The sequence below is a fragment of the Leucopleurus acutus genome, assembly GCF_964270905.1.
Source record: "Leucopleurus acutus genome assembly, chromosome: 11".
NCBI classification, from domain to species: domain Eukaryota; kingdom Metazoa; phylum Chordata; class Mammalia; order Artiodactyla; family Delphinidae; genus Leucopleurus; species Leucopleurus acutus.
In genome coordinates, this window is record NC_139152.1 from 8950455 (window position 1) to 9022543 (window position 72089).

Below are 72089 nucleotides of genomic sequence, written 5' to 3' on the forward strand. Positions count from 1 at the left end.
ATTTTGTTTTTATAGTATGTAATATAGTTTAGTAGTCTGTTGTGTTACAGTAAATAACTATATAGTTTGGAAGACTTCAGTGGTCACCAGCTTGTAGGTAAAAAAGAAATTATCTTACTATAAATTTCCAAATATTTCTCTGTTGTTAGTTTTTACCTGATGACTGAGAACCTTACTACGGACACCACCTCCCTCAAGCCTCTCCCACTTACTTATGAGTCTAACGTTCATTTGCCTTCTTCTCATCGTTGCATATGTCCTCCCAGGTACCCTTCTTATTGACCAGTGATGATGAATCACATTCTTCTGATGCAGCAGTGTCCAAGTGCACCATCCTCTTACCTCCAGGCCACTCAATTGCTCTGCCTCACCATCTCCACGTGACTTCTCCACTCTGGCTCAGCCAACCCCTCCCATGGGAACACCTTGGTTCTTGTCGTACCTTTAAATGTTTCATCTCAAAAATGTCTTATTAAAACTTCCCACCCTCCACAAACACACTAACTTTTCTAGATTGCTCATTTATCTCTTTCCAACACGAAAATGCTTTGATCTCACTAGCATCTCTAGTCTTGTCTCCAGCTCAACTTTGTTCTAATCTATCAGTCTGCTTCTTACTTCACCTTCCTCCATGTCCACCTTGATTCCATAATATGTTTCTCTTCTGCCAATCACTAACTTCCTTGAACTTTTTTTGGTCCCACTTGTTCAATAAAATCATTATTTTATATGGTATAAATTATCTGTTTCTCTTTGTCAATGTCTGAGAAGCCAAGTGCTTTTAGAACAGATCAGATTTTCTGCAATATAAATTCATTGTCACCAACATGAAATTGCTTTAACACTGCTGGGAGTCCTGTTACTTTTTTCAGGTCACCATTCTTTCACATTCTCTGAAACCAATTTTATCACACTTTCTCCATTCTTCACAAATCTCTGTCTCTTCCACACCCACTCTTGTTCTCAGAAGATGACCTATATCACAGAAAAATAAAAGCCACCAGATTATCAGACTGAACATCTCTCAGGTTGCTCCCTATATATGCGTGCATCTTATCTTCTCTCCTGTTCAACAGAGCTGTTCTTCCTCTTCGGTAAAGCCAATTTCAACTGTATTTGAATCTATCCACTCCTATCACCGGAGAATCATACACTATTTATCACTCCTCTTTCCTTTTGAATATTCAATGTCTTCTTAATAGTTTCCTTCTCACCAGCTTAAAATTACATGCAATTTTTAACCTTATTAGACCTCAAATCCCAATATAACTACTATCTTCACTCTCTATCACTCTTAAAAGAGAAAAATTCTCAGAGTGCCATTGCATTTCATCTCTATTTCTTATCTTTTACTCTCACTACTCACGCCGTTGCATCCTGGCTCCTGCCCCAGTGATTCCTTGGCATCAGCACACCTTTAGATCATAAGTGATCTCTGCTTCACTAAACGGATCCTTTTATTTCGCTTTTAGATGATCTTTTAATAGCATTCAACACCATTCACCACTCCCTTCTTTTTAAACATTTCTTCTTAATTCTGTATTTTCTTGGTCTCTTTATCCACAATCATTGTTTCAATGATTTCTTATAACAAGTGTTTATACATGTGTATGTGCTGAAAAGATTTTTCCTTTAGGTTTCAGCTCACTTATCTCCTTGTCAATTAACATCTCCTCTTAGTGCCCCAAATATTAACAACTAAAACTCAACACCTCAAAAATGAAAACAAAGTAAACAAGATCATCATCACAAATGCATTCCTATATTAGTAAAGGTCACCATTTTTTAACTTGTTGAAGGAGTAAGAAATCTGGAGTTCTACTTATTATCTCATTCTCTGTAGATCTATGTCAATTACAAGACTTGGCCTATTTTAAATAATACATTATTCTCAGACTGTCTGCCTCTGCTCTGCCTCACCTTTGCAGCTCCATGTGATACTACACTTCTTTCTATCTTTATGCTCCTGCCACATCATTCTTCTTTAACTGAATGGGCCATTCTTCCTAACATCACCAGGTCTTTACACATCCTGATGTCCTTGCCTGAAACACTCTCTCCCTCGTTTCTTTACCTAAGTAACTGTAGGAATTCAATTTGTAAAATACCTATTCCAATCTGCACTCCCTTAGAGATCTTCAGGGAACTCCTACACTAGCTCAGTTACCTATATAATATTTCTCATAGCACCATGTGGATAATTTACCTTTTCTAGGCAATAATCAACACTGTAATTTAAAAAAATTTCTGTAGTTATTTGACTGATATATGTTTTCTCCAACAATTCTAATTTCCACAAGGATATGTCTATTATTGTTTATCATTTTAGGACTTGACATATAGTAGGCACCCAAACATGTTACTTAAATGGGTGAATCAGACAATAAATTATAGAACACTCAATAAATTGTGTTTAAACAACTGGATATACTTTTGGGAAAATTAACCTTAACTCCCTATGTCAGGCAAATGAAATACTAAACGTAAGTAATACGTATAAGGGAATGAAACACAGAAATTGTATTTTTAATCTTTGAGTAAGGCCAAGAAACATAGAAAATAAAGACAAATTTTTAAAAATAATATATTTGGTCAGAAAAAAGAAAAAACAGAATATTTTAATTTATATAACACCCTTTATTTATTAAAATATGAAAACTACATAACCTATGTATATTGTATAACACATATATATAACGTGATGAAGTCTGATGAAAATATAATCAGTTTCGTCTTAGAATGGTTAATTAGGAGTTTCTCCCACTATAGACAACACCAGTTCAGTTTTTAAACAATGAGCTTGCTATTTATTATATCCAGTTTTCTCAGTAACAGAGCCAAAAAGACATGAAATAGTAATCTAAAATAATGAGAACTAGCCATGCGGAAGGGAAGCAAGAGCTGGGACTGGGGCTAGGGTGGGGAAGGGAAGAGGTGGGTAAGGGGGCGAGGGTGTGGTTGCAGACGAAGGAGGGGCCATAAGAGCCGGAGCCTAGGATTAGGAGATTGGGAGCAGTGATGCCACCCAGCCACGTTTTCTCCTGTGGCAGAATCTACCCTTCCCTCTTCTACCCCTCTTCCTCGGCTGGTCAGTGGGGGCTGAGGCGGGTAGAATCCAGCCGTCAGAGATCTTAAGAGAAAAACCCAAGATAGAAAAGCATCGGTAATATTTAAATAAGAAGGGGAGTTAGTCAAGGCAAATGTTCTAAGAGGATAAACCAGTATTGAAATTTAATTTGGGTTCCCAGAGTAGAAGAATGTTGGTGACCTATTAAGAGCAAGTTTATTTGAATGCCAGAAAAGAAAGTTTGAGCAGAGCACTGAACTGGAGAAGAGAAGGCACAGACAGGTGCCGATTCAGAGTCGGTACAATCAGGTGCTACGTTTTTAGGAGATTTCACCTCTAAAACATTTTTTCAATGTTTTACCTCTTCTCCATCTATGTTATTTTTCTTATCTGAGATATTATTTACAGGGTCTTCCCATCTCTTTTATTTCAGTTGTTGGCTTAAAACGCCATAAGTACAAGTTCAATCATGCCGCTTTCCAAATTATTCAGTTGGTGATTCCCTGCTTCAACGCCTTTTTGAAGCACTTGTATAAAGTTGGATGGGTAATAAATCCTTGATCCTAAATCAGGGCTTGAAAGTTTGAGAGGCAGCCTTTGTGATGTATGCTTTGGACACATATCAGAAGCCACCATTATTTAAATTTCCATCCTATCCTAATATGTGTGAGGTTCGATAGCAACGCTGGTCTCTCCTTTTACCTAAGTTCTGACAGTGAGTTCCTGAATCTTTAAGATGCTGCCCATGGCTTGTGATTTATACATTGTACATTTTACATTATGTGTTTTATATATTAGTGTACATATTATAATTTATACCAAATTTTTCTTCCCGACCTACAGAAAATCCATCATGACATTTTCAGGCTATTTGGTACAAGAAGTAAAAATACTCAAACTTAATTGAATGTATATTGTTTGCTACTCATTAATTTCATTCCTTAAACTAATAATTATTAAGAGTGTATAATATAGCTGTGTCTCTGCTACACACTGAAGAGAGACGGTCACTGGAGTCCAGTTTTTTAGTCTATTTGAGAAAAATAGAGCAATGGTTATAAGTAATTGTGTAAGGGACAGTGAAATGGGTGTGCAGCTTGAAAGAGAACCACAAAATCAAATCCTGACGTGGGTTGAAGTAGGGTGGAGGTTTAAAAATTTTTATTTTAAGAAATAGTAACTGATTTGAGTCCTAAAGAGTTACTAAGAGTTAATGATGTAAGTTAGGGGGAAAGCAGACAAAACAAAGAAAGCAACATAAAATCATGAACAGAGCAAACAGTCCTTGTGGCAACACAAAGCATTAAGAGGGTGGAGAAAGGAAATAAAACTGAAAAGACGGCAGGAGTGAGGAACAATTTTGCATCTCTTTCAGCAGCCTTATTGTTATTTCATAGACAGTGGAAGTTTATCATGTTATGTAAGTAATATGACATTGACCGATTTGAGTTTTAAATATATAACTGGCTGCTGTGCAGAAATGGAATTGGCTTTTAAGAACAAAGACAGTCCTAAGGAGACAGTTATAAGGCAGCAGCCCAGTTCAGGAGAAAAATGATAAAGGTTTTAATGAGAGATGTCATGATCGGATGACATGTAGGATGTCGTAAATAATAATGATAATAATTAATAATAAAAATAATAATAGGTTTAGGAGCGATGCTATCAGGGCTTGATGAATGAGTGAAATTCAGGAGACTAAAAAGGAAAGAGGAGAGGGAAATTTAAGGATGATACTGGCATTTTCTTGGGAACTGAGTTGGCACTAGAGGTAGAGATGACATAACCTTTGGACATCTTTAGCATGAGGTGTCCATCCTCAGAGTCTGGGAATTCATTCCACCCAAACCTGGAATTTAAAATACAAAGGAAAAGGCTTCAAATGACTAAAGTGGGCCTTCTCTGCCATATATCAAACAAATAAGTGGTGGAGTCTCTATATAAACTTTGATTTAGTTCTTTAAGTCTCTAGATAAAGATGTGAAAACGTTTTGAGTCCCTCCAGCCTTCTTTTCTGTTCAGAAGATCTGCTTTTAAATATAGAAGACAAATCTGTCTTGCTTCTTGTTTCCTGTCTGTCTCAAAACAGAAGTAAAAGTTCTAAGTTAGAACCATCAGTATAAATTAAATTAATTAAATATATCAAAGTTCACATTATTTTCATATACAATTGACCCTCCACATCTGCAGGCTCCACATCCCTATATCACACCAACCACTGATAGAAAATATTTGAAAAAAAAATTCCAGAAAGTTTCAAAGAAGCAAAACTTGAATGCACTGCACACTGGCAACTATTTACATAGTGGAGTTTGTTTTTCCTGAATTAAAAAATAATTTTTCTTTTTGATTTTTCTTGGGGTATAGTTGATTTACAATGTTGTGTTAGTTTCTGCTGTACAGCAAAGTGAATCAGTTATACCTATATCCACTCTTTTTTAGATTCTTTTCCCATACAGGCCATTATAGAGTATTGAGTAGAGTTCCCTGTGCTACACAGTAGGTCCTTATTAGTTATCTGTTTTATATATAGTAGTGTGTATGTGTCAATCCCAATCTCCCAATTTATCGTCCCCACCCCCAGGTAACCATAAGTTTATTTTCTACATCTGTAGCTCTATTTTTGTTTTGTAGATAAGTTCATTTGTAGCCTTTTTTTTAGATTCCACATATAGCGTTTACATTGAATTTAAACTATTTTCATAGCATTTCCATTGTATAAGGTATTATAAGTAGTCTAGAGATGACTTAAAGTATACAGGAGGATGAGCAAAGGTTATATACAAGTCCCTTTTCTACAAGGGACTTGTGCATCTGCAGATTTTGTTATACAACAGTGGGGGGGTCCTAGAACTAATCCCCCATGGATACTGAGGGGCAACTGTATACCCAGTTTAAACCTTGTTAAAATCCCTGAAATATTTCCTGAGAAAAAATAGCAAAGAGAAAAATCCAACAAAAACTACTTGAAATCTGAGCATTTAGATTCATATAATATGTATTTTTAGGTCTATAAATTCTTCATCCTGTAACAAAATGTATTTCAAGAATTAATGTTTTCTTTTTCAAATGAGCATCAAGTAAATTAATTTCCCAGTAGGAAGACTATATCCAATTGAAATATCAGTACAACTCAAATTGAACATATTTCATGAATTAAATCGCCCACTTTACTAGGTTCTAACAATAATTCAAAGGTATGCAAAAATTTACTCTTCATTTATGAGAAAATAGGACAGTTTGCAATTTTATTCTGAACTTAAAATGGTATATACCATCCTTTTATATTTTTGTACTTTTTATTGTTAGTCTTTTAAAATTCTAGAGTTTTCCCACACTTCCCAAGTATACACACAACTAATAATTGAAATGCCAATCTCTACAATCTTGGGTAAGACTTCTTGTAGAATTTAGCTAGATTTTAAACTACATACTTTTAAAAAACTTTGCCAGCCAAAACTTTCAGGAATTTAGTCTTGTATTTCCTCTTTCATTCTCAGTGAATCTGTAGTTGATTTTGTACATCAGTCAAGACAGTATGGTACTGTCACAAAAATAGAAATATAGATCAATGGAATAAGACAGAAAGCCCAGAGATAAAGCTGAGCACCTACGGTCATCTAATCTATGACAAAGGAGGTCAGAATATACAACGGAGAGAAAAGACCCTCTCTTCAATAAGTGGTGCTGGGAAAACTGGACAGCTACATGTAAAGGAATGAAATTAGAATACTCCCTAACCCCATACAAAAAAACAAACTCAAAATGGATTAAAGACCTAAATATAAGGCCAGACACTATGAAACTCTTAGACAAAACATATGCACAATACTGTTTGAGAAATCGCAGCAAGATCTTTTTTGATCCCGCTCCTAGAGTAATGAAAATAAAAACAAAAGTAAATAAATGGGACCTAATTAAACTTCCAAGCTTTTGCACAGCAAAGGAAACCATCAACAAAAAGAAAAGAAAACCCACAGAATGGGAGAAAATATTTGCAAACGAAGTGACTGGCAAGGGATTAATCTCCAAAATATGCAAACAGCTCAGCAACTCAATGTAAAAAGAAACAACCCGATCAAAAAATGGGCAGAACACCTAAATAGACATTTCTCCAAAGAAGACATACAGATGGCCAAGAGGCACATGAAAATATGCTCAACATCACTAATTACTAGAGAAATGCAAATCAAAACTACAATGACCTATCACCTCACACCAGTCAGAATGGCCATCATCAAAAAACCTACAAACAATAAATGCTGGAGAGGGTGTGGAGAAAAAGGAACCCTCCTACACTGTTGGTGGGAATGTACAGCCACTACAACGTACAAATTGATACAGCAAGTATGGCGAACATTATGGAGGTTCCTTAAAAATACTAAAAATAGGGCTACCATATGACCCAGCAATCCCACTCCTGGGCATATACCTGGAGAAAACCATAATTCAAAAAGATATATGCACCCCAGTGTTCATTTTAGCACTATTTACAATAGTCAGGACACGGAAGCAACCTAAATGTCCATCAACAGATGAATGGATAAAGAAGATGTGGTACATATGTATATATGTCGTACATATATACAATGGAATATTACTCAGCCATAAAAAAGAACAAAATACTGCCATTTGCAGCAACATGGATGGACCTAGCAATTGTCATACTGAGTGAAGAAAAACAGTATCATATGATATCACTTATATGCGGAATCTAAAAAAGAAAGGGTACAAATGAACTTATTTACAAAACAGAAGTAGAGTCATGGATGTAGAAAACAAACTTATGGTTACCAGGGGACAAGGTGGGGGTTGGAGGAGGAATAAATTGGGAGATTGGGATTGACATATACACACTACTACTATATATAAAATAGATAACTAATAAGAACCTGCTGTATAGCAAAGTGAAAACTACTCAGTACTCTGTAATGGGTAAAGAATCAAAAAAAAAAAAAATAAGAGTGGATATATGTATATGTATAACTGATTCACTTTACTGTACACCTGAAACTAACACAACATTGTAAATCAACTATATGCTAATAAAAATTTTTTTAAATGACCCTCACTTACTTTAGGTTAAAGGAATTTTGACAAATCTATTTTCTAAAAATAGAAAGCAAAACAAAGAGCTAAATATTAAACAATTATTAAATATAAAAGAATTAAACATTAAAGATTTTAAAAAATATTAAATTTTTTTTAAAAATTAAATATTTAAATATTAATTTAAATATTAAAGAATTAAATACAAATATTCAGTAGAATAAGTAGCTTTTTAAATATATTAATCTCTGATAAATGTTATTCCTATATACAGAAATTTCAAGTTTGTAAAGTATAATTCTTTGGTTCTATAATGGAACGTTAATTAAGACAAATTACTTTTAAAACACATCACTTTCAACCAGAAAGAAAAGGGAGAAAAGAAATTAAAGATGTGAGTGAAACTGATATATTGAAAATCTGCTAGGAAGACTTCTGCAAGCAACTTGAGAAATAGATGACTACGTCAATTTGTTTTAATTAATTTTTTTAAATTTCTGCTTTTTGTTATTATTGATATTTCTTTGCATTTTTTACATTCTTTGTATATTATGTGGTAAACCATTTATCATTTATATTTCCCACTGTATTTGTTCTAAACGCTTATTTCCACAGGTCACAATTGTAAATGAGTAAGTAGCTTTTGAAATATAAAAAAAAGACTCCCAAAGACTAAGTATTTATGACAAATGATATGTTTTTTAATTCATTTATATAACTCTCAGAAAATCAAACAGGTTCTGAGTTTCTAAGTTTTCTGTGCTTCTCTGTTTTTTCTCCTTTAACTCTAGACTCTGGCTTCTTCTATCATGAAGTCATTTATCAGTTTCTGTCACAAAAAAAAAGTTATGAATAACATGAAGTGCCAATAGAAGAAAGGCAGGCAGGTCTTGAATATGGAATGTTATTGAGATGTGCAGACCTCATCAGTTTTTTTTTTAACTTTCTTCTGAGTGTTTAGCACAGACAGGCTTCTCACACACACATGAAGAGGACATAGTGCAGGTATCCATGCCAACAGTGTTCACATTTGCATACACACAATTCCCCTGGAAATCCGTACTTGGCTTTGGTAGACTCCTGAGAAATTTAGAAAACACAAGTCACTGGCCACTCACTGTGTTCAAATTAAGTAGCATTACTTAAGAACATGTTATGTGAAACCGATTATACCTGGCGCTGTAGGGAACTCAAGGGAGTAAAGGCACTCTCCCTCTTTGCAAAGAACTCATACATGTATATATACAAAAAGAGATAGACATTAAGTCATAAATAAGCTTCACAAAATGTGATAGTTATTTATGAGTATTTATAAGTGGGAAAAGGTACACCTGTATAGAGAAGAAGAGAATGGTCCAGCTGGAAAATTATGGCAATAGCAGGAAAGACAGGACATATGATCTGGGGTACATAATTAAGTTTAAGTACAGATTAGCATGATAGAAACCACATGCATGTACAGCTACCATTGGAGGAGGGATATTTACTTATAAATACATTAGATATAAAAGCTAGCCAAAATTAGTAATGAAATTTAGAATATATATGTATATGTATATATGTGTGTGTGAGTGAGTGTGTGTGTGTGTTTATCCTTAAATAACCTGGATTTGGACTACGCAGTTCTACCTATATGCGGATTTTTTCAATGGTAAATACTACAGTACTACAGGTTGGTTTAACTGTGGTTGGTTTAACATGTAGTTTTGGAACTGCCTATAGAAGTGTAGACTATAAGTTCTAAGCAGATTTTCCACTACATGGAGGGGTTAGTGCCCCTAACACCCTTGCATTATTCATGGGTTAACTGTATATGTAATATTTCAGGACACTTGCCTCTGCTCTGATAATGTTCATTTTACTTTAATTCACATTTTACTTTAATTTACCACTGATATAAATGCCAGAGGGTAGATGTTATCAAATATGCTGATTGAATTTAGTCCTTTACTAAAGGTCTAGATTATAAAGAGCATTTTAGATCTATGTTAACAAGACTATTTTTCATCAACTCTAGAGCAAAGCTGGTTGTTCAGTACTATCTAAAAAAAAAAAAAAAGGCAAAGCTTATTTCGTGATTTATTAAATGCATAGTACATTTCTTTTAAAAATGCCAAAGGAACTAGAAAAAAAATTCTGAATTGTGTTGGGCATATTAAATCGCCAAAATATTTCATATGTTATTTCATTCATTAATTCAACATACCTATTGAATGTTCTATGTTCCAAACATTGTACAAGGTTTGAAGCAGAGGAAAACTTTCAATTCACAAAATTCCAGTAATTAAAACGATCAACAATAAAGTTAGAATAGACTAACAATTTGATGCAATAGTGCAGGCAAGGCTGGGAAAATATTCAAGAAATATTTTTAAAATATTTACACAAACTATGAAATACTTAAGGGACATGTAAAAAGGCTAAAATTATTTAAATATTAAATTTTAGCATATGATAAATGATACTAAAATCAGTGATGAAAGTAAAATGAATCATTTAAACAATACTGACAATTGATTACTTAATTGAAATACACATAGAGAGACATATAATTATATCAACATTTGAACATACATGTACATGTTTCAGCTTTCTACCTTATGTCTTAAAATAAATTTCAAATGAACAAAGACAATCTCATTATACTTCAGTGTTAACCATTTGTTCATATAATAAAAGCAAATAAACTTAAAAGGACACATTATTAAAGGAAAACACTGGTAAGATATGTGTGCAAGAGAAGTCACAAACTTAATATATAAGGAATCATACCAAGAAATAAAAGGTAAATATTATAAAATGGTCAAAAGTATTATTATAAGTTATAAGAAAAACAGCCTCACTAAACATAAGAATAATATAACCTAAAGGAACAAAATAAAAATAATCAGCTATCAAAATTATCAAACTTTGAAATATTATCTAAGATTGGCACACAGTGATGAAACAGCTTGAAAATATTTTTTCTGCCATAGCTGTCTAATGCAGTGTTTCTGAATAGCAATAGAAAAATATGTACTTAAAACCAAAACAAATCCCAAATTATTTGGCTGAGGAAAGACAATTTTATCTATACCTCTTCCCAATAAAAATACCAGAGAGGTCCCCATATTCATACTAATGATATTCTTCCCCACATTATATTTCTTATCTGAAATTGTAATCATTCAGCTCATCTAATAATAAGGGTATATTTACACTAATTATGAAATATCTAAGTGACTTTATGATTTACAAAATTGCTGACAGTATAGTATGAAATAAAAACAAGAAATAAAGAGGTCTAAATTCAATCCCTCTTTGAGAAGAGAAATGATCTTCTCTATTTCCTCAAGATCTTTAGGCCAAAGGATCTTCTCTATTTCCTCAAGCTCTTTAGGCCAAAGACATTGAAAAAGGAGTAAGGAACTGGATTTTATACCAGAAACTTACAGGCCAGGAGAAGGAAGGGAGCCATCCACCCACTTCCATTGATTGTCCTCTTCATTATAAGACAGGCCAAGCCAAGTGTGATTTGCTGCAAGTAACTTCATGATGTACTACATGGAACCAAAATACACAAAGGTTTTAATACTAAGAATGCGTTAGAGATAAAAATATAGAACTTGTGTCTAAAGAATCATAAAAATAATGCAGTCTATATATGCCCACTGATAAATAAAACATTAAAAAATATTTCAGTTCTTCAGTGTCTGTGCATTTCTTAAACCAGGAATTAAACACCAAGAAGAAAAAAAAAAAAAAGACAGAGCTAATAGAAAATTTTATTTTATTTTTTTTAGCTTAGTTCCAGTAATGATAAAGGTTTTTATTTCCCCAGTGTATTTTAGAAATATTTAAGTTGTAAAAAGAAAGGGCACAGCATTAACTGTATTGTAATTTCATCCGATTTTTTACACTTACATATATTTTTTAAGTCTATCACACAAATGCATGCACTTGGTTTTAGAAGTCAAGTGATGCTAAATATTGATATATACAAAATAGTAGTCATTTCCTCCCTCAATGAATGCCATTCTCCAGAGGCAATTAACTGTTCCTAACTCTTTATTAGTTCCATGACTTCCTATTTTATGAAGGCAGAATTTTTAGTCTCATGCCCTATCTTCTCACCTCCTGTATCCTTTTGATATAGTTATTTCACAGTTTTTACTAGGTAAAATTTACCATACTTTTACTAGGTAAATATTATTTTTTTCTGAACCGAATAGTAAGCGATGATTATAATAGAAAATTTTATATTTAAGAAGACACCACACCAAGATATGAATTACTTTCTTATTTTATCATTTATTTAATGTTGTGCCTATTCTTAGAGCTTGAGATATATCATTGAACAAAAATGAGAAAGATCCCTGCTTCTGGGGGATGTGGGCCAGATAGAAGTAAAAAACATAGGTGTAAATGATATGATACATAAGAAGGTGACAAGTGCTATAAAAAGTTAAAGCAGGGTAAGGATGCCTAAAAGCACAGAGGGTCTGGCGGTGGGGTGGGCACTGGTACACAGGTTGCAATTTTTTTTTTTTTTTTTAGTACATGGGCCTCTCACTGTTGTGGCCTCTCCCGTTGCGGAGCACAGGCTCCAGACGCGCAGGCTCAGGGGCCATGGCTCACGGGTCTAGCCGCTCCGCGGCATGTGGGATCTTCCCGGACCGTGGCACGAACCCGTGTCCCCTGCATCGGCAGGTGGACTCTCAACCACTGCGCCACCAGGGAAGCCCGACACAGGTTGCAATTTTAAGTAAGGTTGCCAGGGCAGGTCTCATTAAGAAGGTGACAACTGAATAAATAGTTGAAGGACATGAAGTAGTTCGCCGTGGTTGCATCTGAGAGAAGAATTCTGCATGCAAACACAGTGTTTCTGCAGTGAATGCATGCATGGTGTGTTAGGAAAGAAAGGTGTGTTGATGTGGAGCACGCCAGGGAAAGATGAGTGGAAAACGAAGCAGGAGAGTGCCCCTTACCCTGGTTTCAGAGCTGCAGGTGAGCCCTTCCTTCTCCTGGTGGCTACTATACATTTATCCCAGAAGTAAAGAATGAACTACAATCTCACCATCAATCTACTCCTTTCTGTCTTTAAAAATGTAGCATTCAAAGAGATGCAAAGATCCGGACACTCTAACCAAGAAACAATTTGCACAGTTTGGTGGTAGCAGTGGTCTCTGTATTGTACCCAGTGACTCAGAGAAGGTCCACACCTGTCTCCTAGGAAAGAAAATATTTACAACTCAGAGCCCACAGAACCTCACAAACAAGGCCTCATGTCTTCACACATTCTCCCACTTCAAAGAATGAGGCTGTTATTAAAAATTACTATGTACTCGGAATTTTCTCACTTCCAAATTACCTTGTTCCACATTTAGTTCTTGTAGAGCCTCAGTGATATACTCATTCTGTTTTTGGAGCTGCTGTAAGATTTCTATATAAGACAACAAGACTTAACATTAGATAGGAATACACATGTCATCTGATTTTTTACTGTGCAAGAGTCATAATAATAATAATGATCAAGTGGCAAAACGTACAAATAATTTTAGTCCAATTCCCTTCCCTACTTAATTAGCTTCATCTCTGGCTGAAGTAATCAGCTGCTTAGAAACCATCCTTTTAAAATGCACAACTTAGTTATTATAGTCAGCAATACTGTATTATAAGCACAAAGTTGCTAAGAGATTAAAACTTAATTGTCAACACAAAAAGGAAATGATAGTTATGTAACATGATAAAGGTGTTAGCTAACACTATTGTAGTAATCATACTGCAATATATAAATGTATCAAACACACATGTTGTACCTCTCCATATCTCAGTAAAAAAAAAAAGAAACCAGTTTTTTAACATGACGAATCACTAATGGACTTTCAGATGGTTCATTTACTTTTTCACTATAGGTTCAATACCTCAAGGGGAAAAAAAACCCTACCATTTTAATGCAAGACCTTTGTAAAATATTTATTTATCACAACATAGACTATTTTTTTTTATTATTTTTTTTTTATTTTTTAACATCTTTATTGGGGTATAATTGCTTTACAATGGTGTTAGTTTCTGCTTTATAACAAAGTGAATCAGTCATACATAAACATATGTTCCCATATGAACATAGACTATTTTTATATTATAATTTAATTAGCATAAAAGCAGCTTCATGATTGCTCTATTATTGTAAGTGCCTCTCCTTAGGAGGCACTCAGAAACTATGAAAACACCACTGCTTTTCAGATATTTGAGTTCTTCCATTTTCATGCTCCCTGAACATCTTGCACATCTACTGCACACCTTGAAACTTTGGTTTATTTTTGGTCTATATATTTTCTCTAAGCCTCCCAAGGGCAGGGTTCATATTGTATTTATCCTTGATCACCAGCCAAGTGGCTGGCATCTGGTGTGCACTGAATAAATGTGAATGATTAACTGAATGAACGAATTAATTAATTAATACAAGAGGCTATATTTGGTAAATGTGAGACACTCAGTTTCAGAATATCCATGAAGAACTAAGAGGCAAGAAGCCATCAAAACCACCATGCTGCTCTCTTAGCTCCCATTGCATTATGCAACCAACCATTTTATGGCTGCAACAAGAAAAACAATCTAGCATTCTAAACTATCTAAAGATAGTTTGTTCTAGCTCTAACATTACCTGTATTTTGCTCAAGAGCTTTTAGGACCTGAAGAAAGTTTTCCTCTTTGTTTTGCAAAGACTCAGTCTGTTGGATAAGGCTCTTCATCTTGCTCTCTGATTCCTGAACACTTTGAAAGTCTGGAACAAGAATTCCAGATGAGTATAAAACACATGCTCAGTTATGAAACAGTAGGGTATTAGATTGTGAAGCTTAATTTCTATAGTAGATCTTTAATAAAGTTCCCCATAAATGTTTTCAAAAACTGCAAAAAGATATTTGGCTAAGTATGTTTTCATTTATCCACTATTATTTCTAAAGTCTATGCCTAAATCTAAAATATCATCCTAATTCCTTATAAGATTAAGTGTGTGTTTATATGAACAGGACAGTGGTTCAAATGAATTAAAATAGATGACAACAGCAAAAACCAAGTCTCAAATGAATCTTTTGGCATCATGCCTTGATGTAATATGTAGAATTTCACTTCCTAATCAAATTTTAGAATTCTGAATTTCAAGCTAACTTTATCAATGAGAAACTACTATTTTTTTTCCATATTCGTAAGTCTTTATTATCTTTAAATAACCTTGGCTGCAAACATTTACAGACCAGAAATATTTACTGAAAATATCTGTAACTTCTTTCTAGCTTTTTTTTTTTACATCTTTATTGGAGTATAATTGCTTTACAATGGAGAAACTATTTTAAAATAACCAGTTGTGAACAATTTTAATAATAATCCAAACATTCTGTTGATCTAATTTAGGATGCTGCAGGAATGGGCAGTTTGAACAAACTGAAAAATTCCTTTTTATTTTCAACATAAAGACAGTTACAAATTCATCGAGCTTAATATATAGTAACTTCTAACTTTCAAAATACTGATAATAATCATTACACTCAGTAAATTCTGCAGTAATTTCAACAATATAGCTTCCCTGGAAAAAAAAACGTGGTTACTGAGAACTCACAAGGTTAAATTCATTCATATAGTAAAAAGTTGTGATACTTTCATGTCATTTTTTCCTGTTCTCCATTCAGTATGGCAATAAAACATTTACCAAAAACTATTCTCTGAGAATGGTTTAATGAAATATGATCATCTGACAAATAGTCTATTATTTCTTTTCTCCCAATAGGTCAGACTTACAGTGATAACCAAAGAATCCACACAACATCAAAAGCAGCAGGCTGAACACTCCCAGGATCACAGGGGTTATTCCACATAGAGAGAAGGAAAAACGAGAGGCTAAGAAACAGAGTGAGGGAAATCAGAGGTAATGTAAACTCCTGCTATTTGAAAGACTAATATCATTATTTTCCTTTTATTATTGTTAAAATGCCCATATTTTCTGAAAAATAATGCCCAATGTGTGAATTACTATGAACTATTAGGCTGAATGACAGGGGGGAAAAACTATTTTGGAGGATGTGCAGAAAAGAATTAAAGTAGCAGACCTGACTTGTTATCCTGAAAGGCCCGCTTACAAGGCTGGCCTTGGCTGGCATCTGGAAAGCTACATTTCAGTAGGGTTTCCACAACCATTAATTGATAGGCACGGCTTACCATGTCTCCACTGTTTGTGCAAACAATATAGCTTGTGCTGAACCATTGCTTTCCTTCAGGAAGTCTGTAATTTTGTTACATGCCAGCTGGAAGCTGCCTGTGTGATTAACCCCCAGTAAATACCCTGAACATTGATTCTCTAATGAGTTTCCCTGGTTGGCAACATGTGACACATAGTCCCAACTTGTTGCTGGGGAATTCGTGGGACCTGTGTGACTCTACTGGGAGAGCACCCTTGCAAGCCTGAGCTTGGTCTCCCCAACACTTCACTCCATGTGCCTTTTCCATTTGCTGATGATGCTTGTTAGCCATTCATTGTCGTAAATCTCAGCTAGGAGTACAACTGTATAGAGTCCTGCAAGTTCTCCTAGTGAAACATTAAACCTGAGTGTGTCTTTGGGGACTTCCAGCACAGGTGAAAATTTTACATACAGGCATTATTAAATATCCTTAAACCAGACACAAAATTTCAGTTCAGATTACATTATCCTCATTAATATGATCAGATGGAGAAATGCTGAACAATTTTAAATCTGTGTTATTATTAAGATAGAACTCTTTATTTGAACTTGATGTAGTAATATGTTCCCTTCATAAAGAATTACAGTAAATCTTAGTGAATGTTTTAAAGGGATGATATTTGGTTTTAGGTCAAACAACATCTATAATGTATTCAATTTCACAAAAATAATATGCTACCTCCCCACATTCTAGAAACTAAACTTTCAGAGATCATTGTTAATAGTCTTTTATTGGTAAGTTTATTTCCCTCCAAAATAAATGTATAAACTCCAGTGTAAAAAAGATATTTCTTTATATTTTGGAAGAATTGTATTTCTGAAACAAGGTTAAAAAATTGCTGTCAAGAGAATGGTTATATTCATGACTAATACCCAAATCATTTCTTTAACTTTCTGAATCATATAACTTGGTGGTTATCAACCAGAGGAAAGTTTGTTCCCCAGGGGACATTAATAAATATCTGGAGAAATTCTTGGCATCATAACTGACGGGCGGGTGGTACTGACATCTAGTGCATGGATGCCAAGAATGGTGCTAAACATCCTACAATCACTAAACAGTGTCCCACAGCAAAGAGTTACCTAGCCCAAAATGTCATTAGTGCCGAGCTTGGAAAACCCTGTTCTATTAAAACATGTTAAGTTTAATTATGATCAAAAGGAGGCATCATGTAATAGGGTTCTACCTTTCTTTGTCTTTTTTACAAATTTTCTGAGTTTTAAACCTTGAACAAGCTTAAGTCCCTCAGTTTCATGTGAGAAAACAAATCTAAATTTGGACCAATGGCTTCTTTCATCTTTAACTATGCTCTTTAATATATGAAAATTTCAAACCTGTCAGAAAATACACTTTCGTTTTACTTCTATATATGTTTTTTTGTTGTTGTTGTTGTTTGCGGTACACGGGCCTCTCACTGTTGCGGTCTCTCTTGCTGCGGAGCACAGGCTCCAGACGCGCAGGCTCAGCTGCCATGGCTCACGGGCCCAGCCGCTCCGCGGCACGTGGGATCTTCCCGGACCGGGGCATGAACCCGCGTCCCCTGAATCGGCAGGCGGACTCTCAACCACTGCGCCACCAGGGAAGCCCTCTATGTATGTTTTGAAAATGTTTTAATCTTTGTATTTTCTCTAAATTTTAAAATTTCCGAATAGTAACAAGTAGAGAAACATAAAATGGAAGATGTATCTAAAGATAACAAAAAGAGACCGTAAATGAATAAAATCTGGTATATCTACTTTACCATCCACATTGGTGTGCTCAGGAATCCGGCGCCATTCATCCTCAGGTGGAGGAGGAGGAAGGGCAAGAGGCTCTTCCACATCCACAATAGGGATTGTCTCTGTCTGCTCTGTGTTTTCTTTTAGCATAGAAAATATATAATTACTTTATAACCTTGTAAAGCAAGTGAGATTAGAACTTAAGAGATTCATTACCATTTTCAAAGATCACTGGAAATACAAACATAGTAGTAGTAAAATCAAAGATACTCAAAACACATTTCCACTGGACAGCCCATCCAGCTTTCCTAAAAGTATTTAAACTGGTTGATTACACTTTGGATCAAGTCAGGAAATAGATAATTATTTCTTTTAAATATATTTAAAGGCACTCTTTCAGGTATATGTGGGAAATATTAAAAATACAATGCCCCTAGTATAATCATAACCAGCACTTATGACAAACAAAAACAACAAAACTTTTATTTCCATTGAAATGGCACAGGACATTTAGATTTTAAAAAAATACCTGGAGGTTGATCACAGTCTGAAGCAGTTGACATTGTGGAGACTTTTGGATGATTTCTTTATCCCAAAGGTGAAGGAGAGCTTACAAAGTTGTTGGCGGATGAATGAAGAGATATTTCTTCCACTATCCTCCTACAGTTGATGACAAGTCCAGACCTCTCAGGTGGTACAGCTACTTACAGTTGTATGAAACTAACTCAATTTGGTAAAAACCACAGAGGAAATATGAATCTCTAACTGGATATTTTCTAATAGGTATACAAAAATAAAATCACGTCTACTTAACTAAACTATGTACAACAAGCCTTTAAATACCATCTGGTTTGTACAGGTAATAGTCCATCACTCCAGAAATAAATTAGGAAAAGCCACTGTCATAAATAATATAATTGAGTAGTCTAGAGTGAAAATTTTTATGAGAACTGAGTATGTAGTAAAGGAGACACAGGTATATGGAAACTAAGGTTCTAGACAACCAGAGGAATTTTTAAAAGGAATAATGCTGTAAATAACATATCTGTTCATCAAAGGTGGAGTTAAATGACTGCTTATATAAAAAGGCATTTGAAGAGAGAAATCACATCATAAAACCTGTATGTCCAGATAGTGACAGTTTGGCTTAAGGTTTTTTGGTACTACCTCCACCCTGACTTTGTTTCAGAGGAAAAACAAATTCTATTCATATAAACATGGTTGGGTAGCCACCGACAATCTACCTTTTGCTCTTTACTGCTCAAGTGAAAAAAGTTCAATATTTGTAGTGGGAATAAATAGATATTGTACACAAACAAAAATAGACCTAAGACTCTTATCGGGGCTATAACCTCATAGAAACTAATGTATGTGTGAGTCAGGCGAAACCACACAAGATGCCTCAGATACAGGCAGTGGTCATAAGTTTCCCACGGTCCTATGTCCAGTTCAGATCAAAAGGTCTTACAGATAATCCTAAAAATATATCACATTTTATCTTTTAATGTATGAAATACAAGGTTGGTTGACCAAGAAGAATATTATAACATTCCTGTTCATTCAAAGATCTCAGTAGGGGCTTCCCTGGTCGCGCAGTGGTTGAGAGTCCGCCTGCCGATGCAGGGGACACGGTTTCGTGCCCCAGTCCAGGAAGATCCCACATGCTGCAGAGTGGCTGGGCCCGTGAGCCATGGCCGCTGAGCCTGTGTGTCCGGATCCTGTGCTCCGCAACGGGAGAGGCCACAACAGTGAGAGGCCCGCATACCACAAAAAAAAAAAAAAGATCTCAGTAAACTAAGGGTAGAGATAGAAGAGATTTTATAAAAAATATTCTACACCGATTGTCCGCCTATATTGTAATTCATTTTTATTTTGTTTACTTTCTGACTCTAAATTGAAAAATCTGGTGTCACCTTCAAGATGGCGGAGGATTAAGAGGTGGAGATCAACTTCCTCCCCACAAATACATCAGAAATACATCTACATGTGGAACAACTCCTACAGAACACCTACTGAATGCTGGCAGAAAACCTCAGACTTCCCAAAAGCCGTGTGGCTGACAGGGTCTTGGTGCTCTGGCCGGGTGTCAGGCCTGAGGTGGGAGAAGCGAGTTCAGGACATTGGTCCACCAGAGACCTCCCAGCTCCACATAGTATCAATCAGCAAGAGCTCTTCCAGAGATCTCCATCTCAACACTAACACCCAACTCCACTCAACAACCAGCAAGCTACAGTGCTGGGCACCCTGTGCCAAACAACTAACAAGACAGGAACACAACGCCACCCATTAGCAGAGAGGAGGCCTAAAATCATAATAAGGTCACAGACACCCCAAAACACACCACCGGACGCAGTCCTGCCCACCAGAAAGACAAGATCCAGCCTCATCCACCAGACCACAGGCACTAGTCCCCTCCACCAGGAAGCCTGCACAACCCACTGAACCAACCTTAGCCACTGGGGGCAGACACCAAAAGCAACGGGAACTACTAACCTGCAGCCTGCAAAAAGGAGACTCCAAACTCAGTAACTTAAGCAAAATGAGAAGACAGAGAAACACACAGCAGATGAAGGAGCAAGGTAAAAGCCCACCAGACTAAACAAATGAAGAGGAAATAGGCAGTCTACCTGAAAAAGAATTCAGAGTAATGCTAGCAAAGATGATCCAAAATCTTGGAAATAGAATGGAGAAAATACAAGAAACGTTTAACAAGAACCTAGAAGAAATAAAGAGCAAACAAACAATGATGAAAGACACAATAAATGAAATTAAAAATTCTCTAGAAGGAATCAATAGCAGAATAACTGAGGCAGAAGAATGGATAAGTGATCTGGAAGATAAAATAGTGGAAATAACTACTAAAGAGCAGAATACACAAAAAAGAATGAAAAGAATTGAGGACAGTCTCAGAGACCTCTGAGACAACATTAAATGCACCAACATTTGAATTATAGGGGTCCCAGAAGAAGAAGAGAAAAAGAAAGGGACTTAGAAAATATTTGAAAAGATTATATTTGAAAACTTCCCTAATATGGGAAAGGAAATAGTCAATCAAGTCCAGGAAGAGCAGAGAGTCCCGTACAGGATAAATCCAAGGAAAAACACTCAAGACACATATTAATCAAACTATCAAAAATTAAATACCAAGAAAAAAATATTAAAAGTAGCAAGGGAAAAACAACAAACAACATACAAGGGAATACCCATAAGGTTAACAGCTGATCTTTTGGCAGAAACTCTGCAAGCCAGAAGGGAGTGGCAAGACATATTTAAAGTGATGAAAGGGAAACACCTACAAGCAAGAAGGTAATTTGTAAGGTGAAGCATAATCGTACTAAAGACTAAAAGAGCTATTTTGAATATGAAAGATTCAAGAATTAGTGAACTATTTAGAAATAATGGGGCATATATGTTTCATGATGAAAATAATTATTACATTATATCATTGGTTCAAAAAGAAAAATTGCTGTAAAGAGGTATAATATTGTAAAGAAAAATGATAAAGAAGTAGATCAGAGAACTGACTTTTTGTTTAAGTGCAGAAAGTTAGTGATTAGGAGGAGATGGAAATGTTTGATGGACTTCCAAATGTGAGAAGTTAAGGCCTAAGCAAATGTTTTCACGTTCTAATATTCCAGTTACAGTGGTGTTGGGTGTTCAGCTTACCAGATGGTTGTTTCAGATGAAGTCTCTAGCAGTTCGAGAGAGCAAGACAAGAATAAGAAGGGACTATAACAAAGCCAGAAAGAACATATAGCCAGAACATAAATAATATTCCTCTTTCTCAGGCTACATAGGGTTATTTTTTATTACACTCATTCTGTTTGAAAATTTCCGTAACAACTTGTTTTTACATCAAAATAGGTTTTTCTTTTGTCATCATTTCTCCATACTAGAACTCAATGTAAAACTCTTGCAAATGTACCAGTCTAAAATGGGTTTTTTTGAAGGAATGAAATCCACAATTGAAATACATTTCTTTATTGTGTTTTTTACCATTATTGAATGGTGAAAACAGATAGAGCTATCAATCCTTTTCCACTGAGTTGAAACATATATATTCCAACTGCACTGTCACCGTTTATCCATTACACCATTGGAAATGCCACTTTAGACCACTAAGGGGGAAGCCAATATATTTCTACTCTTTATAATTAGAGTACAGACTGAAGGAGAAGGGAACCAAAAACCTCAAAACCTGAAGTTTATATATAGAGAGAATATTTAGAGAATATAGAGTATACTTGTATTGGAATGAACTGAAAAAACAGACTGTAAAAAGTATATGTTCTGAAAAAAATGTTTCAAAGAATAAAGCAATTGAATTTAGATATATTTTAAAGGAACCAGGGATTGACTAGCTCTTCATCTAATAAAACTTAACATCTTAAAACTTTATTTTTCAAAATCTCCTTCAGATAACTGGGGAGAATAATGAACTATTAGTATTCATGTATTAATATTTCCACTTAGCTAACACTAGCATAGTTTAGAAGATGGATTTAAATATCCCATTACATACAGTTTCTGTTTAGAGCCCAAACTAGTGTCTAATCTATATAGGGATTATATTTAGAATCATAGTATTTGGTGGTGGTCATAGTGGTGATGGTGGCCTTTTTGGTGCTTTTTTCTTTTTTAAGTTCAGTGTTGAATTCTGTGCAAAATGGGCATGGCCCTTTAAATTATATTGCCCATTCATCTCCCTTGCTTAAAAACTGCCTTTCTCCGTAGACGATGCAAATTGTGAAGCCTGAAGTACAAATATGAACTGCTTTCTCACATGTTCATGAAGAGCTGGCAAATACTGAAGCTTCTTTGATAACAAGAGCCAATAACATATAGAGCCCAGAAGAGTCGTCTTGAGCTACAGCTCACACAACTGTGCCATTCGCCCACTGGGGTTCACCTCTTCCATTGGGACCAGATTCCAGCAGAAACTACCACACTGACACAGGTATCACCAACTATATCTATAGCTGTCGCTCTCAGCTTATCTCATCGTTACTAGTGCGTATACGGAGCACAAAGAATAGAGATTTTAAAAAGTAATCCAGTAAATTTAATCTTGTAGAAAAAGAACTAACCCATTCAGGTTTAAAACTCACTTTACAAGGTAAATTACCTCAGATTTTTTCATGGTTTACCATTGAATATAACTGATAGCACTGTTAGAAAATATTTCAGGATATCTCTCAGATTAACTGAGTTAATAAAGCAAATGGTCACATCGATGAAGCCAGGATATGAATAATAAAATAATTATTTAATCAGTAATTAATTGTTCTTGTCTGTATAATAGTGTGTTTCTCTATTTCACATCCAAATCTAGAATTTTCTTATTTATGTGATATAGCTTCCATATTCATGAGATATTACAAACTTGGTAAAGACTTTTTAAAGGCATTATAAACCTATTTCTGCACAATCATGTTTTCTTATGAGAAGTTATCTTGTGGGAAACTATTAAATGTTATAAGTGAATATTATGAACACACGAAGGCCTATATATTTTCATCAGTATAAAAGACAACAACAGGGCATAATTCTCTGAGGAAATAAAATATATAAAAAGTGTTTTATTTGATGATACGCTGGCAAACTAGTGAACATAAGAATTTTAAAACTTTTTGTGTTATCAGAATTCTATTCTATATAAATTGCTTTGATTATAAAAATGATATTTGAAATACTTGAAATAAATTAACTTTTCAAAAAATTTGCAAGTAAAGTTAATATTTCAAGGAGAATTGGTTGCTTTTAGCCTATGCCTTCAAATATTATGGGCACAATGCTACACACCCCACAAGAGTACAACTAAACTAATTTGCATCCCAATTGTAGGTCTTTCATTTTTAACAACTTGTTGGAAGAGATTCTTCAGGAGATCACGGAAAGTAAACTATCTTTAATCATAAAAAAAGAGTGAAGATAAATAGAAAAAAAATCAGGAGAACTCCTGAAAGAGAAATTTTAGAATAACCTACTATGTAACACTAGTTATCTTTACAATACAAAATGACTCATAAAAATTATCTTTTTATTTTTCTGGATAGGGACAGTTTTTTTTTTTTTTTTTTTGGGACAGTTTTTAAGTGTAGTATAAACATTTCATAGATCATAGCACTGTTACCCTTTTAAAGTTAAATACCACATTTGGAGAACTCCAGGTAACAGGTGAAATGACATCTAAAGAGATGCTGGTAACTGATAATTTTAGGAATGGGAAAGAAAATAATCTGAGGCAAAAATCTTTCTTGGAAGAAAATTGCAGAAGTAAAACCATGCATCAGTATTTAAATGGTATGAAATAGTGATTTCAATAATACACAGAGAACTCAGAAAGACAGAACCTGAAAACTTAGTTTCAAAAAAACCTGTTGATGTCTGCATCTTAGAATTGTATCTCAAAAATGTTTAGAGATGAATGAAAAACACCCAGGATATGCAGAGTTGAAACACATCCCTTCCAAGAAGCAGATGCAGAAAGTGAGTATTTTTTTCTCCCAGTCCCTACTGAACTCTGATATTATTTTCTTTTCCTTGTTAAATAATTTTTCTAAAGAATGTCATTATAATTTAGCATATGGCACATTATGTCTAACTCTTTTTCAAGATTTTGTTACTTAAAAGATTTACCTGATGGACTTCACATGGTAAGAAGAAAACAAGTATATAGATCTCCTCGATTTGGAAAAAATCCCATTCTGTCAACTCCCTTCACACATACTGATAACTTACATGCTTTCCAAGAAACAGTGTGACTATGGTGTGGTAACCACGTCTCTCTTTTAATCTCCAGAGACAAAAGAGCAGCTAATTTACGCAGAAGCAAAAATATGCGCTACAAAGTCCAATCGGACAAAGATAACAAGAACTGAATCACCTGAAGAAAAAGGTAAAGTTTATGTAGAGGACCTAGCTTACCTGTCCTCCAATTGCTCAGCTTACCACGGCCTCAAATAACTAAGTTAGCCTGCCCAGTTTCATGAGGTTGCTTAAACTATATCTTATAATCTAAACCAAAAAAATGGTATTGAAAGTGAAATGTCCATATTTAGTATATTCCAGATAATTAATGTAGTTTGGGTGCTATACACATAAATTCATAACTGAGCAAATCAAGCAGGAAAATTACTACTTTTCAATTTGGAAACAATTGTGAATCTCCTGATGTCTATATCCACTCATTTTATGAAGTTTCAAGAAACAATATTTGATTAACATTATTTGATACATGTTTGGAATTATAATTTCTTCTACTGTTGAAGAACTGTAGTGAGGCTCCAATGAGAAAATGATGGATATATATGCAAGCATATGATATTTACAGGATAATAAATATCTTCTGATTATGGGTCAATAAAATTGACTATACAGATATGTTTTACTTATTTATTTATTTATTTATGGCTGTGTTGGGTCTTCGTTTCTGTGTGAGAGCTTTCTCTAGTTGTGGTAAGTGGGGGCCACTCTTCATCGCGGTGCGCGGGCCTCTCACTATCGCGGCCTCTCTTGTTGCGCAGCACAGGCTCCAGACGCGCAGGCTCAGTAGTTGTGGCTCACGGGCCCAGTTGCTCCGCGGCATGTGGGATCTTTCCAGACCAGGGCTCGAACCCATGTCCGCTGCATCGGCAGGCAGATTCTCAACCACTGCGCCACCAGGGAAGCCCCAGATATGTTTTATTTAGAAGTATGTTTGCATCTCAAAAACCAAGTCCTCATATCTAGTATTCACTTTGTATTCATAAATCATGGAGATGAATCAGAGGATTATTTTGGTAAAGATAGAATAAGTGACTTCCCTCAGAGGTATATAGTAGCAGAATAGGGAGTAGAACCCTGGCATCTAACTCTCAGTCCGTTGGTGTTTCAAATTGTCCAGTATCCCTTTCAATTTATGATTTCAAGTTTGAAGACATTCAAGAGTTAGGGTCTTGAATTTACGGAACGTCCCCCTCTAAGCCCTGTAACTCAGTCGTTCCCCTGCTGGTCTCCTCAGCCTCTTTGTTTTCTGTCCGGGCAGGGTCTTCAGTTCCATTTGCCTGCTTTCCCACTCTAGTGATTCTTGGAATCTTCTGTTTCTTTCTCCTTTTAACAACAGGAGTCTTGCAATTCACAGGTAAGTGGAAAAAGATCTGTGACCTGAACCAAATGTCTCCTCCCTTAAGAATTAACATTGCGCGGGCTCTCTCCAGTTGCAGCAAGCAGGAACCATTCCTCCTTGCGGTGCGCGGGCTTCTCACTGCGGTGGCCTCTCTCTTTGCAGAGCACGGGCTCCAGGCGACCAGGCTTCAGGAGTCGTGGCTCACAGGCTCCAGAGCATAGGCCCAGCAGCTGTGGCGCATACGCCCAGTTGCTCTGCGGAATGTGGGATCCTCCTGGACCAGGGCTCGAACCTGTGTCCCCTGCATTGGCAGGCAGATTCTCAACCACTGCGCCACCCGGGAAGCCCCTGCAATGTTTTCTTGAGATTCTAGTCTGTCCTTTACTTTTAAAATCCTCATGAGGGAATTCCCTGGCGGTCCAGTGGTTAGGACTCCACGTTTCCACTGCTGGGGGCCCAGGTTCCATCCCTGGTCGGGGAACTAAGATCCAGCAAGCCTTTCGGTCTGGCCAAAAAAAAAAAAAAGTCCTCATGAATTTCTCTTGACCAAATTTGAATGAAAACATTCTATTGGGACTTCCCTGGTGGCGCAGTGGTTGAGAGTCCACCTGCCGATGCAGGGGACACGGGTTCATGCCCCGGTCCGGGAAGATTCCACATGCCGCGGAGCGGCTGGGCCCGTGAGCCATGGCCGCTGAGCCTGCGCGTCCAGAGCCTGTGCTCCACAACGGGAGAGGCCACAACAGTGAGAGGCTCACGTACCGCAAAAAAAAAAAAAAAAAAAAAAAAAGAATCCGCCTGCCAATGCAGGGAACACGGGTTCGAGCCCTGGTCTGGGAAGATCCCACATGCTGTGGAGCAACTAAGCCCGTGTGCCACAACTACTGAGCCTGCACTCTAGAGCCCACGAGCCACAACTACTGAAGCCCACATGCCTAGAGCCCGTGCTCTGCAACAAGAGAAGCCACCACAATGAGAAGCCCTCGCACTGCAACGAAGAGTAGCCCCCGCTCACTGCAACTAGAGAAAGCCTGCGCACAGCAACGAAGACCCAACATAGCCAAAAATAAATAAATTTATTTAAAAAAAAATTCTATTACCTTCTCAAATTTAAAAGAATTAATTTCTCCATTCTCACAAAATTAAAAACAAAAGATATGAAAGACCATTATGGTTTCATATTACTGAGAACCTAGAATATAGATAGGAACTTTTTATTTCTAATGTCAGAAGTTTGACAATTCATAAGAGATGGGTGAATCTAGTTGCTTCAAACATCTACCTTTTCCGTCAGTCTTGCCAGGCTTTGGGTACTACCAGGCCTTGATCTATTTTGTGACTCCGAAGGTGACCGAAGAAATCTCAGGATGGAATAAGTCCCTTCTTGATCACTCATCTCTAAAGTAAAAAGAGGTGAGGTATGTGTTTTGCATTAAAACTTTGTAACAGAAAGATTTTTATCCAAAGAAAAATTAAAAGGTTAGTCTATAGCAACACACCAGGATTAAGATGTATGTGTGTGTCTGTGGACGTGTGTTTATTAACTCCTTCAAGTGCCTAAAGCATGTAGACTGAGACTGATTTATATAAGAAATGAAAACCTTTCAGTATTTTTGCTAAAGTCATTTGTACTCCTAGTAACTACAGCCATGATTATTAGAAAATAAGGAATTTTTTTAAATTTACCAATAGATTAGATAGGCTGGGTCCTATTCAGTTCAGCTCAAAATGTTCAACGTATATATATATACACATGTTAGACAAAGTGATACCATCCCAAATTACTGAGACACTTTTAAAACTATTAATTCAAAAAACAAAAATTCTACTTTTGGGGATTCTGAAAAAATATAAATATCTTGGCTTAAAACATATATACATATATATGTGTATTCAGGACTACATATCAGTAGTAAAAAGTTCTTACAAGGGGGCCTCCCTGGTGGCGAGGTGGTTGAGAGTCCGCCTGCCGATGCAGGGGACGCAGGTTCATGCCCCGGTCCGGGAAGATCCCACATGCCACGGAGCGGCTGGGCCCGTGAGCCATGGCCATTGAGCCTGCGTGTCCGGAGCCTGTGCTCCGCAACGGGAGAGGCCACAACAGTGAGAGGCCCGCGTATCACAAAAAATAAGAAATAAAAACAATGTATAGTTTTTATCCATATAGATTATACCATAATGTATTTAGGCAATCCCATACTGCTGGACATTTAGGTTGTTTCCATTTTTTTGTGAATATTAAAAAAAATTTGTCCTGTACTTTCAAATATTTCCTTAGGAAAAAAATTTTAAACAAGAAATTATGGGGCCAAGGGATATATACATTAAAGAACTTTGATACATATTACCAAATGCCCTCCAGAAAAGTTGTTTCCATTTATACAACACTAGTGTGAAAGTGTTCACATTTGATATTTTTAAGAAATACTGGTGAATTATTCTTCTACTTGAGTTTCATCCACGAATCTTACCTCACGTGAAGACCTATAATCTTCCAGTGAAAAGAAATTCATTTCTATAAGTCTGTTTCTATGAGCCAGACCCTGTGGGGGAAGAGGAGTGAGGTAGGAAACATAAGGTGAAATTGATTATGCAGAGACAAACCCAGCCCTATTTCACCAGGTTCTAACCACATTCCTTGCTTATTCTTTTCTTCCCTTACCAACCTCCAGCCACAACTAACCATCACCCTTTAGAAGGCATTCCCATTCTTCACCTACCACATCTCTTCCAACTACTTTGCAAACACAGTCTACGGAATGTTCTGACCACTAGGACCCCCCCCACCACTAGGTTATGCTGCCTGTTGTCTGGCTGTCAGCTGACCCACTCCTATCCTCCGATGCAATTCTTAATCTCAGAATCACCATTGAGTCTGCCACTTGTCATCATGGGCAGGCAGTCAGCTGAATTACCTCCCAGAGACTAATTTAATTCAATCACACAAAGTTTCATGAGTGGAGTCTGGACACTTCAGGAACACTGACTGCTGTGCATTTTCTTCTCTCTTTACCCTCATCCTTGATTGACTTTGTCAATCTCAAAACAGAAAGATCCCGAGCCCTCAATCCCAATGCCAGAAAGGAACGAACAAAGTCTGCTGAGAGAACGTAGGGAGTAGGGGTGGGAGAAATAGTAATGGTTGTCAAAAGGTGGCAGAGAGAGATGCCATCATTTGCTGGAGGACTGCCGTGTGTATAACCATATTGAAACCTCCCAGCGCTGACAGCTACTTACTATCATCCCCCTCTTACAAATGAAGAAACTAATGTTAAGAAGGTAATTGACTTACCAAAGAACACATTATTGCTAATTCTTGACCCATGTTTAAAATCAGGCCCGATTGAATACATAGAGCACAGATGGGCGTTGGATTCAGAAGAGCCTGGATTTTCAACTAATCTCTTGCCACCAAGCATGAATTCTGGAAACGGGCAGATCTGGCTTGAAATACCAGCCCTCACTTCTATGTGTGACTTGAGGCAAGTCACTTCACTTTTTTAAACCTCAGATTCGACGAAAGTAAAATAGTGCTTTTGCTTCCCAAGATTGTAGGGTATATAAAGCACTAACCAGACCTAATGCTAACGTTCATTAAACGTTAAATACTATTATTTGAAGTCCAAGATTCAAATCCTTTCTAGCTGTAAAAATTTGAACTCATCACTCCAAATCTTCAAGCCTGTTTCTTCACACGTTCAATAAGAATGTCACTCACTTTACGTATCTGGAAGAATTCAATTAGATTAGCACTACAGCTAGGATTTCTTAGACTTCAAAAATAAGTAAATATTCATTTTTTTCTCTTTCTTCGAGGGGTCTATAAATAGTGAAAGAGCCAGGACTGCAATACAGAAATGCTGACACACTGAGCCAGGAGTGCAGATGCTTAGAAGGAAGCGGGGCTGGGCGGGGGGACCGGGGGGTGAAGGCGGTGCATATTAACACAATGTAGGAGCTGGGAGACATGGCAGCATCCCACTGCCTCTATAGAAAAAGGCATTCCACGACCTCAGATCTGGTTATTTTATGTCTTACCGCCCCATGGAGGTATTGGTCATGTTGAGCTTTTTTTCTCTTTTGTTTTGCATGCTCATAGCTGGTAAGAGGGTGGATAGCTCTCATGATGGAGGCTGAGACGGGGGCAGAACATATTTTCACACTTACATAGTCGTCTGTTTCCTCTGTATAAACTCCATACCATGAGAACATCGGTCCCATTCGTTATTCTAACTGTAGCACATAGAAGAGATATGAGGCCTACATGTGCCCTTGATGAACAAGGTGGTTAAAGGTAAGAACTGACTACAAAATCTAGATTTTTCATAGTTTCGTAGAGACATCATGAGATTTATAATGGGAAAGCCAAACTGTGTAGCTGCTCCCTCTAAGCTCCAGTTTCTTTTTATTACGAAGCTCTGATTTCTGGGAAAGGCAAATCCCTTCTTAAATAAGAACTCAAACCAGCATCAGAAGATAACAGCAGTAACTTGAGACAGGACTAACTGAAACTCCTATAGCATTGCCATTTGGTCAAAGAAGCACAAAATGGAAGCACTAAACTTCATCTATCACACCCACTCCTTAAGAAAACAGAAAGATGAATAGTCTGAAGAATGTTTTCAATGTTCCTGTACATTGTCTTCCGAATTCACTTTTGTGCAAAACACAGATAACACATACACAACATGAATACATAAAGCATTCACTTACTTCCTAGCTGCTTAAAGGCGTTCTTCATTTAGGAAACCACACCTTTTACCCGTCCCTTCCTGCTGATATTAACTTTGTCAGCTAGAGGCTTAGCACACAGCTCCTAGTCACACCTTCAAACCTCAATGGTTTATCATTTCACAGCAGCAGGCTGTTCTTCCTGTCCCAGCCTGAAGTGAAGGCTTCAAGAACTACCACCAGATCCCAGGGGAAGATGGTCTTTATCTCTCTTATCGGGAGGAGTAACCTCACCTGTCCAGGTTCCCCCCTCCATGGCTATTTGTCCTAATGCCTAACCTTTATGCCACTGAGCCATATGAAATTTCCTGGCTCTTACAGTAAAAACTCAAAAGAACACGTTGTTTGAGGTTTCCTGTTTCCCTAATTAGCTACTTTGTCCTTCTTCTTTTTTTTTTTAAAGAAGATTTTGGGGGTAGGAGTTTATTAATTAATTTATCTTTTTGCTATGTTGGGTCTTCGTTTCTGAGAGAGGGGTTTCTCTAGTTGTGGCAAGCGGGGGCCACTCTTCATCGCAGTGCGCGGGCCTCTCACTATCGTGGCCTCTCTTGTTGCAGAGCACAGGCTCCAGACGCGCAAGCTCAGTAGTTGTGGTTCACGGGCCTAGTTGCTCCGCGGCATGTGGGGTCCTCCCAGACCAGGGCTCGAACCCGTGTCCCCTGCATTAGCAGGCAGATTCTCAACCACTGCGCCACCAGGGAAGCCCTGTCCTCCTTCTCTTGACGATAAAATCTATTCTAATGGTCTAGAGAATTTCTCTATTGTCCCAGCTGGTCTCCAGCAGCCAATCAAACAGGAAGCATCCTTCCTCCAACTTCTAACTAAATGAGAACACCTGAGGAAATAAGAAAACATGAAAAAATAATGGCAAAAAAAACAAATAAAAGGATTTTGGATAACTATTCAGACTCTGTGCCACTAAGGGATAAAGCCTATTCACAGGTTGAAAGGGAAAATAGTTCTGTGAAGTAGTGCCATAATGAAGAATTTCAGTTCTTCAGTGTTCTTGCCACTGTATCACACGGTTTGGACTCTAAGCTCATCCTCAAATCATTCATTTACCTTTGTTATTTTTATTAATTTTTTTGGATTTTCAATCTAGCTCATTGCCATATAATGCTAGGAAACCAATTATTAAAATAATCAAAAAACTTAAGGTCCACACAAAAACCTGAACACACATGTTTATAGCAGCTTTATTTAGGATGGCCAAAACTTGGAAGCAACTAAGATGTCCTTCAGTAGGTGAATGGATAAACAAACTGTGGTACATCTAGACAATGGAATATTATTCAGCCTTAAAAAGAAATGAGCTATCAAGGCATGAAAAGACATGGAGGAACCTTAAATGTGTATTACTGAGTGAAAGAAGGCAGTCTGAAAAGGCTACAGACTGTATGATTCCAACTATATGACTTTATGGAAAAGGCAAAACTATGGAGCCAGTAAATAGATTAGAAGTTGCCAGCTGTTGAGGATAGAGAGAAACGAATAGACAGAGGATTTTAAGGGTAGTGAAAATACACTCTATGACACCATAATAATGGATACATCATTATACATTTTTTCCAAACCTATAGAATGTACACGGCCAAGAGTGAAACCTAATAATGTAGGTTCATCAGTTGTAACGAATGTACCACTCTGGTGGGAGATGTTGATAATGGGGGAAGCTATGCATGTGGGGGGGGGGCAGGGAATATACAGGAAATCTCTGTACTTCCCTCTCAATTTTGCTGTGAACCTAAAACTGCTCTAAAAAAAGTTTTTTTAAAAAAAATCATATGGATCAGTCGTTGAACTTGCAGCACAACCCATGTTCACAGGTCTCACACATTTCAAATGAAAACAAAGTAGTCTAACAATAGGATATATAAAATAATCTCATGTATATTCATTATTATTATTATTTTTTTTTTTTTTTTGCGGTATGCTGGCCTCTCACTGTTGTGGCCTCTCCCGTTGTGGAGCACAGGCTCCGGACGCACAGGCTCAGCGGCCATGGCTCACGGGCCCAGCCACTCCGCGGCATGTGGGATCCTCCCGGACCGGGGCACGAACCCGTGTCCCCTGCATCGGCAGGCGGACTCTCAACCACTGCGCCACCAGAGAAGCCCCTATATTCATATTTTAAATGCCCACATGAATAGATTCAGCCTGATTATCAATGAAATATCTACTTGTACTTTTAACAGTAAGAAGAGGCACAAAACCTGGTTTTTTCTTTCATATAAGGCACTTTTTTTTTTTTAAATCTCTGCCTCATATGTTACTACGGCTAAGAGGAAACATTAAAGATTATTTAGCACAACCCTTTACTTCAAAGACCAGAGGTTTAAACATTTGACATTAAGCAACTCTTTCCACCATGCCCCGCTACCCTTGACCCTTAGAAAAAGTTCCAGATTTAGCGTTGGTTTCATGGCAGAGATACCACCATTTACCCACCTGGTAGTCCTCCCCAGAAGGTCAAATTCCACCAGAGGCTGGTCAGCTTTCAGCTTTCCATGGGTTATGTCCCTCAAAGGCTTTCTTGACCTCAAGCGAAGTTAAGACGGTGTTACTAGGGCAATACTACAGATTTCCACTCCCCAATTTATAATCTTAAATATCTATTTCTCTATCTACAATGATTATTGGGGCACAGTAGGAATAGGCACATGTAGGCACAATAAGAAAAGAGAAACATAATAATGCATAGTTTGTATTACATTCATGTAAAAGAGGGGCATGGGGGAAACTGGGTGGGGGGCGTATGGGAATTCTTTGTGCTACCTTTTCAATTTTTTGTAAATCTATAATTTAAAAAATAAAGTATATTTTGTAAACAAATATATATAAATAAAATAGAACGGTACAGCCTGGCAGATCACCCCGATTCTCACCCATCCTCTTTGCTGTGCTGTATTGGTTGCTTTGATTGAGGAACTCAGACTATACACAGAACTTAGGATCACAGTTGGGCCACATCCAAAAGACACATCCTTATCCAATGTGTTTGAATATACAACTCTGTGGTATGAGTATGTGCATTTGAAAAATTCATGGTAATGAAAGGTATCCATAGTGACAGAAATGAATCTCCTACACCTCAGACTAAGTTACAAAGACAAATAATCTGAAGGCAGTAAATATAAAAGACAATAAAATGCTGAAAAAATGTTTACAAAGCACCTACTACATAGAAAAGACTGTCTTAGATGCTGGGTAGTGACACTCCATCCCATGAAGGGGCAAATAAAGGGATGAGGCACAAAGTCAACACTTGAAAAGTAAATTTAGGGCTTCCCTGGTGATGCAGTGGTTAAGAATCCACCTGCCAATGAAGGGGACATGGGTTTGAGCCCTGGTCTGGGAAGATCCCACATGCCGCGGAGCAACTAAGCCCGTGCGCCACAACTACTGAGCCTGCGCTCTAGAGCCCATGAGCCACAACTACTGAGCCTGCGTGCCGCAACTACTGAAGCCCAAAAGCCACAACTACTGAAGCCCACGTGCCTAGAGCCCGTGCTCCACAAGAAAAGCCACCGCAATGAGAAGCCCTCACACCGCAACGAAGAGTAGCCCCCGCTCACAGCAACTAGAGAAAGCCCGTGCACAGCAACAAAGACCCAACTCAGCCAAAAATAAATAAATTTATTAAAAAAGAAAAAGAAATGTATTTAAAGAGGTCTCTTTATTATGGGGGGAGTGAGAGGTGGAGACATGTATCTGCTGACCTGAGTGCTATAAAAATCCTGTTTCACATAAAACTAGTGCTGTACAAAATTTAATTTTTAATGCTCGTTTTCCACCAGCCACTTACAATCAAGCAAGAGCCAGTTCAAAAATGACAAGAATATCAGAGAAAATATAAAATATTTATCCTAATGACCTATTCTCCAATCTTGGTTTGAATATGAGAACCTTAGTAGATAGTGAAGATAGACCATAAGTAAATCAGCACTAGGGGGAAGTTAAGAATGAGGACGGAGTTAACATATCAAAAACTTTCTAACCCAAGGACTATTTCTCCCCAGTCTTGCTCAGTCTTGAGTGGATTGCCTTATTCAACAGGAGCCACAGAATGATTATTTTGAGGAGCAACCAAAATCGTGGGCCCACAGTTTTCTCCTTGACATCTAGCTTAAGAGAATTATAACATAGTTTTATAGTACACATCCATCAAGGTCTACAGCTTGAACAGAAATGCTTATTTTCATATAAGAGACCTCAAGGGGGTGACAGCAGTCTTGCACAGTGGCAATCTGGAGATCAGGTGACTTTCCATGGCAAACCCGAAGAGGATGGCCACGCATTTTAATGCAATGCAAAGGACCAGAAGCACTCCAAGGTAAACAAGCTTCCAAGCCATGCTCTAGAGCTACACTGTCCAAAGGGTAGCCACAAACCTCATCTGGCTATCTAAATTTAATAAAAATTAAATAGCACTTTTAAAAAGTCTATTGGGGACTTCCCTGGTGGCACGGTGGTTAAGAATCCACCTGCCAGTGCAGGGGACACGGGTTCGAGCCCTGGTCCAGGAAGATCTCACATGCCATGGAGCAACTAAGCCCGTGCGCCACAACTCCTGAGTCTGCACTCCAGAGCCCGCGAGCCACAACAAAGAGTAGCCCCCACTCACCGCAACTAGAGAAAACTCGCATGCAGCAAAGACCCAAGGCAGCCAAAAATAATAAATAAATAAATTTATAAAAAAATAAAAATAAGTTTATTGACACCAATTGTACTAGTTATTCCACCCATAAGTGAGAAATCAACGATATGACTTATAATAGACTTATTACAGTAAATGAAAAATGTTAATTATAGAATCTAGATTGGCATATGGGTGTTCATTTTACAATTCTTTCAAGTTTTCTACGTTTGAAATTTTTCATAATAAAATGGTGGAAAATATTTTTAAACAGGACTATAAATTCAGTTATATTAGCCACATCTCAAGTACTCAGTAGCCACATGTAGTATCCAGTGGCTACCCTATTGGACTGCTCAGATACAGAACATCTCTATTATCGCACAGTTTACTGGCCATAGCTGCTCAGGAGCCCCGGTGAGCCTTCAGACACCAATTCTTCCACCCTAAGGTCCCTGGGCAAAGCGGATGATGACTAACAGGTCTGCATACTTTTAGAGTGAAGGTTCAGATGGAAAAGTAACAGAATATCAGGGCATTAGCTACTAACAGAGAAGTAATCAGGTCTATCAGAAAGAGGTTGAAGGGAACTGAGAAATATGACTGGGATGTGTTCATTAGGAGTTAGGATATAAATACACACACACACACATATACACATAAGTCTAAATTTTAAATAATTTTTAGAGCTGAGAACTCATTTACTTCCCACAGATATATAAAATATATACATTGTGAAATAATGGAAACAGGGGCATAATAAAAGATGTGCCTAATTTGGGGTACTGACTTTACCTTCGTAACCTTGAGGAAATCACAGCTTATACAAAAACATTTAAATGTGAATGACCCCTGAGGGGTTTGTGACAAATGTAAAAAATCCAAAACCTTCTACAAACAACTTCTATAAGCACCAAAAAATTAAATCCCATCAGGTATGGTAGAAACAAGGGAAGATCTACAATTGCCTTTAAATGGATGGGAATCTGGCTACATGTTTCTACGTGAAAGACCCTCTGCCATAGAATGCACCTACTAGAACAATTTTTATCTTTAAAATGAATCAGAGATACAGCCTCCTGAAGGAAAAAATGCACTCTCCATCCAGGCTTTGATATGTTTTATTGGAGCAAAATTTCAATAAAGGTGGCTTTTATTTACAGAATTTAATGTGTGTGGGGACTGTCCAATCCACGTGGACCCAGGTGAAGATAATCATTAAGCCTGTTTATGTATTCTCTTATTTTCAATTTGCATACAAAAAAAGCTTGCTTCACATTCAAAAAAACCCCAATATCATAAATGGCAAACCCTCCCTCACCCATCCCTTAATTAAATATAAACACAGTTTCAAAAAACAATTTAGATTGGTTTAATCTTGAAATGTAATCCAATAAGACTAAAAACTAAACATTTCAGGTCCTGTACCAAATAGTAAAATACTCGAAGGCCTTCAGGATCCCTAAAATTTAAAAAGATAAAAGTTACTTTTTTCTTCCTAAAATGAAACAACATAATAGTACAAATTAATTCCTAAAACAAAACAAAGACCAAAAACCTAAAACAATTACATTAAAGGAATTTTGAGGAGAAAGAAAGCATTTTCTGATAACTAAAATGGATAACCTGAACAATTCCCATCTCTAACTTTTCTGTAATAAAAAAATACATAAATTTCTTCATCAGTATTCATTTCATATTTAAAGTGTTTACTTCCTTAAAAAAAATAACATTTATGCATCACAAAAATGTTTAAGGCAAATAAAATTATAAAGATAGAAAAAAGAAACTCAATACTATATAATGTCATTCCTCATGGAATAATTATAAATATTTTGGTATTTCTCTAATATTTTCCATAATTAAAATCATTTACTGTGGCCTTTTAAACATTACTTTTTCCATTACATTAAAAAAGTCACAAATAATTTTTAATTAATTTAGCAAATCTCCCCTTGTTAGCATTTGGATTTTTTCCCCAATTATCACTAAGGTTTTAATGAACATCTTTATGAATAATAAAGTTTTTTTCATTATTTCAGAGTATTTCCCAGGATAGATGGATGCTCAGAAATGAAATCAGTTGGACAAAGATAAATGAAAAATATTAACAGCTTTTGATGCATATTATCAAATTGCTTTCCAAAAAACACTGTTAACAATTTACAATCCCAGTAGGATACAAATGCCACATCCTCACCAACTATGGGAAAATAGATGTGATAGTTTAAAAGTATCTCGCCAGTCTTCATATATGAACATAGCCTTTTGTATCCAGTAGTTATGCATTAATTCCTTTCTCCTTTCCTCTATTGATTATAAAGCACCTATTGTGTGCCAGGCATTGCACTAACTTTGAGATACGGCAAGGTTCTCAGGGAGCTTACACTGAAACCAGTTAAGCAAACAAATAAATTATTACAATTTAGGGGGACAGGAAAAAGACACTATAAGAACATTTTGAGGGGAAAGAGTGGAAAGAAATAATTGGAGGCAGAGAGATTTTTCAGACAATGGTTATGTGGTACCGCACTTACAGAGCTTGGGAAGACACAGGTAGCTAAAGCCATACTTAAGCTATACTGGGGCTTTTTCCATTTCTTTCAAGTATTAAATCCAAGGAGGAGAATGATGTTATATGGGACTAATAAGGCTGATAAATCCAATAAGGATTTCTTTTAAATTTTGTGATGCTGTGTCCAGATTAAGATTATTTTTGGCAATCAGTAAAATATACCGCTAACTTCTTTGATAACAAGTCTTCACTACTATAAAAATGAGGATTACATATACATAATGAACTGATACAAGTTGCAATTAAAATAATCTTACCAAACTGGCTATGGTTCTAAAATGAGCCCCTCTGATAAATTATGTCAATTTAGTCAAAATGCTTTAACATACTCACTTTGACTGATTGACATCAATAAGAGAACCTATTTTTGATGTGGTAAAAGAAATGTGTTCATCTCCAATTACAATTTCAAGCTCCTGAAAAAAATAAAACAGAGAAATGTAGTTAATATAAAAATCCATCTCACAAGATATATGTATTCTTGCTACCAAGAAGTCCCAATTTTAGCTGCAAGTTTTCTAGCCATCATAGAGGAGGAAAAAAAAAACCAAAAACGAAACGACATGGTAGCTATAAACTATGTAAAATAAAAAAAAAATCTCATCAGCTCCTTAGGTGTCCCCAATATTAGGATGAATCAAGAATTGCTTTCCAGGGACTTCTCTGGTGGCACAGTGGTTAAGAATCCGCCTGCCAATGCAGCAGACACAGGTTCGAGCCCTGGTCCGGGAAGATCCCACATGCCGTGGAGCAACTAAGCCCACGCACCACAACTACTGGAGCCCGCGCACCCAGAGCCCGTGCTCCGCAAAAAGAGAAGCCACAGCAATGTGAAGCCCGTGAACCACAATGAAAAGTAGCCCCTGCTCGCCGCAACTAGAGAAAGCCCATACGCAGCAACGAAGACCCAGCGCAGCCATAAATAAATAAATAGAAATAAATGCAGATGTTGAAAAAAAAGAGAAATAACGAAAAAAAAGAGAAAAAAAAAAGAATTGCTTTCCAGAGATCTCAAAAAGATGATGCTATCAAATGAATGATATACTTACGAGTGACAGAGAAATGTTTCTTATGTGAGTAAAACTAGTAATATGGGTATAAGCCTATTTTTAATATAATAAATACAAACACATTTACCCTTTCTACCAGGCTCTACAAATAAACTGCATATTAATAACAGTACTACTCAGCACCCACTATGTGTCAGGCCTGGTGCTAGGGACTTTACAAACATTCTCTGTAATCCCTAAAATTGGACTAGTAAAGCCTACCCTTCTCAGGTCAGCTTTATTTGCCTAATTTTACAAATGTGAAATCCAAGACTCATAAAACAGAGGGAAAAAACTGTTGATGTAGAACCACGAGTAAGTGATGGTACTAATATTTGATTCATACTCTTTTGACTTCACAAAACAATTAAAATTAAGAACTAGTAAAACAAATATAACATAATATAGATATTTCTAGTGTGCCAAAATTAAGTATAAATTTTTCTCCATATTTTATCTGCAAATCTAAAATGAAAAAGTAAGAGGCTATGTCTGTAGTGATTTTTCAGTTTAAATTAACAGATGACCTTAAAGACACTCCTAGCTATGTATTTGAGCAGAAACTCTTATTATGTACAGTTTATGGCACACACAAAATGGAGAATTAAATAAGACTCTCAAACAATCGTAAAATCTTTGACTTAAAGAGCCAGCAGACAATTTCTGGAGCATGAGTAATCCTCCCCACTAACCAAAACACATGAACACATCATCAAGTGGGTAGATGAAAACACTGTTCTCTCCCTGAGTCTAAAGAGATAATAAAAGGTTTGTTGCTATTTTTAATGCAAACGTATATATGTATAAAACAAACAGATCTAAATTTACTTCTTAAAAGTGTCTGCAGTGCATAAAATAAATACTGTTAACTATTACCTTTGCTTTCCTAAATAATATTTCTTTAAAGAGAAGTGTTAAGTTACTGCTACAGAGAGTCACCATCTATTAGATTTCGCCACATTTTCTTCTAGTCAAAGAAGTTGTTATACAGTATAATCCTCGGGAATATACAAAAGCGAAATTAAATGTTTCTTCCTCCTGGGGTCATATCTCATTTCTCCAACAGGTGAAAAGACCCAATTCAGAAATCAAACTGGCTTTCTACAGAGTGAAATTAGGCCTTCAGAGCTCTTCAGCAGCCCATCGATTTTTCTGAAGGGAATATGAGAGGCAAAGGCAACGGTCAGTTGGAACAAAGAAACCAATCAAATCACTCTCTGGGGCATAAAGATGCAAGTAAGAACTTTCAAAGTTATAAATCTGGCGAAAGTGAATTTTACGTAGTCAATGAGAATTCTAATTCTCAAATTTAACAAACACTTGTGTTTTTTCCTACCTATTTTTATTTCCTAATAAAAGTAATTAACCAATAATAGCAATCATTCATAACACTGTGAAACATCTTAACTTTAGCTGGGGTGGCTGCAGAGAAGACTGTTCAGAAAGATGTCTAAAGTGACTCCTTTACTACTAGGCGGTAGCGCAGAAAATGACGCAAAGTGAAATAAAATAATAAAGTATTTACCAGGTGCCTACTAAATGGAAAACCCAAGACTCAATGAGGAGCTATTCTAAATAAACAAGGAGAAACATAACAATTATATTAACAATTTTTAGTATTTATGCATTTAAAGAATTATTAAATACAAACCTGCCGGCCAACCCTGTCAGGGGGAGGCCACAAAGCATCATCTTCTTTTGTAATTTCACTGTCATCAATAATTCTCTTCAGTTCTTCCATTACACTCTTGTGTACATAAGCCTGAAAACAAGTTATAAAAATTTCAGTGTCTCTCTATTTCTCAACACAACTCAGAAGGCAATAATAAAACAGAGTTACAAACCCTGAGTATTCAAATAGAATATTAAAGAAAAATTTAATTCTGATTCTAAAAGTACAACATGGGAAAGAATCATTCTTATGATTTTTCTTCACTCTCTTGCCCTTTCCTTTAAAACATATTTTTCCCTCTTCTCAACACCAGCCTCATCTTAAAACCTTGTACTCTGCCTTTGTAACACAGGACTCAAGTACCTCTGAGTGGTCAACACAAAATCTATGAGGTGAACAGTGACAAATACAAATACACAGCACAGTTAGTGCTTTGAACTTTTTCTTATACCTAACTTTTGAGACTTTCATTTAAAATTCATACCGTGTTTAAAACATAATTATTAATTAGTTTTAAATAATGAATAGAGTAAAAAGACAAAATTAATTATAAAATGAATTAAATGATACACTTGAATGTGGGACTACAACTTAATATATTCAGATTGCTTCTTTTGTTGTTATCGATGCTACAATTAGAAGCCTTTTTCAATCTATACATCGGCTTCTTCTTTACAGCCTTAGATGTACTTTAAATATGTAAATAAAAACATAGACATGAGGGAAACAGGTTTAATATAAAAAATTACACATCTGTAAAAAACTTACCTCCTTTCTGATCATGACATCATTTTTGTAATTGCTGTTGTTAGCATATCTAAGTTTTCCTGTGGGAAGTGGAAAAAAATTCAATCTATAACAGCAAAAACTGCTAAAATATAAAGAAATGACATCGTAAGCAATTTTGAAGGTAAAAATCATTTTATACTACTACTTTTATTAATATTTCCTCCCTCCTGGCATAAGATCAATGCTGAACATGTATTTGCTGTTAAGTTGGCTGAAGTTGAAGCCAGTCAACTTTTTAAACTCCATGCCTTCAATACAATTCCATATAATGGGAAGGTTATTTTCAAGGCCCATTTTTCTTAAGCTATGTCATGATCTAGACAGGGAATCTAAAAAAGGAACTAACACTTCTTCTAAAGTTTACATTACATGTCTTATTGGTGCTGAGTTACCCAGAACATTTAATCTAATCTGTAAAACAACCCTAAAAAGTATGTTTTATTCTCTTACATATTCATAGTTGAGAAAACAGAGTTAAGTAATTTGCCCGGGGTCACACAAGATTTAGACCTAGATCTACCTTCTTCCACTACACATACTTTCCCCACTACTCCAAAATGTTCTTTTAATTATTTTCCTTCAAATTAATGTATTATGGCAATGATACTGTTTTAGAATTGTAATTAAGAAGCACACAAACTATAACTTCTGAATAAAAATTGACCAGTTTGTTACCTGATCTACAATTAATTTTGATGAATTCCCTAATGTCTGCTTCTCCTCATGGCTGGTCAGTTGCCCAGATACAGATGTATTGTGATAATGTGACCCTGATCCTCTAAAATGACAGGTTATCCTAATGAGGAGAAGCCCTTAGGAATCACTGTCTTTGGAACTCATCATTACTTATGGGAAGGTTGTGGAATGGTGTGGTGGCAGATGAGAACCAGTGTTCTGGAATGAAATTTCCCTGATAATCTTAGACTACTTAATTTATGTGACTGGCTAAAAGTGATACAGACAAGATACAAGTTGTTCACAGGCAAAGGCCCTGAAAACAGTATCACACAAAGAAAGAACAGATGGAGAATTCAGGTAAACTTGGCTCCTTAGTTAAATTTAGAAAAGACTTGGGGAGAACCAGAGAGGGTAAGGTGATTAAGGTTTCTAAATAATTGCAGAGCCGAAGTTACCCTGACTTCTACATGAAATGTGCGATGTTCCTCCCCTTTCCTAATATGTCATCCTCCCCTAATTTTTCTTTCACGCCTTCACAGAACTTTGTCCAAAGCATGAAGGACAGCACTTAATATCTATACTGCCTTACAGTTAGTTTCATGTCTATGTCACCCACCAAGGTATAACTCCTTGAGGGGAAGTAAAGAGTCTTATGCGTTACTGTCCCTTCAATTTTTGTTTTTACATGTTGCCCAGCACATAATATGCATTCAAAAAAGAAAAGTCTATGCAGTGGGACTGTCGTTGTTACAATAAGAATTCAATATACAGTACAACCATCTAAAGAGAATCAGAGCTGTCCAAAGACAGAATTTGCTGCACTTTTCTTGGGCAGCAGGCAGTTTCACCTCATACGGCTCTCAGCAGTCTGACTCTTTTTTTCCCCTCAGAGACCAAGAAAAAAATCTACTCTCGTTTCAAGACTCACCTCAACTGTCACCTTCTCTAAAAAGACTGCCGACTCTTTCATGTAGAACTAACCACGCCCCTTCTTTATAGTCTTAATGCATCCTATAGGGAACACTGTATTTAGGCACCCCAAACACGTCATTACACTCATTTTTCTACACGTGGGGCTCCCCGCTTCAGAGCAGGCCTCATTCGTTTTTCTCGACATTTTGCCTTCCATACAGCGCCTGAATGAATAAAAAAGATGAATGGGCAGTCCGAAATGTACTGTTCACCGGAAGATTTTAAGCATCCATGCGTCCGCCGCGTGGTGGAGATGTTCTCACAAACGTTCAGGTATTAGGCAGATAAGGTCCCTTTAAGGTCCCTTCCGGTGAACTGATGCTAGGATTCTGAACTTTACTATCTGGCAGGATCGGCTTTTCTTTTAACTGACACCAATTACTCTTTTATTCACAAAGCCAATGTACGCTTCCTATTTTCCTTAAGCTCCTCGGCCCTACTGCACACTCGCGAGCCCGCGGAGGCGCGCCCACCCACCCCAACTCCTCCGCGGCCTCTCCACGTCGCTTCCCCCTGCTCAGCACCGCGCTTCGTTGCCGCGGCCGCTTTTCTGCTCACCGTCCGGCCGAAACTCAAATTCCAGAAACTCGTGTCCAAACTTGCCCTTGTGCCCTACATAGTAGCGCAGGTAGAAATCGCTGGCCATAGCCATCCTTGTCGCCGAAAAGCCCGCCGAAGGCCCACCCAACCTGCCGCCGGACGCCTGGCAGTGACGTCAGTCGCCCAGGATAAACGCGTCACTGCGGCATTTCCGCCTCCTGCGACCCCCCCCCCCCCAGAGGAAAGCGGGAGGGCGGAGACTCGAATGAGAGACCTGGAGGCGCGCGGGGAAGGGGCGGGCGGCAATGACCTGAACTTTACTAGGTTGGAAGCGTATTATTTTCAAAATTCAGTAGATCATATTCTATTAGGAAAGCACAGAAGTGTGAAAATATGAAAGCATTTGTTACGGGCTTGGAGCTAAAGTTTCGCAGTCGCTCTGACTTGTCGGGTCTCGGATTCTCGCGGCATCCGTGAGGTGGGTGTGGCCTTATTCCCCTGATTCGTGGAGTGAGTAAAGAGAAATCCCAGAATCAGAATGGCACATCGGGAATACAAACCCTTCTCCTGCTAGATTCCTAACACGGGCCTTTCCCCTTCGGACAATGATGGCTAGTTATCCGACACCTAGAAGCCAGTAGTAGAGACAAAGTAAAAAGAATTCATCAGACAGGAGGTCTGAAATTTTGAAAGGCACGTTGAAACTGAAAAATCTCTGGCAGTCATGATATAAAAGAATTCCTTTTAATAATAAAACTTATTCAGTAAGGGTTACTCTCTGGTGGCCTCTGGAGTTTTGGCACCTTGACTTAAGATCAAATGGTTCAGCCCGCGTTTCTTACCAGATAGAATTACATGGGGAAAGGGAAGGAGTGCTCATCTAGGATAGGTTTTGAAGGATGGGGAAAGGCAAGGTGAGCTTTACACAAAGCCTATTGTTCAGATATTATTCATTACCTTTCTTTTACCAACACACAGAATAATCCTGCCTGTTGGATGATTTTAACCTTCAGTGGGATTTGGTAGAAAGAGTGGCAGTCAGAAGACCTGGGATTCGTTCCCATCACGTATCTCTACCTAACCGTGGTTAAGACGCTATCTCTAAGCCTGTTTATTCGTCAGCCAAACGAATAGACTACAATAAACTTTGTCAAGCTCAAAGAATTGTTGAAAAGATCAGATGAGATAATGCATGTCAAATAAGATTTAGAATTTATAAAACATTATATAATGAGTTATAACGGGCATTTCCTACATGCCAGAAATTGTTGGGCACTGGTAATTAAAAAAGAGCCCTTTGCACTTGTAGTCTAGGAAACAAACATGTAGACACATGCCCAAGGAAGCAAATGCTATAAGGAAAAAAAAAATCTTTTTAATGCTGGTAATACAGCAGAGGACACAAGTCACTTTACTGGGGAAGTTGAAGAAAGGGGAAGTACCAGGGAAGGCTTGTGACAAGATGTGCTATTTGAGTTGGACCTTGTTGGGTAAATTCAGTATATGTTCAGAGGGATGGAAAAGCAAATAGCCTGAGCAAAGGTGCAGTCGTGTTACAATGCATGCCTTGGGAAAGCCAAGCATTTCAGTATAATTAGAACACAAAGTTCACAGAAGTAGAATAACCAGAAAAGCAGACTGGGCAGGTTATGTTGAGTCTGTATTAGCAATTGTATAACTGTCAATATAGAAAACTATATTAACCATTGTATAAATGTTAATATAGAAAAATTATTCAGTTCCAATATAGGCTGCCATTATGGAAAATATACAAGAAACATAAAGCACCATCCCTCATCACTAGGGTGATGAACCATTCCAGTCTGCCCAGGACCAAGGAATTTCCTAGGATGTGGGACTTTCCATCTTAAAACCTGGAACTTCCCAGGCAAACTGGGATACGTCAGTCACTGTACTTACCACAAAAATAATCCACAGAAACTTGATCATAATATTCCATAATATCTCTGAAAATATAGGCAGTAATCCATTTGTTTTTTGTAGGGAGCCTCATGCAATCTTTGGATTTCCTAATGCATTTCCTTCCCATTTTTGGCAAATGTGCCAAGTGTTCACGCTTACCTAGGTAGAGCTACAGGTACCAGGTCTGTGACTGTGTAAATAGAGCTTATGGAATGCACAGGGTTAAGATTTTTATCTGTAACCAATTACTGTCTTTATCCCCTAAAAAGACATCTGAGCTCAAGACTAATCCTCTCTAACCCTGTTTTTAAGATGAAATGTGAAAATATACTTACTCAATCCTTCCTATAATTAACAAAAAAAGAAAAAAGAAAAAAAAAAGCCAAACTGTAGGTCTCTTGTGTCACCGTAAAGATTGGAAAGTGATAAAGCATTTGTGTATTGTGGTCTTCTTGGATGTTATACACCAGAGCTATGGAAACTTTCTGAATGGCTATTGAGCACCTGAAATGTGGCTGGTGAGACTGAGGAACTGAATTTTTATTTTTAAATATTATTTAATTTGTGTGAACTTAATATTTAAATAGCCAGACATGTCTAGTGGCTATCATTTTGGACAACAAAGTTAAATAAGAACCATTTTATATGCTTTTACATGGGCTGGAAACAGAGAAAATATTTTTGGAACATTGAGAAATCTCAATCTCAATGGCTGTAGGCTTCAAATTAGGACATACTTACTGGTAACAGCATAGTTTATTTATAAAAATAAATGTTTGGGCTGCTTAAATGAAGCCAAATGAAGAACTATTTCTGCCTTTGCTAATGCAATCTCTCTGTGGTTAGCTTAAAAAACCCTTGTGAAGTAATTAAGAAATAAACATTTCATTTTCCAACTCCAGCTGAAATGAAGTCTTAATGATTTAATCAAATACACATTATTCATTGATAAAATAATGATTTCCCATTGAAGTTTTTAAGTTTATTGCTTTCAACTTCATGATGACGAATCAAGTCAGAGGGCTAGGGTCAGAGATGATTATTTCTTCTAAGTGTTAATTTCATCTTTTAAATATTCTGATGTTTCCTATGTCTAAAATTCTCTCTTCCTTTGATCTCTCATGTCTGCTCTGTCCTCACACCTCTTTTGCCTTTTGCCCCACTATTTAAAATTATCGAATCATTCCTACTTACAATTTCCAGAAATATGTTCTGATTTTCTTGTGATAATTAGAGAAGATAGTTTTGTTTTGTTTTTTAATTTTTATTTATTTATTTGGCTGCATTGGGTCTTCGTTGCTGTACGCAGGCTTTCTCTAGTTGCGGCGAGCAGGGGCTACTTTTCGTTGCAGTGAGCGGGCTTCTCATTGTGGTGACTTCTCTTGTTGCGGAGCACAGGCTCTAGGCGCACGGGCTTCAGTTGTTGTGGCACGTAGGCTCAGTAGTTGGGGCTCGCGGGCTTTAGAGCGCAGCCTCAGTAGTTGTGGCGCACGGGCTTAGTTGTTCCGCGGCATGTGGGATCTTCCCAGACCAGGGCTCGAACCCGTGTCCCCTGCACTGGCAGGCGGATTCTTAACCACTGCGCCACCAGGCAAGCCCAAAGATAGTTGTTGTTTTCATTGTTTTCTTTATCAGTAGCTTTTGAATAGTTTTGATTTTGTATTTACAGACAAAAACTGTTAGGTCTAGCTCATTACATTAAATGGATCAGAGTAGTAAATCAAGAATATTATATGGTCTAAAAAATTATTCTAAGGTAATTGAAATGTTTTTAAATGTCAGAATGACTATGGTCTATTTCAGTCTTCATTCCATCCACCCACCTTTCTCTCTTCCCTTCTGTAGCAGACTTCTCTGTTTTAACCATATATGTCTTTTAAACCAGTGGTCCCCAACCTTTTTGGCACCAGGGACCGGTTTTGTGGAAGACAGCTTTTGCACGGATGCGGGGTTAGGGGATGGTCAGGCGGTAATGCGAGCAGTGCGGAGCGAGGGGGAGCGGCAGATGAAGCTTCGCTGGCTCACCTCCTGCTGTGCGGCCTGGTTCTTAACAGGAACCGCCCCCCGCCCCGCAGGGGTTGGGGACCGCTGTTTAAACCACTCAGTGGAGTTACTTTTTTAAATGAGAAAACCACCATCATGCAGAAACACCAAAACTTCCACACCATTGTTTCTCAAATATGTTCATATATGGTGAGTGAGCACTTGAAGCTATTGCTAGATTATTACGACATGATATATTCAATTTATCGAGCATATGACAATATTATATGCTTCTAACACATAGCATAACCACTAATTCTTATTTCCAATACAAGTAAAACCAGTCTGCTAAATTAAGCATAATAGGTGATTCTCCCAGTCTTCTGCTGTATTTGATACACATTTATTTGTTTAAATGAGTCATGGTAGAGCAAATATTTAACAACAATTGTTACAGCAAGGTTAAGATTTAGAAGATTCTATTCACTAACTTTTTCTTTAGCATGGTGAAAAATATTATTATTCAATTTTAATAGAAAATACCTAAAACTAGTGTTGTGCACGAACATGATTTGAGAACTACTGGTTCAGACTATTCTAAGTTGAATTACATTGTGAAGTTTCAATGAGACGTGGTTTCCAGGTGGGCATTTGCTCAGTTCCTAGCTATTTTGCAATTTTTTTTTAACCATAAAGCATAAATTGGAAAAGCAAGACTGGGAGAGGAGGGAATCAAAACAATAAAACCCTAACCTGGATTCAACTTGATTAAATGGTAAATATTTTCATTCTTTTTTCCATTCATTAGCTTGGGAATACCTGGTATGGCTGATAAGTCAAAGATGCCAGAAATGTAATTCTCCTTTGGAAAAAGCCTGGCCAAGTGAGGGAAAGACCCAGTTTCCTCTGAATAAACAATTACTGTATCCAATGTTCCAGACCTATATCCAGAAAAACAAAGTTTAAAATGGCAATTGTCTGCTTCTTTGCCTCCTACCAAAACAAACATTAACATACAATGTGAGACAATTAGCAAAATATTTTAAAAATAAGATTTATTTCAAGCAACTATACTCCAATAAAATTAAAAAATATTTCTTTATTTTACCAATTTTAATTTATATTGCATTTATTTTATACTGTGTATATTTTACATCTATGTATAAATTATATAATTTTAGTAGGGTTGAGTGCTCAAAATATTTTTCCTAATAAAGATATGTAATTAAAAAAATGAGGGGCACCAATTTACTACCAAATAAGTGACTTGAAGGCTTGAGTCATTCAGGATTTGTCTTTATTTCTTCCATAGAAGCTAACTTTGAGCTTTGTGTGTGGTATACAATGAATAACTATTTGAAGAATTAATATTTTTTTCCTCTTACATATTTTAAAAGCTGCTCTTTTCCATTGAGTCTATTTTTGTACATGGTGGGGATTTTGAGAAGTATTCCCTCTTGGATCATCTGATCTATTCCCAGACTGTTGGTAGAGTTGATTTTTATTATTCCTAATTTACCCCTGATGGATGAGTGTCGAGTGCTACTTTGAATATCATTGGTAAAGGTGAATTCATTATTTCCCTTGCAAAAAAAAAAAAAAAAAAATACAGCGTGAAAGAGCAATGCTCAGTTTCATCATGCACCACTCTCCTCCCACTTCACTATACCTCCCTCCCACTAGCCTCCTTGCAGTTCCTCAAACTGAGTTTTTTCTTGCCTCAGAGTTTTCACATACATAATCCTTCAACTGGAACTCTCTTCTCCTCACTGTCAGGCTTACTCACCCATCCCTAAGGTCTCAGTCTAAATGCCATTTTTTCAGGGAGGTCCCCATTTTATACTCCCTTCTACTACCCTATACTTTTTCTTCACAGCACTTATCACAGTTGTAATTAACAAATACCCACATAAATGTGTATATAGTGTCTCTTGCTTTCTAGACTGTAAGCCAAAGCTCTCCATTTCTTTTTATCCAACACCTAGCACAGTGTCTGGCACAGTTGTCCTTAACACTCTATTCTTTGAAAATAGTTGAATAAATAAATAAATATTTTGTAAATTTGACTTAAATGAACAGCTGAGAACAATGAGATCCCATAGGACTTCATCATTTTGTGCTGAGCCATTCTTCCTCCCTTCTCTCTATTGCTGCTTACCACGCATTTAAATTCTGTCTAGTCATTGTGGTATTCCTAGAGGTGCAAGAATCATTATTCAGTTGGGCGACTCATCATGACTCCATCAGGATTCTAACTTCTGCAAGTTTTTCAACTGCCAGTCATTTTCCTATAGCAGCCTTGGATGTCCCTTCTAGAGCATCCAAGGTATTGTTTAAAATCACAGACCACGTGTTCAACTGAACTGTCATTATCATGATATTTTCAGTATTTTGAACTAGTAGGAGATGCCTGTCATCATCCACACGCTCACACAAAAATTACGACTTCCTCATTTTAGTCAAGTGGTATTTGGACCATCCCATCATCTTTAAGCATGTCCTCCCTTGCAGTGTGACTGACAGACCGAGGTTCTCTTCTTGGCCACCGTAGGTGTTAAATGAAAAAGATATGAAAGATTCTAGGCTAGTAAGGATGAGAGTAAGGAAATTAACATTTATTGAGCACATAGTATGTGCCAGATACGGTACAAATATATCCTCTCATTCAATCCTCATGACAACCCTGTGAGGTAGGTAGTATCCCCTTTTCACGCATGAGGAATCCCTTTTCTGACAACCTAGATTGCCTCTTGAATTTTTCTGTTGTCATTAGCTTTCATTTATCTACTGTTATTCTCCCTCTTGGAGAGATTTTGGCAACTGTATAACCTGAAAAGCCTACTTTCACTCAATAAATATGAATTTAATGAAATAAGTTTCACAGTAGATCACTGGATGATTGAAAATGGGAACCTATCATCCTTCCATCTCAGGTTACATCCTTTTCTAGCCCTTTTAAAGACGTCCTTGCCTACTAAGCACTTTTGCTTGACTTCCATATTTCCCATTTATTAAATACACAGTGTATTCATCATTGAACCAATTGACCCTCTGGGCTCAGTCTCCCTAGTCTCATAGGGGCCAGGAAGCCAGACTGTTGAAAAGTACATGTTGAATGTTCTTAATCATGAAATGACCCCGCCAGCTTCTAGTTAAAATAGTACCAACAGGGTTCACCTACCTCAGAATTAGATCAAAGGGGACCATATTTCTCCTATATACACCTTAGGGGGAGCTCAGAAGTCTTCCTTAATGGTTCTCCTTCAGCCCTGCATGAACGGACCAGGAATGAAGTCCTGTGTGTCCTTCCTCCCCCTTCTCTCTGAAGGATGACCTTGGTCCTCATTTATACTCCTGAGCAAGTAGAACCTTCAATTTTCTTCTCATCAACTCCTTTATCAGCTTTCTCTTCCCTCATTTGATTCCAATTTTCTGGACCTTATAATAGTCTAGATAAAAGCATGTTTCAAAGGAAACCAGCCTGTGGTGGGAGGGACGAGCTTATCTGTGCCATGCTGCGACGAACACTGCAGACTTGTAAAACCTCCCTTGCATTGACACGGTCCATCCCATCTACCCTGCATCTTCAGGACTGGGATAACAGAAATGAAACTGTACTTCTCAGTCTCGAGGGTATATGCTGTGTGCAGCCTCATCTAGCATCATTTCAGGTTTCTGGGGAAATGTGTAGGGGAAGATGCAGGATCCATGTCCCATTCCTCCCTTTATGTCCCACTAGAAAGTCTTGTCTCTGTTCTTGGAGGAATTGGTTCCAAGAGTATATGATCTCCCAAAAATGTGTGCTGCCCCAGGATCTTCAAAGGATGCTATAGCTATAGGAGAGACTCTCCACGCTGACGCCTGCCACAGCTGCGTACAATTCAGGCACCACCAATTCTGGTACTTGCAACACAGCCTTGTCATTGGCAGTTCGAGCGGCAGTTTCTAGGCGTGAGTGTAGCTCTCTAAGTGAGGGGCGGCTGTCCTCACTCCAACGCCAGCAGGACTTCATGAGACCGTACCTGAAAGGAAAACAAGAGAAACAAGAGAAACTGTCTCATCTCCTAACAAACCTTAACAAAAGAAACCTATGAGTCTTTAACCTACTTCTCACTGCTGTGTCCCACATGCTTCCCAGAGAATACTGTTCCTTCTCATCCTCCTAATGCTAAGTCTCTTAATATCATCTTCTCAACAGGACCCTTTTTATAAAAGGAATGACTAAATATTTCTTAAACTACAATCAGTATGACAGAACAGGTTTTTTTTCCATTAGATTACCAAAAACTCTTAAGTGTTTTCATCTTACATGTTATTAATCTGCATCATTCCAAACCATTGCTATAACTTATCTACCAGTATGAGCTACATTACAGCAAGGAAAATAAGAAGGTATGGAATAATACGATTCATACTCATTTCAGATAATGTAATTAGATGGTTCCTTCCTTTAATCCAGGTCATTTCCCCTCTTTATTACTTAGCTTCTCTAGGAAATTGCCTTAATCGAGATAGAAGTACTTACCACCTTTAATCTGTCTTTGCTTCAATCCAGTTTCTAGAGAATTTACAACATAGCCTGTTTTCAAACACTCTTCATCAAGTCTCATTCCTGAACCTACAGTGATTTACCACTGCTCACCATATAAAGTCAACATACCACCCCCTAGCTTCTTAACATATAGTTCTTGCCTAACTGAAGCCCTCTCCTCCTGACAAGTCAGTGTCTTGCTATGCCCTAGATGTGGTTAGTAACACCCAACTCTGTCTTTGCTCATGCTCTGCCCAATTCCTTGAATATCCTTTCCTACAGATTTAAGTCTTAATTCCTTTCCTTATAAACCTCAGCATGCACTGTGTTTCCCACACTCTTTAATGTTGTACGATGAGACTTTGTAGAAGATGCTACTTTAATAATACTGCTAATGTTTTACCAAGAACTTACTTATTATAAAGGGCATGGTAGGGGAACTTAACATGCATTATTTCATTGTAGCCTCACAATAATTTTGAGGTAGGATTATCATTATACCTATTTTAAAATAAGTACACAACGCACAGTAAAGTAGTAGGACTAGGACTGAACGTGTGTCTTTCTGACTGTGAGATGAATCTGAGCTTTTAACCATTCTACTTATTGCCTCAAACTTTATGTTGATTTTCATGTTGTTTCTGACATCCTTCTTCAAGACCAGGTACTTTATCAGTTAAATGTCTCTCCCCAGTATCAAGGACAGCCTTTTATACACATAAAGCCTATGAGAAATATTTGTCAACAACTCCATTCTAGTATACCCAGCCAGTATCACTATACTGTGTGTATGTATATACACATAAAAATATATGTCAACAGTTATGATATTTAACAGTTTTAACATGCTTGATGCTGTAACTGTTTAATGTTGGGAAACCCAGGTGCTGGAAATTTACTCTTTCAGTGCTGAAAAATTTACAAAATAGCAACAACTTTAATAGAAATGTATATTAATATATTAACTCCTGTCTTCTTAAAAATAATTTAACCTTTTCTTATGTTCTATAACAACCTTTTTGTACTTTATTGGTTATAAAATTCTGAATGTAATTTTGAATTTTTCCATTTTCTGCCTCTACGTTAGTTCACCAACTGTCCCTTTCTGCTGACAATTTGATATCCTCCTCCTCCTGCCTCATTTCTTCTCACCCCCACTTTTGGTTGGCTTCCAACATGCTTAGAACTGGGAAAACAGATAATCAATATGTTTTTAAGTTAAATATTAAATAGGAACCAGTGAGTAACTGTAGTGCAATGGATTTTATGACAACTATATTAGAACTGAAGCCAGTAGTCTCTAACTGAGACTGACATTTAAATAGATAAAACACTACTGTATTTGCATTGGATTTGGTCTATTTTAAAAGCTTCCAGAAGAACTAAGCTTTAACAATGTTAGCAAACTTAAATTTCTAACATAGTACTCAGTGGTTGCCTCAATATTTTGTGTGTGTGTATGTATACACACATACATATGATATACGTGTACATCGTATATGTGAGCAGATGTGTTTTACTGCAGAGGTTTGGTTTAGGGTTGTACATTAGCACACAAAGGACAGCTGAGGGTCATCTGAGCCACTTTGAAAGGAGCACGACTGATGAAGAGCAAAAAAAGATTTTAAAAACCATTTACATGGTGTGTGTGCAGCTACTGGGTCTCTTCATGATTTTCCTTCTTTGGAGATGCTGTAGGATGCTGGTAGGAGGAATTTCAGGATATGGAGGTGCCCCTGTTGGTATGGAAAGAATGAGAGTAGTAAGAGAACTTAAGGGTCCTCAGAATATAAAGTATAACTAACACTACTCTCCATCCACCTGGGCTAATTACCTGCAAAAGTATAGCCATAGAAAAACTAATAGATATAATTGCTCCCTGGTGATCAAGTAAGGATATAGCTTAGAGAATTTTGGAAAAAAAGAGATGGGGGTGGGTACTGATAACTTAGCAGAACGTTGAGTGTTTAGGAAAGTAACAAAATAAAGCAAAGTGAGACATAAGATAATCTGCCCTCTACTTCCCAAACATGAGAAGGTGCTATAGTTTCTCCATCAAGTGGATTAATAAATCTAAAGACAATATTTTTATGTTTATGCAAGATCATCCTTGGAATCATCCTTGGATTTTAAAACCTCCCATGGAATTGGTAAAGTGTTGAGGGAAAGAAAGAGAAAGAAAGCAAAAGAAAGTTAAAAACAGAAGAGGGAAGGAGAGAGAGAGGGAGGGAATCAAGACATTACAAGACTATCTCAAAAATCAGGATTCTATGTCAACTCAGTTCAACCTTCAGAGATTGTACCGAAACCCCTTCTCATAGCAAATGTCATCTACCGCCCAAATAAACATCCTTGTATATTTTTGTATAGGTGCACACTACTTTGGGGATCCTCCTTACCTAGAGTCACCATCTCGTAGAGCAGTATCCCAAAAGACCAGCTGTAAAAGAAACAAGGCCATGGATTTAATTTCTATTTCTGCCTTTCGTAAAGACAGCTCACTTAAGTACCAGAGGCCTTCAGTAAGAACCCCATTACAAAGGCAATGAAAGGGAATCAAGGGTGACTGATACAATAAGCAATGAGGTAGTGCCATTAGAAAGCATTTCTGTCCAATCCCCTTAGAATCTAATCTATTTGAGTACTGAATTTATGTCTCCTTTTTTCTATATTACATATTAATAGATATTTACCATTATTTGCTAAATTGTGAGTGTTTGTGCAAACATGCAAACATATTCACCCAAACATACAGAAATTCCCCTCTGCATCTTTTTCATCCTTTCCATTTCTCCCTGCTGAAATTCTAGCCTTTATTCTTAGCTCAAGGCCAAGCAAGTTTTATCATTTATCTACTATTTCCTCAGTAGATCTAATTGCCCAAACCTAGGAAAAATATTAACATAACAAGCTTTATACATAATTGGAGTAGGCATTTGCCTAAGCAATATGATTCAAGAGATGTATATTTCACTATTCTATAATATCATCATTAAATGAGCAATATTTCCCAGTTAAGCTCTCAAAGCTCCCAGACCTCTTTTCAAAAGGAGATGTCAGCGAAACAGCAATGAAATAAAAAAGCAGTCTTCTGGGGACTTCCCTGGAGGGCCAGTGGTTAAGACGCTGCACTTCCATTGCAGGGGGGCATGGGTTCTATCCCTGGTCAGGGAACTAAGCTCCCACATGCCGCGCGGCACAGCCAAAAAATAAATAAATAAAATAAAAAAGCAGTCTTTTAATTGACTCACCACATCAACTGATGTTCTAAATTTCCCCCGCAACTCATAACATTCATGGCTAGTAAGATACTCTATATTATGTTTATGTGCTCCTCCGAGCAGTTGAGTTATATGGCTACCAAAAGTCAATCGCAGTTCTTTACAATCCTGTTTATGCCAATCCTACATGTAACTGTAATTATGTAAGCAATTAAATATTACGTAAGCTGATTAAATAAATATACATGCCCAAAGCATTAGCTCCCTGAAAACTAGATTGAATGCTCTGAAAATATTCTGTAAAACCAAGCTGCTAAAAAGAAAGTGTTGTCACATTGCGTGGGTGAGACAACTGTAGAAAACTGGGAAAAAATTAACACTAAGTGTCTGTAGTCAAACTGCGTCACAAGCGTTTTCAAGTTTCCCACTCTATTTAGAGTCATCCCAAATGGAAACTCAAAAGTAATTCATTATGGTTGCTACTTATACAAGAAACACAACACGTGACTTCATTTAGCATAGCAGGTCTATCCCCTTGGCCCTCCTCCAAAAGACTGATAATTAAATATCTATTTATGTGTTTTAAGTTAAAATTAATTGAGTATACACACACATAGGTACTTATTTTAATAAGTCCTAGTTTAACTAAACTTTTGATTAAGCGGACCTACCTCTTTCAGATAAAACGAGATAAACAGATAAAACTGCACCAGATTAAGTCCTCAGATGCTAGCATGAATAATCTATTCATTTTTTTCTGTCCTGATTAAGGTTTCTAAGCTAACACAGAGGGAATACTTCAAAAGGCACTAAAAAGGAGCGCGGGCAGGCGCCAAGTATGAGCTCTGCCACATAACACGCATTTTTGCTTGAGAGGCTGACTTCTCAGTAGACATTCCACGTGGAGACACAACTGACAATAGACCCAGTCATGTCCATGTGCTGGAGGACACCTGGGCCAAGAAAGGAAGAAATCCATAGGGCAGGGCAGGAACAAACCATACATGTCTCCTTTGATGCCAGCTGGTCTCAGCAGAAGCCGTTCTGGGGCGAGCCACTTGAGAGGTACGATGCGAGTAGACGAGATGGCCCCTCGGGAGTGGACTTCATAAGCCAGGCCCAGTCCGCAGAGCTTAGCAGTGAGGTCACACTGGATCAGGATATTCCTGGCTGCCACATCCCCATGGAACAGATGCTTATCCTGGAGAAATTCCTGTCAACATGAGATCAAAGATGGATCAGCTCTCTGAGGTCATGGCTTAGGTCACAGATGAAGAGAAACAAACCCTTGAAAAGAAAAGTATATTTGCTACTCTGAACAAGCCTCATTAATAATGACATATCGCTTCCAAGTATTTATTAATTTTTTAATTAATTTTTATTTATTTATTTTTGGCTGTGTTGGATCTTTGTTGCTACACGCGGACTTTCTCTAGTTGCACCGAGCAGGGGCTTACTGTGGTGGCTTCTCTTGTTGCAGAGCACGGGATCTAGGCACGCGGGCTTCAGTAGTTGTGGCACGTGGGCTCAGTAGTTGTGGCTCTTGCGGCATGCGGGTTTAGTTGCTCCACAGCATGTGGGATCTTCCTGGACCAGGGATGGAACCTGTGTCCCCTGCATTGGCAGGCAGATTCCTAACCACTGCGCCACCAGGGAAGTCCGGTTTCCAAGTATTTATAATGAATCAGACATGTTTGCATTGTGTTTAAGATTAGCAAACTGATACCAATACTTCATTCCTTTTTTTAAAAAAATTAAAAGACTTTTTTTTTAAAGAGTTATTTTAGGTTGACAGCAAAATTGAGTGGAAAATCCAGAGCACTCCCACATCCCTTCCCTCCCACTTCATAGTTTCTTCTATTATTAACAACTAGCATCAGTGTGATACATTTGTTACAACTGATGAACTGATACTGATACACTATTTTCAACTGAAGTCCAGAGTTTACTTCAGGGTTCACTTTTCGCATTGTACATTCTCTGGGGTTTGACAAATGATTTACACATTTTGGATACGTTGATATACCCTTATATTTTTGAAGACACATTTATTAGTAGATACACTAGCTTTGCTTTAAAACAAACAAATAAAGCTTAGCAAACAGCAAATAATCCAAATAACATTTGTACTGGGTTTGGAAATTATAATCTCCTACTCTGACCCTGACCCTGGCCTGATTTTCCTCTCAGATAGGACCCAGCTAGACAAGGGGAAGGAGAGGAGGTTTCAAGTTTCTAGCAGCAGTCTCCCAAACAGGGTAATATATACATAGCAAAATTGAGTGTCATAATAATAAATTTTTATACAGTTTTACATCATCTCATTTTGTCCCTAAAATAACTAGATGAGGTGAGTTAGGGAAGTAACTTTCAGATGAATCTAAATGATTATATAAGGTCACACTGGTACTAAGTGGTAGTGAGCAGAACCCAGTATTCTAATTCATAGGAAGTACTACAAATTTTACTAATATTTTTCAGGCCAGGCTGCAAATCAGAATTGCCTGAGAGATTTATAAATTCATAAGGTTTTCTCTCCGGATTTACTTAACCAAAATCTAGGAAGAGGGACCTGATAATCTATCTTTTTAAGAAGTATCAAAATGATTATAGCACAGCCAAGAAGACATTTGAGAACCACTGCACCTGAATGACACTGATGTATTGAAATCATTTCCCCCAACATCAAGGTGTTCAAGGCATACAGAGATGCTAAAAAACTATACATGACTGAAGTGCTAGAGACTGAGGTCTATGATTACCAAACAAGAATGGTGTGAAAAAATAAAAGGTGAAGGTGGTAATTTCCAGTCATTGATGGTGAAGCGAACAGTGACTAGCAGGGATTTTTTTGTTTTTTGTTTTTTTAGTTTTTTGTCTCAGGTGAGGTCTCAGAACAAAGATATTATACTCTAATGAGAAGAACTGAAGAATGTACTGATCTTGAGGTTGTTAAAAGTTAGAAAAAATAGTATGATATTGCCTTATAACTGGTAACCTTGGGCTCTCAGGAATGCTCCAGTGTGATCACTGCATCTCTATGGGGCACCCCTGCAATTATGGTTCAGAATACAAGGTAAGCTCTGTCCTGATACCTTAACATTTTATTGAAGTATAGTTGATTTACAGTGTTGTGTTAGTTTCAGATGTACAGCAAAGTGATTCAGATATATATGTATATATATATATAAATATATATTCTTTTTCAGATTCTTTTCCATTATAGATTATTACAAGATATTGATTATAGTCCCCTGTGGTATACAGTAGGTCCTTGTTGTTTATCTGTTTTATATATGGTAGTGTGTATCTGTTAATCCCAAACTCCTCACTTATCCCTCCTCTCCCCTTTCCCCTCTGGTAATCATAAGTTTGTTTTCAATGCTGTGAGTCTATTTCTGTTTTTTAAATAGTTCATTTGTCCTGATACCCTAACTTTTTTTTTTTTTTTTTTTTTTTTTTGCGGTACGCAGACCTCTCACTGCTGTGGCCTCTCCCGTTGCGGAGCACAGGCTCCAGACGCACAGGCTCAGCAGCCATGGCTCACAGGCCCAGCTGCTCCGTGGCATGTGGGATCCTCCTGGACTGGGGCACGAACTCATGTCCCCTGCATCGGTAGGCGGACTCTCAACCACTGCGCCACCAGGGAAGCCCCTGATACCCTAACTTTATCAAGGAAATATACCAACTAGGCCATCCAAACACCATAGTTAACATTTATTTGTATGATGTGCTCTCTCCCTCGCTCCATGAGAACTTCAACTAACTTTTTCTCACTTCATCACCTCTTTTTTCCTAAGCTTTCTCTGATTCCTTTTATATCCCTTGTATATTTCATACCTCAAGGTGGCAAGATATATCAAATACTAAAATAGTAGCTTCACAGAGCCCTGATTTTCCGTAACTAATTTTAAACACAATTATCTAAATAATTTCATAGGAATAGTCATCTAAATTTCCTGAGTAATTCTGGTAAAGGTAACTTTTTTTTTTCTTAAACCTTGAGTTCTTTCTCTTCCCTGTTTATTTAGGTTAGTTTAAAATGAAGAAATGCTCTCACCTCTGCCCCTTCTTTTTTATTCCTCCTTTTCCACTTGTTCCTTGTTCTTTTTAAAGTATCTGTAACTCCTATCACATTCAGTATCGAAGCAAATCTACAACCTAACATGTTCTGAACTAGTATTTCTTGTTTTACAGGTATAAATTATAAGCTTCCTTATGGTTCTGTAGCCTTTCACCCATTCAGTTTCTATTCCCATTTCTTCTCCCAACTTGCTTCCCCTTTCCCCTTTTACATCTGTTAACATTAGTATATATCTGGAAGTATGTGGACATACAGCTCTTGGCCCTGGTTTTTTACCCTTAAGACTGAGAAACCTTTTAAAACCCTTCCTGTTCCTTCTTTTTTAAAAAAAAAAATAATAAATTTATTTATTTTTGGCTGCGTTGGGTCTTCATTGTTGCACCTGGGCTTTCTCTAGTTGCTGCAAGCAGGGGCTACTCTTCATTGTGATGCACAGGCCTCTCATCGCAGTGGTGTCTCCTGTTGGGGAGCACAGGCTCGAGGCGCATGGGCTTCAGTAGTTGTGGCATGCAGGCTCAGTAGATGTGGCTCACGGGCTCTAGAGCACAGGCTCAGTAATTGTGGTGCACGGGCTTAGTTGCTCCGTGGCATGTGGGATCTTCCCAGGGCTCGAACCTGTGTCCCTTGCATTGGCAAGCGGATTCCCAACCACTGCGCCACCAGGGAAGCCTGCCTGTTCCTTCTAAAAACCCTAAATTGGGACTTCCCTGGTGGCACAGTGGTTGAGACTCTGTGCTCCCAATGCAGGGGGCCTGGGTTTGATCCCTAGTCCGGGAACTAGATCCCACATGCATGCTGCAACTAAGAGTTCGCATGCCACAACTCAGGAGCTGGCGAGCTGCAACTAAGGAGCCCGCCTGCTGCAATGAAGAAGCCCAGGGCTTCCCTGGGGGTGCAGTGGTTGAGAATCTGCCTGCTAATGCAGGGGACACGGGTTCAAGCCCTGGTCTGGGAGGATCTCACATGCCATGGAGCAACTAGGCCCGTGAGCCACAACTACTGAGCCTGCGTGTCTGGAGCCTGTGCTCTGCAACAAGAAAGGCCGCAATAGTGAGAGGCCCCCGCACCACGATGAAGAGTGGCCCCCGCTTGCCACAACTAGAGAAAGCCCTCACACAGAAACGAAGACGCAACACAGCAAAAATAAATTAATAAACTCCTACCCCCAACATCTTCTTCAAAAAAAAAAAAAAAGGCGCCCACGTAACACAACTAAGAAGCCAGTGAGCTACAACTAAGAAGCCCGCCTGCCACAACTAAGACCCGATGCAACCAAATAAATAAATATTTAAAAAAACACTTTAAACTGACTACTTTCTTCCTAGAATTACCAATCCTGAATTATATTATCTAAATAATTTCATGAAAGAATTGAAAACAATTTATTGGTGCTTGAGTTTCCGTCCCCTATCTTTCATCTGATTTCCTTTATAATATATACCCTATTTGAGAGCATAACTGAGAAATATGACATTAAATACCAAGCTAACAAGAAAAATCACTGCCATCTGTTGTCATTTCTCCAAGCCTTACCACAGCCAAAAGGACCTGCTTCCCTATGTGATATATTTGTTTTTCTGTGAGGTCATACGGAAGGCCATCCATGGTCATCACATCCTAAATAGATAGAGAAAAAAGCAGTACATCAAAATGACATGAACAGATCTGAAAGAAAAGCTAGGGGCAGAGATATTCTTAAATGCAGTTATCAAAGCTAAGGAAAATACACAAAAATATAAGGACTATAAGATTCAAGGACAGATGATATGAGAGATTCTCAGATATGCAGAGAAGTATCATGATTTATTGGACCAGAAAAACAGTAAAGAATGTAGGTGAATAGCAGAATGAAGAACAGAATAGCAAGTAAGAAAGACAAGTATATATAAGACTATCCATTGGATAAAGCAGCAATTTTCCTAGGGCAGAACATGTGTGTGTGTGTATGTGTGTGTGTGTGTGTGAGAGAGAGAGAGAGAGAGACAGAGAGAGACAGAGAGAGAGAGAGACAGAGAGAGACAGAGAGAGAGACAGAGAGATTAATTAAGCACATTAACTCAACACATCTTGACTGAATGCCTACTATGTGCCAGATTCCATCTTAGGACCTCAAAATACAAAAGTGAGCAAAATAAATATGTCTACGCCTTCTGGAGCTTATACTGTGGCAAACACGTGTGAATCAAAATAAAATAATCATACATAAATACATGGTTACATATCTATAAGTGCCACGAAAGAAATGTAAAAGAGATCATATGATGGTGGAGGAAAGAGAGCTCATTCAGTTGGAGAAGCAAGGAAAGCTCTTGACGAGATCCGAAGAGTGAGTGGCCATTGACCCTACAAAGAAGGGAAAGGGAGAGAAGTCTGGTGTAATGAGAAAAGCATGTGAAAACAATCTGAAATAGAGAGGCATGCAGTCTGAAAAATAAAAAGAAACAAGTGAGGTTAGGGCACAGACCAAGTGACAGATGGATAACCTCTTAAAAAGTTTAAAATCTCATGATGTGCACGTTGTCCTATTTGCATCACTGGGTGGAAGAAGTCAACAAGGTCTCTTTTTCATACACATTTAGTAATACAATGATCAGCCTACCTAGGAGGCTTGATTAATATTGAACTTTGTTCATCAGCAAGTGACGAGCTAACTAGGAAAACATGGAGCACTTCAAAAAGAGGAGTAGAGAGAGAAGTGGTGAAATTGTAAGGAATAGGACTTGCACTTTAGCCTGGAAATTTCTGAACATTTAAATTTTTCAAAATATGAATTGGAGATATACAAACTTGCAGGCTGAAATTCTCCTTAACTCAGCCTCGGCACACTAGGGTGATGTTACAGAATGGAAAATATACTTGACACTAACAACAAAATTATTACTAACAGTAGTTAGGTTGTTATGCAATTATCATTAAAACAGCTACCATTTTGAGTGCTTAATATGTTCTAATCACTATGTTTTTACAGACATAATTTCCTTGAATTTTAATAAGTATTTATTATTACTCCCACTTTACAGATTCCGAAAACTCAGACTCAGAGAGGTGATTTGCCCAAAGTCACATAGCTTGTAGGAGATGGAGCCCAAAGTCCATTCTCTAAATCTGCACTGCCCAATATGGTAGCCATTACCCACATATGCCTATTTAAACATACATTATTTAAAATTAAATAAATTTGAAAATTCAGTTCCTTAATCATATCAGCCTCATTTCAAGGGTTCTGTAGCCACATGTGATTAGTGGCTACCATATTGGACAGAGCAGATATTCCATCATCACTAAAAATTCTATTGGTTGGTGATAATCACTTTGTTATGCTATTATAATGTCTCTCTAATTTGTCATTTGTCAGGCTAATTGACATGTGAACAGCTAATAAGCCAGGTCATGCCTTTCCTTCCCAACACCTCTACCCTACCACTTACCCGGCGACAGGTCCAGAGAAAGCTGAGCAGGTCCCCCTGGGCCACATCCTCCAACACCATATAGAGTGGCAGCCCTTCTGTGCAGCAGCCTTCCAGCTGTACCAGGTTCTTGTGCTTCCCCAGGTACTGATAGAACTGGATTTGCCCTAAGAACTCCTGCACCTCTTGGAACCCAGCTGGTTCTGTGGAGGACAGAAGAACCATGGGGAGTGAGCAGTCAGAGTATCACCAATAAAATGGGGGTTCAAGTCAGGAAGCAACCTCAGATGATAAATTTCAAGGCTACAAAGGGGAGTGAGTGTAGACAAAAGGTAAAAAGAAAGAGAATCAATTAGAAGATGATCTTCAATGTCACTGATCTTTTGTCAAAGGTAACATAGAACCGTAGGTCTTTAGAACTGGTGGGCTTTCCTCTGCCTAATAGACAAGTGTTCTGTTCACATTAAAATATTATCACACATTAACATATTACCACTTCTAGACCTTTGGATTAATATTCTTGCTAATCCTATCCTTGTTCTGTTTTATGTATCCATCATTACTGGTCCATATCAATGAGTATCAGCAAAAAGAAGAAAAATGCAGTAACTAGAAAAGATATCAAAACAGTGAAGAAAAATGAAGAAACAACCACAAAATCCTCATTCAAGTAATATCTAATATGGAAAAATCAGTTTTAACAGCCTTGATAGGCAAGGTTGAGCTAGGGAAAGACTCAAAGAAGAACTTTTCTGTTTCAGAGTTTTTACTTTCTATTCCCTTCTTATTCTGTGCCCAATTGTGACCACAACTATCTGTTGATTAACATCTTAATGTCTGCAAAGCCTGTTAGCATTCACTGTTGAGGGCTCACAGTAAAAACAAGTTAAAAGAGAAAAGGAAGTCCAACACTTCTCCTTTTACCTTTTAAAGCCTTGAGGACAACACTCTTGGGCTCATCAGGGTCCCCAGTATACATCTTGGTTCGGTAGATGGTCCCAAAACTACCATTGTGGATTTGCTCCAGAACTTCAGAGAGGTGCTCCCGGGGCACCTGCAGCTTAGCCAGGGCATGTGTGGAAGTTCGTAGAAGGCTTTCCACCGATGTCTCCTTAAGTGGTACAAACACACTTCCTTCAGGTCTTGCTGCTTCCCAGCCTAGGCCCCTAGATGCAGGCCCGTGGGCAACACCTAAAACAAAGAGGTGGTACCAACAAGCTTTTTCCTAGCCTAGGGACTCCAAGAAAGCAGAACCTGGAAAAAACCATCAAGGAGTCCCTTCAGCAATTTTCTCTCTGGCCAATGTGAGGATACCTTCTGATGCTTCCCTATGAACCAGCATCAATACAAACCTTGTAGAATTTACGTAATAATCCCATTACTTCTAAGACAACTGGAGATGGACCTCTGAAAATGGGTAACGACATTTCATTTCAGTCTTCCTCAGGATTACAGGTCAGTATGAGTATAGTATGAAGACAATTAAGGAAGTTACTGAATAGGTATTCAAACCACAGACACCTAAATGTGGTGGTAACTGCCAGTGGAGACTATCATTAAAGTCAATCAAACAGCTTCCCAAGGTGGAGGGTAGGTATGGATAACTACTCAACTTTGAGCGAAAGTTATTCCTCCCTCAAGTTGTCCCCCAAATCAAATTATTCCATATTTCCAAGAGTCTCAATCAAAAAATTCTTTTGGTACTTTCCCCCTTTCTAAGCCAGCTTTTCTCCATTAGAGAAGAGAGATTCATTCTTCTTATTAAATCTTTATTCATTCATTAATTCATCCATTTATTCAACAAATATCACCTCCGCTGTGCCAGGCACTCTTCTAGGTGATAGGAAGAGGCAAAGTCCAGATTCTCATGAAGATTACCATCTAGTGGTAGGAGAGAGGAAGCAGATAATAATATACTAGGTAAGGAGTGTTATGGAGGAAAAGAGGGGAAGAAGGAGCATCGGTTATGCAATTTTATGTTTGAAGGTCAGGAAAGGTCTTTCTGAGAAGATGACTTTTGAGAAATAGAAGCAATTTGAGAGCAAACCATACTGGTATCAGGAAGAAGTGCAGAGGTTGAGGAAGGAGCATTTTTGACATATATGAGGAAGAGTAATGAAATCAGTGCCCCTAGAACCAAGGGGAAAACTGGAGGGTTACAGGAGATGAGGCCAGAGAGGGCCCAGATCATGTAAGACCATTAAAAGAAATTTGTCTTGTACTTCCCTGGTGGCACAGTGGCTAAGAATCTGCCTGCCCATGCAGGGCACACAGGTTCGAGCCCTGGTCCAAGAAGATCCCATATGCCGCGGAGCAACTAACCCCGTGCGCCACAACTACTGAGCCTGTGCTATAGAGCCCACAAGCCACAACTACTGAAGCCCGTGCGCCTAGAGCCCGTGCTCCGCAACAAGAGAAGCCACCGCAATGAGAAGTCCGCGCACCGCAACGAAGAGTAGCCCCAGCTCACCACAACTAGAGAAAGCCTGCGTGCAGCAACAAAGACCCAACACAGCCCCAAAAATTAATTAATTATTTTAAAAAAGAATTTTGTCTTTTTTCATTCTAAGTTGAGAAGCAACTGGGGGTTTCATGCAGAGAATTGACAGGACTGACTTATGCCTTAAAAGAATCATTCTGCTGCTCTGGGACAATAGAGCATAAAAGGAGAGAGGCAGAAGCGGGGAAACCACTTAAGAGTGTATTACAATTATCTATGAGAGGTGAGGGTGGCTTGAGTCTATTTTGAAGACATAGTTAACAGGATTTGCTAATGGACTAGAGACAGAGTGTGACAGAAAGAGGGGTCAAGAACATCTTCAAGATTTTAGACTGAACATATAGGGAGCTGGGCTTGCCATTTACTAAGATAGGGAAGGCTGTTGGGAGAGGACATTGTGAGGGAATTTCAGGACCTTTGTTTTACACACATTACATATTAGATGTGTACTAGGTCCAGACTGCAAAGTAGGTGGTTTAGTATAAAAATCTGAGTTCAAGGGGACTATAGTCAGAATTGAGAAAATAATTGAATCCATAAGACTGAAAATGAGATCAGTTACGAAGTGACTGTAGATTTAAAAGGAAAGAAAAAAGTTTTTCAAGAAGGAGGAAGTGCAAAATAGTGTCAAATGCTTTTGACAGGTCTAGTAGGATGAAGACCCAACAGAGTTGACACTGGTGATCTTGGAAAGAGTTCTTTTGGTGGATTGCGGGGAGGGGTGGGGGAAGTCTTGTTTTAGTTTGTTCAGAAGAGAACATGACAAGTAGAAGTAGTGAGAGTGAGTTTAGACAAGTTCTTTGAGAAGTTTTTTGTAAGAGTGAATTATAAGAGACTTGGGATACAGTTTAGAGAAGGATTAGGGGTCAGCCACTGTAGAGTTTCATTTACTGTCAGGATATTTTTTTCCTTCTTTTTTCTTTGAGTTTCCTGTATGAGCTGATTCTCTTCCATTATATGCTCAGTGGTACCCCAGAATAGCACATTATCACCTCCTACCTAATGCTTCAAGGACTATTATGAAGGCTACCCCTTTACATCCTAAATTCCAGAAGCACAGGGTAGGGCTGTAATGCATTGTAGAGTAAAATGTCATCCTTCCAAGCTGGTTACAAAGCTCTGGGCTTTACCCAAGCCTTGCTTCCCAGTCCTTAGACACGCACATGGCCAAAGATTTGATAGTGCCATAGGACGAAGAAGACAGAAACAGGTTACAGGAGGCCTCTCTTGCCTACTCTTCCTTCAGCTAACAAGCATACATTACATTTCCTTGAGAAGAGCTCACCCCCCTCTCAACTACACAGGAGGGGACCCATACCCACTATCTCATTGCAGGGTCCTCTAGACTTGGGCTCATTGAGGCTTGTGCCTCATTTTCTACAATCTCCATCTTCCCCGAGCCACTGCCCAGCCCCGGTTTGAACTTTACCTCGTAGTCCAGGAGACTGCTGTTGCTCTCTTTGTTCTCTGATGAAAAGCCACAGGATGACCCCAAGGAGAATGAGGAAGATCCCAACCAGAAGGGTTGGGATGATGATGATTTCATACTGCTGCTCCTGGACAACTAGGTAGGAAATCAAGGAAGTAGAGAAGAGATTGAAGAAGCAGCCTAACCTGACTTCCCCTACCCATCAGTCTTCAGCTCACCCCACACGATCATCTCTTCCTGCTGATCCCTCTACCACAATCGGGATCAACTCCCTGCTCTGAAATCCCAGTGTCCCTGTCTCTTAGCCCATGAAGTATGCTGTGCGCCTCGTCTCTCACTTTTCCTACTGAGTTGGAGGATGCAGCACATCTGGATCTATGATTGCCACTCTCCCCCCTCCGCCCAAAGCCACTAGTGCCAATTCAGTTCTCACCATTGCTTCATTTCTATTAGAAATCAAATGATCTTCCTTCCAGAATCTATTCAGATCTTAATCTCCATCATCCTAAACTCAGAGGGCAGATCTCTATATCATCTGTACTTACTACACAACTTGTCACTGAGACTGCATTCCAACAGCATCCGCGTCATGCGCCTCTCATCTCCCATTGCCACACAGCAGTCCAGTTCAGCGCTTGACCCCCAGAGGATGCAAAGAGCACTAGAGAATAATCCCCAAGGATTGAGTTGTTCTGAAAAACTAAAATAAAATGGAGCACACAGAGAATTTTAAAACACTTCTCCAAATAACTAGTTATTAAGTACACAGGTACCTGGAACGCTCCAAGCCACCAATTCATCTCTATCCAACTATCTGACATTCAAACTGGAAGAACGTTTTTTGTTTGTTTTTTTTTTTGCGGTACGCGGGCCTCTCACTGTTGTGGCCTCTCCCGTTGCGGAGCACAGACTCCGGACGCGCAGGCTCAGCGGCCATGGCTCACGGGCCCAGTCGCTCCGCCGCATGTGGGATCTTCCCGGACCGGGGCACAAACCCGTGTCCCCTGCATCGGCAGGCGGACTCTCAACCACTGCGCCACCAGGGAAGCCCAAGATCTATCTCTCTTACAGTCCTTAAGAAGGTCTAATTTTCTTTTTCTGTGTATCCCCTAATTTTTAAACAAAATACTTAATTTCATTTTTATACAAAACTAATTCAGACAATGAATCCATAGTTGGCAGATTTCAAGAGAGATGAGTTATGCATTTGCTTTCCTTCTCTGAGACATCCCTCTACCGCATTCTCGCTACCAGTGAGCAGATAGCACTATTAATTAAATAAAACTATTTAATTCTGCAACTCTCAGAGCTTTCCCTGCCCATCATATACAGATAGACACAGACACTCATTCTTACCAATATGTGGATGAAAGCAAGCCAAAGAGAAGCCATCTTCTCTTCCTCTCTTTTTATTTTAACAAAAAAGAAATATGTTCATATGATCCAAAAATAAAAATATAAAATGGTATACCATGAAAATCTTTTCCCCACCCCATCCTTCTCCATCTGTCCAGTTCCCAATTCTCCTCCAAGTAAACTATAGTTGTGAGTTTCTTGCTTACCTGACCAGAGATTCTTTACATGATTATATTCTGTATCATCAGCATATATTTCTATAGAATTCTATATAATCAGCTTATATTTCTATAGAATTCTATATAATCAGCTTATATTTCTATAGAATTCTATATAATCAGCATATATTTCCAAAAACCCAATTCTTTCTTTCTGAAGAGAACTGGTGGTCACCGCTCTTCCATGTATATAAAAACTTTATTTTGCCCTTGGTTAACTTGATTTCATGGCCAGCAAAGCCAACTTCTTTAATTCTGATTGATCTGAAACAAATACGGTGATTTTTCACTGCCTAGGTAACTGAATATGTGATCTAGTTCTGTAGTGATTTAATAACAAGGTAAATTTTAGAAAATCATAATTGTAACTTATATGATATTATACTATATTGTACACATGTGACATTAGCCATATTATGGTCCCATCTGTTACATTACATGTTGTGTTTCATTATTAATACTAATAACCACTAATACCTTATTGAGGCAGAGTGTCTCAGTGCCGGAAACACATATGTAAAGAAACCTCCCCGCCAGCTGTCTTCTTTTCACTATTCCTGGAGTTGCATGAGTTTGTCTGAGGGGATGAGAGTTAAACAATCCCCTAACAGCTCAGAAGAGATACAGGTGTGTGGCTAGTTGACAGAAATCTAAGTAAACAGAGGAGTAGCCAGTAGAAGGAACATCCCAGAGAGAAAGTGAAATTCTTATCTGTGGGCTTGCACATAGGGAGGGATCTATGAAGGCAATGAATGGTAAGATAGTAAAGTCCATCTCGTCGAGTTTGCCAAGCCAAAAAGGCAAGGTGAAAGTTCCCACAATTCCACAAGACTGCATGAAAGGGCAAACACTCATAAAAGGGCAAGAAACAGAGAGCCTTGAGAGGGCGGAGCGAAGAAGGTCCTAAAAATAAAACATTAGCTCAGCCGGGAGAATTCAAACATAATTTGCAAATGTCGTTCTGATTCTTATTTTCCTTTCCTCTTACTTCCTTTTCGGTGCCTTATCAGATGTAATTATTTTCGTTCAGGGAGCAGCCAGTTAAACGAGTTTGGCTCTCTGGGGAGTCGGTTCTGGGAGCATAATCTCTCTTACCACAGTACAAGAGGAGAAAAGGGTCAGGCAGCAGCCAGCTCAAACTCGTGAGCTCCGCCCAGAAACCAAACTACACACGTGCTGACGCACACCTGAGCACGAAACGTAAAGCCCTGTGCACGTGTCCCCACGTAGAGCTGCTCAGGTGGCCGCCCACGATGACAGCACATGGCCAAACGTACCTGTGGCCAAGGCCCCAAGTCCATGCCTATACCCTTTCACCTGGGTATCACACTTACTACAGAGCACCCACCTTGGGATACAACGTGACCTTATATTGCATTTCCTGAGCAAGGTTCTCACCATGAGTTGTAATTGTGCTTAGACAGTTTATAGAGACTGGGCTGAACAACATGTAGCGGCCCAACGAAACTGGATGCTGAAGCAAGGAAATAAACCTATAATGTGGCGAGGCCCACTCAATAAATTGCTTTCCAGATGTTTGTATAATAAGCCCTTTCCGAAGATTACGCTTTGGCTAGAGGCATCTATAATATACCAAAAGAATGTAGAATTTTTAAGGAATACGCGCCAGGTATACCCCTATATCCATGAACGCCTACAGAGGAAGCTTACCACACAGAGCCTCCAAAGCACTTAGGTCACAAAGTTCTTATAATCACTTGTAAGAACAATATTTCTCTCCACATCATTTTTCTCTCTGCAATTAGTTGAATACGAACATTCAATTACCACATGACTTGGCTGCCCATTCTGTGTCAAGCTAAGAAAAGCCATGGCTAGATGAAAAAACCTTCTGGGATGGCCATTCTTATGCATTTGATTCTAACCCATCTGATTATTAGAAGAATGTATCTGACCAAGATTTCTGTACAATAATGACCAATACTCTGTCCCCTTCAACTATATCTCACTGGGTTAAAAGAAAAAAATATGTTCGCTACTGCTTCGTCTCTTAATTGGAGTGTAAAGTCCTTAAGTATGTAAAACACAACCCTATATGCCTTATCCTGTCATGCCACTGTTTCTCAAATTATTTTTAAAGGCTCCCCTCCCACCAGAGACCCCTGCTCTAGGGCTCAAGTAGATGTTCACAGCACCTGTCTGAACAATTGTGGTCCGTGGGTTATGTGGGAAAAGTCTACCTCCCCTATGGTCGTTAAGCAGGTCTAATTTTCTCTGTGTCTCACTTATTTTCTAAACAAAACATTTAATTTCATTTTTATACAAAGCTAATTCAGACAGTGAATAAAGAGTTGGCAGATTTCAAGTTCTCTCTTTAGTGCCATGTATTACTACATGCAGGGAATTGGAATCAAGGGTCGAGTGAGGTTGTGAAATTGTTAATTCTGATAACTATATTTGGCAGTGGAAAATATGTACATAGCTTGCCTAAAGTTTACACATACGTATGTTGCCAAATCTCTCAGGCAGGGCTCTAATTAAAACAATATTATTGCCTCATTTGTGGTTATCCTTCCTTATTTTTTCTCTTTTCATTTGCTCCTGACTCTGTTAGCATATTAAAAGATTTAGTTCCGGGCTTCCCTGGTGGCTCAGTGGTTGAGAGTCTGCCTGCCAATGCAGGCGACGCGGGTTCGTGCCCCGGTCTGTGAGGATCCCGCGTGACGCGGAGCGGCTGGGCCCGTGGGCCATGGCCGCTGGGTCTGCGCGTCCGGAGCCTGTGCTCCGCAAAGGGAGAGGCCACAGCAGTGAGAGGCCCGTGTACCGCAAAGAAAAAAAAAAAAAAAGATTTAGTTCCCCCGCCCCCCAAATCGAGAATCTAGAGGGACACAGAGCAGTATGAAGGAGATACAAATAGGAAGAGAATGAGAATAAAATGGGAAGCGAAATTCACCCCAAATTTTTTCAAGACTGCAGTCTAGAGACCATAGAAGTGAATGATCATGACCCAGCAATCCCACCCCTGGGCATATACCCTGAGAAAACCATAATTCAAAAAGAGTCATGCACCAAAATGTTCATTGCAGCTCTATTTACAATAGCCCAGAGATGGAAACAACCTAAGTGTTCATCATCAGATGAATGGATAAAGAAGATGTGGCACATATATACAATGGAATATTACTCAGCCATAAAAAGAAACGAAATTGAGCTATTTGTAATGAGGTGGATAGACCTAGAGTCTGTCATACAGAGTGAAGTCAGAAAGAGAGAGACAAATACTGTATGCTAACACATATATATGGAATTTAAGGGAAAAAAATGTCATGAAGAACCTAGGGGTAAGACAGGAATAAAGACACAGACCTACTAGAGAATGGACTTGAGGATATGGGGAGGGGGAAGGGTAAGCTGTAACAAAGCGAGAGAGAGGCATGGACATATATACACTACCAAACATAAGGTAGATAGCTAGTAGGAAGCAGCCGCATAGCACAGGGAGATCAGCTCGGTGCTTTGTGACCACCTAGAGGGGTGGGATAGGTAGGGTGGGAGGGAGATGCAAGAGGGAGGGGATATGGGGACATATGTATACGTATAGCTGATTCACTTTGTTAAAAGCAGAAACTAACACACCATTGTAAAGCAATTATACTCCAATAAAGATGTAAAAAAA

General features: G+C 38.1%; 3 protein-coding genes and 1 long non-coding RNA gene across 5 annotated transcripts; all 4 read right to left on the reverse strand.

The window, feature by feature from the left end:
* Positions 1-8605: 8605 nt before the first annotated feature.
* LOC309968255 (uncharacterized protein) lies at positions 8606-18614 on the reverse strand (the record flags this gene model as incomplete). The annotated part of the gene is made up of 9 exons (XM_082849486.1): positions 8606-8945; positions 9039-9196; positions 11549-11655; positions 13173-13324; positions 13467-13538; positions 14763-14882; positions 15896-15994; positions 18075-18191; positions 18581-18614. The coding sequence occupies 8 exons, from the start codon at positions 18612-18614 to the stop codon at positions 9055-9057; spliced, it is 843 nt and encodes a 280-aa protein (XP_082705612.1). The 3' UTR covers positions 8606-8945; positions 9039-9054.
* Positions 18615-27418: 8804 nt separating this feature from the next.
* On the reverse strand, positions 27419-33633 carry LOC309968481. The gene is made up of 3 exons (XR_014326579.1): positions 33338-33633; positions 28630-28701; positions 27419-27556 (listed from the first exon to the last, which is right to left on the reverse strand). It is a non-coding gene; the product is annotated as an uncharacterized lncRNA (long non-coding RNA).
* Positions 33634-36630: 2997 nt separating this feature from the next.
* LOC309969388 (protein mago nashi homolog 2) lies at positions 36631-43948 on the reverse strand. Its single transcript, XM_082851203.1, has 5 exons — positions 43819-43948; positions 41590-41648; positions 40801-40911; positions 38434-38516; positions 36631-36987 (listed from the first exon to the last, which is right to left on the reverse strand). The coding sequence occupies exons 1-5, from the start codon at positions 43910-43912 to the stop codon at positions 36888-36890; spliced, it is 447 nt and encodes a 148-aa protein (XP_082707329.1). The 5' UTR covers positions 43913-43948; the 3' UTR covers positions 36631-36887.
* A 7575-nt stretch (positions 43949-51523) lies between these two features.
* On the reverse strand, positions 51524-68976 carry STYK1 (serine/threonine/tyrosine kinase 1; the record flags this gene model as incomplete). 2 transcript variants are annotated; one of them, XM_082849896.1, is made up of 10 exons in its annotated part: positions 51524-51728; positions 53877-53973; positions 54637-54677; positions 56463-56671; positions 61076-61159; positions 62971-63152; positions 63874-64140; positions 66879-67013; positions 67424-67539; positions 68930-68976. In XM_082849896.1, the coding sequence occupies 9 exons, from the start codon at positions 67485-67487 to the stop codon at positions 51524-51526; spliced, it is 1284 nt and encodes a 427-aa protein (XP_082706022.1). The 2 variants fall into 2 exon arrangements, with proteins under 2 accessions (XP_082706022.1, XP_082706021.1); XM_082849895.1 differs by lacking the exons at positions 63874-64140; positions 68930-68976 and having other exon boundaries at positions 67424-67487.
* Between the last annotated feature and the right edge of the window lie 3113 nt (positions 68977-72089).

Coding starts and splice junctions, on each gene's coding strand:
- LOC309969388 (XM_082851203.1), bottom strand. CDS start 43,912: ATGGCTATGGCCAGCGATTTCTACCTGCGCTACTATGTAGGGCACAAG. Junction 41,649..43,818: donor ATTTGAGTTTCGGCCGGACG/GTGAGCAGAAAA, acceptor CACTTCCCACAG/GAAAACTTAGATATGCTAAC. Junction 40,912..41,589: donor ATGTCATGATCAGAAAGGAG/GTAAGTTTTTTA, acceptor ACTTGTTTTCAG/GCTTATGTACACAAGAGTGT.